The following is a 72,089-nucleotide window of genomic DNA, read 5'->3' as shown; positions in this document are numbered from 1 at the left end:
TATCGTTATTTTATTTTGCGTAAACGAGACATTCAAGAAAAAAGAAAATGAAACAAAAAAATAACAAATATTCATGATCATTCTCGGAAATATACGAAGTTACCGGATATGGTATTTCACTGCGCAGATCGAGCGCGCAAATCGAGCGCGAAAAGTTATACGTGAGACAACATACACAATCTGTACACCGTTCTTTATCAGGGTAAAGACCCAGTCTCACTTTGATGCCGGCTCTACCGGGATGAACCGGGGCTCCATCGGGACGACCAGGATGAACCGGGGATATCCGGAACTCCACCGGGAAAGTATTAAAATGTTTAATACCTCCGGGATGAACCGGGAGTCACCGGGAATGACCGGCAACTACCGGCGCGGCACCGGGAACAACCGGGACGACACGTTAGCTCCATCGGAACCCAAACACACCCCGGCAGAGCAACGACAACGCCCCGGTAGAGCCCCTGTGAATGCCGGTAGAGTCCCGGTATAGCTACGGTGCATAAGTAAACCGGCGCTCTGCCCGGACGCCACCGGCATTCACCGGGGCTCCGTTGGTGCATTACTGGTTACGACCGGGGTGAAACCGGGGCGTTGCAGTAGCTCTGCCGGGGTATGATGACGGTATTGCCCCCAGTGAGTGCCGGCGGTGTTACGGTATACCGGGGCTCTGCCGAGACGCTGTCAGCTTTCACCGGGGCTCAACCGGGGCACTACCGGCGACAACCGGGGCTTTGCCGGGACGCTGCCGGATTTCACCGGGGCTCAACCGGGGCACTACCGGCGACAGCCGGGGCTCTGCCGGGCCTTCACCGGGATAAACCGTAGTCAGTCCGGGTTGACCGGGACTCTGCCGGGCTGTTGACCGGCTTCAACCGGGGCGGCACCGGGCAATAGTGTGACCGCGTTAAAAGATTTCTACGAATCATCCCGGTTCTCGCCGGGATGGACCGGGGCTCTATCGGCAATAGTGAGACTTGGGCTCAAGTGGATTTTCTTTTGTATACACATTACAAAGGAAGTATCAGGGTTTTCCTGATCTGTTAATAATGTAATAGAAAGCTATTTTAGGCTTTTGAAAGTGATTTATTTGACGCAAACAATAACAGTTTTTTGCGGCAATGTTGTTGTTGTATATCTTCACCGCCTTTGTAGACGAACCTCTACCAGATCTGTAGAGTTGAACAAAAGGTTATCGTTCCCACAATAGTATCGTGTAGTCCTCCACCGTCTATGCACAGTGTAGTATACACAAATATTTTCTCTGAGCTTCTGCACTCAACCGCTAGGGTCAGCTAGGGTCAATCCGTATACATTTGGACAAAGGGAAAAATTCGGACAAAACATCCTAAATGCATTTTACGTCACACTAATTCTAACCCTATGCATTCAGCGCCAACAGCGCTTTGATTATTTACGGCAAGGGACCAATTGAACGTGCAACAAATGATTAAAGATAGAATACAACATTAAGATTATACCTATTTAAAGATTGTACCAAGCCCTATACCCGTCAATGCAGCGCATTGCGAAGATGGGGGGGGGGGAGGGCAAACATATCCGACAAAAATCGAGTGTATAATACTATACACAGGAGATCCAATACATTTAGTCAATATATTAATACAGCTTTTTTGCAATATACTATTTTCTCACGCCACTAGTGAATTGTATGTACTATTTGTTGTGTAACGCCTTTAAGAGGGTAACTAATGTGATGCCATTCCTTTGTGTAACGTCTTTCACAGTGTTCACTAATCTGATGACACTCCTTTGTATAACGCTTCTCACAGTGTTAATTTATGTAATGCCTTTTCTTTGTGCAACGTCTTTCACAGCGTTCAATTATCTGATGCCACTTCTTTGTGTGACGTCTTTAACAGCGTTCATTAATCTGAATCCATTTCTTTGTGTGACGTATTTCACAGCGTTCACTAATCTGAAGCCATTTCTTTGTGTAACGTCTTTCACAGCGTTCACTAATCTGATGCCATTTCTTTGTGTAACGTCTTTGAAAGCGTTCACTAATGTGATGCCATTTCTTTGTATAACGTCTTTCAGAGCATTCAAGTATTTGATGCTATTTCTTTGCGTAACGTATTTCACAGCTATCACTAATGTGATGCCATTTCTTTGTGTATCGCCTTTCAGAGCGTTCACTAATCTGATGCCAGTCCTTTGTGTAACGTCTTTGAAAGCGTTCACTTATCATATGTCATTCCTTTGTGTAACGTCTTTCATAGCGTTCACTAATCTAATGCCATTTTTTGTATAACATCTTTCAGAGCGTTCACTAATGTGATGCAATTTCTTTTTTGCAACGAAAAATAGAAAATTAGAATAATAATCAAGTAAGAAAAAAATGCGCACGTAGATCAAACTTGTTTGAGTAATTTCCATCAAGTGATTGTCAACCAATTACTAAATTTAACAAAAAGGAAAGCAAGTAAGAAGGCCAAAACGCAGATATTGAATTAATTCTTGCATCACTAGATTCGTTTGGGCGAAATCCCAAATCCTCCATACACACTTTTATAATGCAAGTTCCGTCCGCTTTCCTTGATCTTACAAACTCTAAACTGCAAAAATATGCGTTCCATTTCTTAATATATAGCACAGAGTCCTTATAAAGAAATTCAAATTCTTCCCCGACAAATTCAATCAGACGACAAAAAAACGTCTTGGTAATTGGAACCGCTATAAAACTTTCGTAAACGAGCCACTTATAAATAGATACCAGATTGGGCGAGCATTTATGGAGAGTTCTTCCTTCGTCTATTGCCATACTTGCAATTGAGTTGGCTGAGCGCACATCCATTATTTTTTTTGCTGGGATGTTAAAATCGAACCGCCATATACCGTGGTCCATTTCACTTTCAAGAACTCTTGGAGTTGGGACAATGCTCTTGCAGGATCGAGCTGAGCGATATAAACGACAAGCGATAAAGCAAAATATTCCAATTTGACGCTCTCAGTTGGGTTAACCACATTCACATAAGCTACCTTTAATTGTATGGAATGATTGTATACAAAAGAGTTCATACTAAATTCCATATACAAAGTGATTTCGTCCAGAGTGGTATTCCTAGGAAATTTTAATCGGATTTTCAAGAGATAGCTTCACAGGTAGTTCGAAAAACGTGTCGCTCAATTCCCTGGTTGGATAAAAGCATTTGCTATTTGAGTCAAGCACCTGATCCACTGGACAATGCATGTTTCTGCAATTGCGATAGTTCTGAAAAGATAAGAGCGGAACAAATCTGATAAAGCGGCGATATGCATATATGTAGGAAAAATAATTATACAGAAATAACCAAACTAGAAATATATTATCAGAATTTGTATTCGTATTAATACCCCTTGATTTTTTTCTATATTATTTAAGGCCTAGACAATACTTTGTACTATTCAATAATATTCAATTAATACAAAACGACAATCAACATAACAATTATTTAAGATAGAATCCCCGACTTCGATCGATCGATGGAAAGCGTTGGGTGTTTATACCGGTGAAGGTGACCGATTCGTAACAAGTTGATGATATTATATTTAAATATATACTTTTTAACAATACTCGTACAAATTTATACTTGCAGTTCAAATAAAACGTTTTTCCTTTCTTTGCATCAACAAAAAATATTTACTCACCATTGTACCATTGGGAAACAACTCGCATGCTTTCTGAAATATAAGCAACAAAGTTCGCCCAGTTTAATATCACGGCGAAATTATTAAAGCCACCTCGTTTGTATAAATCATCAAAAAGGGAATTTTTGCTCATGAAAATTGATCGTGTATCTTTCTGAGCACAGAAAACAGAAAATATTCTTAAAATAAATATTTTTTCCAGTGACACTCTTATAGATGTAAGTTGAATCGAACGAGCTCTAGCACAGAGAGTCAACCATGCGTAGGTCAAGGTCCATGTCCTTCAGTCATCGTGCATGAATCTGAAGTATACATTGTTTAAAAGCTCCGGCTGCATGTACGCTAGGAGTGAATCTATGGCCGAATGCAATATTTCCTCTATAACAACCCCCAGATGCCAATGTTTCCCGTCCGTGGCACCGTTGCAAATAGCGCACATATCATTCACATAAATCTTATGCCTGCTTAGCGAGTAGACGGGCAGCATGTGACCCCAGGGGTAACGACCGAGGTCAGAGCATTTGGTGGTTCTGTTACATGTTGTGCCCAAATAGAATACCAGGGACGCAGAACGCAGAGACGAGATGACGTTGAGGCATTCTTCCTCTTTCCCCTCCCCCTCCACCCACCTCCATTGCGGTTGACAGGGAAGAATTTCCGTCGGGAAAGCAGCAGTCATTGTATCGGCCACAGTCTTCATCGCACGAGCAATCTGAAATAAATGTTTGATTGATCGTCGTGTTTACAGACGTTGAGTCATATCACAGCGGTCTGTTAACCTTGTTACTCTTTCTCTGTGTAGGTAATCTGTCCAAAGAATACATACGTGTCAGCAACTGAGAAGTGTCCTACTTTAATAGGAGGAAAGGGGCGAGAGGCTGTAGAAATATTTCCATGACCAGTTTCACACAATGAATATGACCGGGCCTGGAATCGGATTCTCGGATATAGGTTTGACTGTAAGAGACCAATGGACACATTTTTACGAAGACAATACAGCAAATATTCTTCAACAGTATCCTGGGAAGGCCAAACGTTCCGAAGCTCCGATACCTCGAAAACCTTAGATTCCGATGGCACGTAATTCAAAATGACCAATACTCTGACGGCCCGTATTGTCAGTTTTATTTGATAAAACAGGACTTTGTGGGATAACTCTGTTTTAATCATATGTTAGATGAAAAACCGCACAATGTGCCGACATATATTTCGCTTCTTACATATGCAAGCTAACGATAAAGGCTTGTGTGTGTTGGAGGGCGCCTTCAGTTTTTTTCCTAAAGTAATACGATGACATAAAGACGACACATTACATATTGTATTAAGCGTAATGTATTCTTCTGGCAAGTGTTAGTTATTATGTGGACATACATTAACTCAAAATCAGAATATTGGTAAATTAACGATTGATTTTGTGGACACGTAAAAGATAGCGCTTAATAGAATATATATATTTTATATCTATTCAGGGTGGTGCGGTGGTCTAGTGGTAAAACACTGGTCTACCATTCCAGAGGTCCCCGGTTCAATTCCTGGCCGGGGCACTGAAAATTTCAGAAATGCTTCAAGTGTTTTCCACACAACTAGAGATGTACTGGTATGAAACCCAGGTAATTCTCGCGTGTATCGGTGCTATACACTGAGCACGTAAAAGAACCAAGGGATCTATTCGCAAAGAGCTAGGGTATCGCACCAGGATTCCTTGTATCTCAATACTGTCTCTTCTGCTTCTGTCTCTTCAGCAAAAAACAAAGGACCCCATTGGAAACAAGTGCTTGCACTTTCATGGGTTATCATTGACTGCAAGGTCAAAAGAAATACATACATCTACACCTGTAGGCCTCGTTAGGCAAGAGAATTATCAGGATTATACATTATTTCTATTACAAATATAAGTTCTGAAATATATTTATTATTTATTGATCTATCTTTTTAAAATGCGTTTCGTCTTAATAAAGCAGTTTTTATTCAATTCACGTCACAAGATCTTGAGGCAATCTTTGTCAATGGCCCAGAACCATTTTTAAACTTAGCACTCATAATATTAATTGAATTTACAAAGTAATATTAAAAACCATTTTTATTCGGCAAAATAATGACTGAGGAAAGAATTTTCAAACTGCTGTATCACCCAATATGACTTCTTACCTCTAAGAGCGAGCTTGACCTTTGACTTAGGGGACTCGTGTTATACAATTCTCTCTGACCGTGGTTGTCATTTCTGGGAAATTATCTTAAAATACTATTATGAACAGTAAATTCACCGTCCTAGAAAGCTTTTTATAGCATAACCCTTGAAGGTGACATTGACCATTAAGGAAGAGAGACGCGTAATACACGCGACTTGTATTCTTTTGATGGCTTGCATTTGCGTAAAATTATTTTGCAAATCAGTCAATTTATGACAGAATTATGGCGAAGGCGTTTTATGATCACAATTTTGATTTTGATCCCTACGTGTGACCTTTGCCATTCAAGTATTGGGGTGGCTATTGCACGCGACATGTCTTATGATGGGTAACATGTGTTTTAAGTTATTTCAAAATCCCTCTATATACGGATAAATTGTGGCTGAGGCAGAAATTGTTAAGTTAGAATAATATTGACACATAAATGATGCAATCAATTAAACTGAACTATTATGAGTGGTTACAAGTTGTTTCACAAGGTGATCTACATTTTGGACGCACGCGACACAAATTCGAACTCCCTAAATATTGCTCACTTTAAAACTATGGCCAATGTTAACAAATATTTAGTCATACATGTGGCCTCTGGAGTGGTAAGAAGGTTTTTCACAGATTTTAGGGGAGTACAATAAGTCATTCCTTCTATTTATTAAGCTACTAAAACGCTGTTCTGGCGGCAAAATTTCGTTCAGAGCAATCTACCTACGCTTCTGCAAAGAGGGGGAGCAAAATGATTTCAAAATGTTCGACTAATACAACCAGTTGTGTTTTTTTAATCCCGTCAAGCTGGTATATGATAAAATATCATATTGACTTCTAAATGTAACCTTGACCTTTGGGCAGTGACATTTGTGTAACACGCGACACGCCGCCCCCTCGCGCTGTTTATTGTAAGTTATTGTGAAATTGCATGATGAATGAACACAATTACAGCTCGGACAAGGTTTTTTATGATCATGTTGAATTTTGGCCACTGCGTTTGTCATTGACCTTCGCGGAAGGTAGATGGGTGTTTTACAGACGTACTTAGTCATTAAAAAATGTCTATGGAAAGTGGTTGTAGTATAATGGTGAGTTTTACAAAACGACGAAAATGAAAGGAATAAAGCACTCGAACCTTATAAATAAAATTAAGACATTTCAGTGGCATGTTCTTTTCTTTTTTCCATAGTTTAGTTTAAAGGTACATTTGAGTACGAATATTGTGTCAGAATATCGTAAATTTATAGCACATCTCTGCTACTTGACGCAGTTTTGGAACTTTTTCAAATGTGCAAAAATATAGGTATTTACAATGTGGAAAATATTTACGTATATTTTACATTTGGTATACCTTTTTTGATCGTAATCGACTTTGGCAAATGATACCGTCTTTTATATGTTTTACTGCAGCATGAACGTAACATTTTTTATAAAATATTTTAACGCAGTGGCACAAAAAATAATGTTACTTGAATAAGGTTTACAATGTTCTTACAAGTACAACATGATGACCAGTTGTCCGTAGCCCTTGTCCTCAGGAGTTCCGACCTGTTGGGAAAGCACACGTCCGTCCCAGGGCAAAGATTGTGTCCGTGATTGCGGAATATCGATATCACCGCTTCCTCCACCGAATTAGCTTGAACTTCGTGTGTAACTGCCAAAAGACATTGCGTGAAAACCCCTATAACGATTAGAAACGTCACGAGCTTTCTGTCATTGTTTATGATGTTGGGAAATAGTTTTGCAAAGAATAATAGTATGTCGTATTTAAACCATTCTTTCCTCGTCCACTACAATATCAGTTTGCCAACGCACAGTCGCTGATATCTGTCGCGGACAAGAATAAACGCTTCACCTTTTATCTATTGTTTCAGCTTATTCTGAGCCAATCAAAGTGCATCTTACTATTCATGCACAGGCACGAACAATATTAAAATGTGTCAGAGCATCGACTTGTTAGACATTAGTAACCATGCTGACATATTAATTATAAATATTAATTATAACTCATTTGACAGAGGTGAAAAAAGTATCCACAGTAATATGCTAATTAAAATGGGTTCACACGAAAAAAACTTTTATGACGATTGAATTTCGCTAGCGACAAGGTATCAACGAGATGTTTTTGTGGCATAAATATCACTTTGTTCTTGTAATTAGCGCGTTGTGTGTTTATATTACTATCAGATATATCAACGTGTTGGGTTATTGTTTACTATTCTAGAAGTAATTGGTCACTGGTCTGTGGGGGTAGGTAACACGTATATCTTGTGTAATTTCATTCTTCCGATATTTATCAATTGGTTTACATTACATACACTATTGGTGAGATATTGAAAGTATTGAGAACACCGGTGTAGTAATTTAAATGCAACATAGAAGGATGTTGTTTAGTTATTCGTTTTGTTAAGTCCAGTAATCGAACAAGAGCTGTCGGAGGACAGCGTGCTCGATTATTCATGTTCAGGTAAGAATTTATGTCAATATCTTTGTAAACCAACTTGTCAGTACAGTGCTTACGTTTGAATTGCTTTTATGTAACTTTGTATTTATCTATATTTTTTAAATATCCATCGAGTAACTTAGACTTGATTTTTAGCAGAATCCATTTTCAATATTTGACAATTATGACGTTTGCCCAATATGATAAATAAAGCCAACACAAATAATATTTTGGTGCAATGCATATTTTTTATACTTATATTACTAGCTTAATTCATGTTTAGTTTTTCATACAAAATAATGTTTGGTACAATGCATATTTGTATACTTATATCACTACCTTAATTCATTTTTAGTTGTTCAGCCGGTTCGCGATTTAAGCCATCTAAGCAAGAATTGGTAGTCCAGCAATGTATTTAATGAGCTAGTAGTTCTCAACTAAATTCATATAAATATACTTTACTAAATAGTGCGAACTGGGTTCTGACTATGTGCTTGTTTGATCGTCCTAATTCAATATTTGGATATAAACATAAAGTACTGGATACGCAAGAAGAAGCATAATTATGTAAGGCATGTTATACAAATAATGATTTTCAACATACGCGTCAACGAAAAGTGTATTGAAACACATTTCAGATGAATATATGTATCCTTTAAAGATGTAAACAATAGGCTTACAGAATATAACAATTTTTATTATTCAGTTCAAATCTCAATATTAATTTCGTAGATATACAACTATGTAGGACATGTCCGTATTTTTAAATGAGCTTAACTAAGTTCAACATTAAACAAACGCTTTGTTGTGCATTTGTCTTTAGTAAAAGAATTCAACCGTGTTTAAATTCAACAAAAAATTCAAAGGAATCAATAAATACACTTTGCTGAAAATAACTGGTCTGGTAATATATGTTTACAAAATGACGTAAAGTATGTATGTTTAACATACTCTGCAACGACAAAATAGGATATGTTCTTGCATAAATAAGTGCATGATGAAGTATGCCAGTACAGGACTAACCTCAACATTCAACCGTTTATAAATAAATAAATACATAACACATACATTTTTCTAATATATGTGATTTAGTGAATTTTAATCGACCAGGCTGGTCTCTAAACATCGTTTGATAAAAGAATTAATAATTACAATCTCGTTAGACATAGTAGCCACAGTTTGGGTAAAAATCTCCGACAATACCCTATACTATATATAAATGAATGAAATGAATATGTTTTAGTAATAATTTAACTGTTTGTTCACCTGCGTTCTCATGATATCTTAATTGTTTCTTTTACATTTAAACCTGGCGTACGTAGGCCTTGATAAGCGTTTGTATTATGCGCGGACGGTCTCTTGCCAGTCGTTGAAGGGGCCTTTTCACGTTTTGGTAAATTGACAAAATAAAAAAAAGTTGTTTCCGTTTCGCAAATATTCGTTTTAGTTATGCTATTTGTGAGGAAACATTAATACTGCACATTTACCGTGCTCTTAAATAGCCAGTATATGCATCTTATGATGATTTGAAAACATGAAAATTTGAAAGCGTTGCAACGCGAAACGATTGAATAAAGTAGAGAGTTTTTTTGTTGTCGGTATATTTTGTGAAACTACGAAGATTTCGTATATAAAGTTTAAAATACATCATTCATTGTGTGAGCGCGGATGGCCGATTGGTCTAAATGGTAGACTTTTACTCAAGGTTTCCAGTGGTCAGTGGATCGAGTCCTGTTGAGGGAGTTTGTCTCCCTTGACATACGAATAAATAAATTTTATTTTAATTTTTTGGGTATTTCATTTACAACATAAATTAAATAAACAGTACATAACACTATTACAATTAAAGGCAGAGAAGTACGAACTTGTTATATTTACATCCTTCGTAGAGTTTCTACCCTGATCTGTGAATAATCAAATGTTATTATATTTTTGTAACTGTATGTGTACAACATAAAATTAAATAAATAAGTAATTCGAGAACATCTAAAGACAGAGTAGTAAACAATTATTGTAGATACTGTTTTCGTAGTTCGTCTCCCTTGATATAGGAATAATTATTTTTTATTTAATTCTTTTAAAAAGGTTGTATTTTTGATAACTGCATAAAATTTCATTTTTGGGAGTTAGATTGCTTAGCAATTCATTTGAATAAATCATTAGAACTCACAAGAACGCCGTTTGTTTGAATTGAAAGGTTACACTCTACCACGTAAGTAGTCAATGCGCAGATATCAACAATAGACTGCGAATTACAATAACCGGTACTTATATGTCAAAATGACTTATTCCGCATTTATAATTTTGCGTTAAGCATATGATTTTTCTTCAATAGAATATAATGAAAATACGACTTGTTTTTCTCTAAGGCACAAGGTCATTCTTAAAATGTTAATTTAGAATGGTTAGAAAATATTCGAATGTGCCCGTCTGATTGAATATCACAAATTGTTTGTAAATTTTTATCCCGATGTTATTATAATGGCTTTGTGTGCATTCAACAACTATTCCTTGGAAGTATAGAAATAAATTCAAAGCAATGAAATGTTGATGTTTAACGCACTAAAATAATAGATGTGTAGAATTAATTGACGTTTAGAATTCACGTCAGTTAAAACTCGAAATTACAGCGAAATTAGAGCTTTACGACTTTTCATTTGCAAAAAAACTAGGTCATGTGTTTTTGTGCAGTCTATCATACGACACATAGAAACTTTTTGTTTCGCTTATTAACACTTTAAAATGTGTCAGTATTGGCCTTAAGCTGGGAATAAATGAGTTGATATGCAGTTAATTTTACATCTAAATTACTCTGAAGATTGCTTTAAAACATGCAAACAAAATGGACACAATAAACTTGTTAACTTCCACTTTACAGTTTTAGTACTTTCTGTAGTTTAATTGTTGTTTTGCTTTTCACAAAAATGTTAAAATTGATGAAAGAAAGAAACTAACAAACTTTGATCGCTCTTCTCAGTATTTTTTTAAATGAAAGAAAACATATTAAGGTAATTTAAAATATAGAATCCGTTTTTGAAATGCGTCCCAGGAAAGTGTCCAGTTTTGTCGCCAGGAGCTTCATTTGAACACATTTTGGACCTTATACATACCAAATATTACCGTTCGTTTCTGAAGAGTGATGTGTCACCTTCTAGCATCAGCCGCGGGACCGAACGGATGAGAACAATTTAAGAGTCCCTAAGAATCATACCTATGAAGCTTTGTGTCAATCCCTAAGTCGCGTAGGGGATGTCGGTTCAATAAAACATTCAAGAACGACAGACGAAAAATCAATGGCGAAATCGGAACCTCACTATAAAAGTATGGTGTGCACAGGTGAGCTAATTGGTTAGATACAAGTCATACAATCTTGAAAAAAAACATTGCAATTACTAGTGTAGCAAAGGAGACCCTAAATATGGGACCTGAGTAGTCTATGAAAGCCAACAGCAAGTTTAGTATATCAAAATGTAGGTCTAAGTCTGAATTTTATTGTAATGGGTATTATTTTTTCCGTAAGTGTTGGAGTTGCCATGGAAACAAAATGGCGTCAAAGATGGCCGCCAAAAACAAAAACACACCTTCAGTTGAATAATTGTCCATATTTAGCATTCTTTTATGACAATTTCTATATTTTATTCTATAATACATAACATTATACATTAAAATAGACGTTTTCAGTGAAAATAGTCTGCAGTTTCATGTTTCTGCAGTGTCATGTTTCTGTAGTTTCTTGTTTCTGCAGTGTCGTGTTTCTGCAGTTTCATGTTTCTGCAGTGTCATGTTTCTAAAGTTTCATGTTTCTGCAGTTTCCTGTTTCTGCAGTGTCGTGTTTCTGGGAATAAATAATTGCAGTCATAAATTTTAAATAAAGCAAGTCTGTGACAGTCATTTTTACGATCGTAATTTGTAATTGGATCATTAGCTCGTCTCTAATGGGCATCTGACATGACAACCCACAATCTACAACTAAAGATCGCATCGGAATCAGTCAAATAATTAAAAATATATTTAATGAAATTATATACATGCCGTATGATATACAAATTAAGTTTGTTGGTTAGACGATACCATCACAAACAATGAAATTTGTATACCAGGTTTTAATGTCATCCGGAGAGACAGAAATCGTAATGGAGGAGGAGTAAGCTTATTTATAAATGAAAGTATTGCATTTTCGGAAAGAACTGATTTACACGGTGACACTATTGAGGCCGTTTGAGATACATCTTGTAAAAACTAAACATATTTGTTCTTACTACCGGCCTCCGAATCAAAATGATTTTACGGATCATTTAGAAAACATTTAATTGAATTTACGATCTAATTTGTTTAGGTGATTTAAATATTTGTTTTAAACCAAAGCGTGTTCACTGTTCACTGTTACAAAAAAACTTTTATTAGAAATGTTTAACCTGAAAGAACTGATTGCTCATCCTACTAGAATAACTGAAACAACTTCTTCGATTTTAGATCATATCTTGTCCAATCAAAGTAATAAAGTTTCACAATCTGGTTCTTTAGCCATAAATCTAAGTGACCATTTCCCATTATATTGTACAAGAAAAACTACCAACGCAAAAATAAGTAAGCATAACACAGTTCATGTTCGGTGTATGAAAAAATATACTGTTGAATTTATCAACAAACTGAACAATTTTGATTGGAATGTTATGTTTACCGTTGAAACTGTACAAAAATCTTGGGTTGTTGTTTTTTTCAAAGACAAATTTTGTACAGTTTTTAATAGAAAAGCTCCAACCAAAGAAGTTCGTTTACAGCAGAGAAAAGAGCCATGGATAGATTCGAATATTTAAGAACTAATTAAAAATAGGGTACTATTATATGTACACATTAAAAAAACTAATAATAAGGCTTTTTTCAGTTGTTTTGTTCATATAGAAATAAGGTCCAAAGGTCAGTGAAGAAAACAAATGTAGAATATATTTGTGATTAATTAGAAGAAAACTAACACAATCCTAAAGATAGTTAGGTCATAGCAATAATAATGAATCCTCACCAAATGTTGTTTTAAGAATAGAGGGCAACCTATGTTTTAAAGCTTAAACAATAGCCAATCATTTTAACATTTTTCACAACTGTTGCTTCAGTACTAGTTGATAAGCTTCCTGCTGCTCCAAATCTATTTAATACAGTATCTAGCATTTTAAAATCATTTTACAGAGACAGAAATCCTGCTCATAATTCGTTAAGCTTCATACAGTCTCAGTTCATAAGATTTTCTGCCATTAATGCCCAAGCTATGTAAAAGACAATTGACATGACGCCTTATCTATGATCGCTCCGCCCACTTAATCACGTGGCTCAGCGGGTAGCAAACCTAGACAAGCTTACACCAAAATGGCTTCATTGCCTTTATACTGCATGTAGATTAACGCGATATTCCGGATTATTTTTATGGACTTTTTGACACCATATGACACTTGGATAAGGGGTTTGTGTCATTTAGTTATTCTGCGAATGCAAAAAAATATAGGTTTTTAGAGAACATCAGCTAATTATAACAGGTTTTTCGGTACATGAATAACGCTCTCAAACGCTTGCGCGCTGACCGAAATCGAACCTGTTATTACGTGTGCTGTTGGTATTAGCAATAAATTAACACTTCTTCAACGGCATTTACCCATGTCATTTACGAAACATTTCCACTCGTGTATTTGACACGAAATAGCGCTTTAAACTGGGATTTCGGTGAAGTTTCACACGCTTTCTGACACCGAGTGTACAAAAATCCCACATTTTATTACGTATAAAAGTGATATTAATAATATTAAACATTGCTTATGGGACATTTATCAATCACTTTAATTGAAAGTGCAAGACAGCACAATAAGTTTAGTCATTGTCATATATAAAGTAGCGCTGTATGAAGGGGAATTCAGTAAAGCTACCTGTATTAGACGCTGGCGCAGGTACCGACTTCTCCCAAGTTCGGCATTTATTGGTTATATAAGTAATAATAAATCTTATTATGTGGCATTTATCGATTCGATTCTATTGCAATAGAAACAAATAATCGTTTTCACTTGTTTCTGACACACACAAAACTCGATTTATAACGTGGATTTCGTTAAGTTACGCAAAGTTGGTACCAATCTTCTCTATTATTCTACAAGCACACGTGATATAATTCATACTTAATAATGCTTAGTTATTTCTAACATAACATTTCCAGTTTTTTAAATAAATAAATGCTCCATAAGGGTGATCTCGGTAATTCTACACATTGAAGCTTCCACTTGCTCTTGTCAAGACTGCATTTCCGCGTTTGAAATGGTATATATTTAATTAATTTTACTTATGGATACCGAATGTCAGAGTTACATAAAACCTATTCACACCGTTTTTGCCTTATTTCATTTCCGCCTTTTTTTCGAACAAATCAAATGAAACTCGTTGAAAAAATGAGAACTAGGCATTCGATCTCAAAGGTGGAATAAAAGCGTTCATTGGTGACATCACATGTCTGCACATGTGTAGATACCGTTATCAATATAATATATCACGTGTCACCTTCTAATAACACGTATAATGGCAATAAAGTGCATTACTATCAGAGTAATAAAACACAGCACAAATTAGGCTTCATGCTGGGTTTTATTTCTCTTTGAGTAATGCAGATGAACCTCGCTTCTGTATATTAATGACCTAGTAACTGATAAGACTATTTAAAAAAACGTGAAATATTATGTGATAGTCAGATCGATAACATAAACTATTTAAATCTGCTAGTATATCCGATAAAAATATATTATAATTGTCTTTGTCAATGTTGACGTTCAGTTGTTCGTGGTGACGACCGCATGCATTTATACACCTCTTACACTTCTCAAGAAGTCTATTCGGCTTTGGAAACGATATAAATTAAATGTCACCAACTAATCTTTCATTATATCGATTGTCCGAGTTACATAGTCCCCATCGACACCGTTTAACCATTTTTAATCTACGTTATTTAAAAGGAAAACAAAAGAAACTCGCTTAAGTAAAAGTGAACCTATACATAGCTTGTCTAGAAACTGGCGGACAGTTCGTTGCTAACTAACGCGCCCGATTAATCGATCGCTGATTGGTAGATCAGTTCTTAGATAAGAACTTGATTGACAGGCGGCATCATGTCAATTTTGTCAAATGTACAGATGTCCATTTGTATGGGAATATATCAATATTTAATTTTTATGTACCTCCAATTGATGGCTTTACTAGTTCTTCATTTTACTACAATGGTATTAAGGATTGGAATTCATTACCTGATAATATAAAGTCCATCAAATCGAAATTCACTTTTAAGAAACTTGTTAAGAAACATCTATTGAATGAAATGAAGGTAGACGAGAATTCAATGTATTTTTACTTTTAGATTTGTATTATTTTATGAAATTCCTTATTTTTATGCTACTTTGTTTGTGTCTGTGTATTATCTTGTCAACTTTGGAAAGACTCACTAAATATGGAATGCAATAATTTGTAAGATCATGTCGATTTTACATAAAGAACTGGAAAATTATATATTTATAGTAACTTATAAGACCTGTTTGACAAAATCCAGGGACCCCGTTGGAAATAAGCTTAATCATGTTAACAAGTATAGGTTTACGGGTTAATCCTGTGTATACATCATGCCGTAATATTAGTTAGATCTGTAAAAAAAGGGACCATTCACATTTGAAGTTAGAATGTTTGTAATGTTAGAAATAGTAATTATTATCATAATTAAGTCAATTTAGGCAATTTTCTACAAAGAAATGGGAGAATTTTATTCTCTTTCCAATTAAAAAATAAGGCGTTCGTAATTAATTTTATACAGTTATTTAAATTTAAATACATTTTCAAACTCAATGTAGTTAGCAAGACCTTCAATGTCCGCTCGGAGAAATTTTGACGCAAATGTCAGCGCCTTTATCCTGCCAGGAAATAAGGCGCCTAAAATTAAGACTATTTGAGTCTATGGGAAAAAGGGCTAAAGTTATGTGCGTAGAGTGTCATTCCGGATAAGTATGTGAAGTCCGCATAGGCTAATTTTGACGGCTCTTTCACGTTTATTGAATTACACTTTTGAAGGAAGTTTCTTTTAAAATAAAATCCAGTTTAGGCTGAAAGTTCCGTCCCTGACTATTATTTAAATATATTTATTTTATCTCGATTGCTTCGAAAGCCGAATTCTTATTGAAATACGCCGCGGTTGCTCTTTGGTCATTTCTGTTCTCTTACTCGAACTGTTTTTTTTTTAAATCTGATTGGCACAAAACTTTCTGGAAATGTTAATAAGCATAAAAGGGCTCTATTTCCAGTGACTCAGCCAAACAGCTGAAACAGTCATTAATTTAAAAAAAAAATCATTATCATCTTACTATTCTACTTCAGTGATAATGTCAAACCAAAGCCGACCTAGAGTAAATAGCATATTAGTAAAAATATACTTTTTCCATGGGTGTTATTTACTTGGGTTGTTAAACAGGTTTCGGTGCAAGAATCAATATAAACTTTGAAACTTCATATGTAAATGCACCTTGACGAGTTCTACACGCCACACCCATTTTTGGGTCACTTGGTCAAAGGTCAAGGTCACTGTGACCTCTAAAACAATAATCTGGCAAGCTTTCATTTATTCAAAAATGCACCGCAGCCGAGCGTTGACACCCGTTATGCTGTGCTCTTGTTTGTATCTATGTTGACACATAAACTATTTGGTCATAACAGTGCAATCTGTGACCATCAGAGGCAGTTTCCGCAATCTGATTCTTTTGCCTCAAAATCGGGACCCACAATCGATTCTATGACGCTAGAAGTGAAGGAAATCAATATCGATTTAAGTGTTTACTTTTCGCACCTCAAAAAATTCGGTTGTTACAGTATTCGAATATTTGATCGTCCGGTATCATTGTATTGGAGGGTGTAAAACCTTTTAAAATTAGCAAAAATGCTACACACGGATTATGCATGAATATTCAACAGTATGCATGAATAGAAAGAATACTCTTTAAAATTTCTCAAATATTATAATGAACTAAACTGCTTAAAACTGATTATGAACATAGTTAACAATATACATGAATAGAAAGAATTATCTTTAAAATTTCTCAAATATATCCACGTATGGACCGAATAATAAGGATGCAAGGGCAGTTGTTTATTTGTTGACCGCTTCAAAGTTTTGAAAATCGTTACTGACAGTCATCGAATAGATAACGTCCATGTGCTTGATAAAAGATGGTAACTTTCAATTCATGTACATATACAAACAGAAAAATGTATTCAATAGGCTTAAAATATTCGAATAATTTATGTTATTCGAATATTCGACTATGTTTTGCCATTCGTAGATTATATATTTGTCAACAATATCCAATACCCATCGCTTAATAAATACATTTAGTTAAATTTATAGTCAAAATACTGTTCTGAGTTGAAAAAATGTAAATTTTAATCGATTAAGGTTCAAGAGAATCAACTGGACTTCTTACACTATTTCTTTCATTACGATACAGTGTACATTCAAGAGTAAAGTGGCATTCATCTTCGAGATCTTTACAAGAGGCACATTCCGTTTCTTCGATGGATGGGTATTGCAATCGGTTTGTACGATCACCAATTACAAGTTTCCGTCTACATGCAGATACCCTAATTCACGAGAGTAGATAGAAACAATCTATATTTGAAAAAATTCATATCATATAACTATGATTGGAATTTAATTTCCAATATGCACACATATGTTTTAGATTTGTATGATTTACTTAATATAGAATTCCATCTTTGTATAAACAATTCTGTAAAACGTGTTTAAAAAAATATCCACATCACTAACGCCTTCGTTTAACAACACATAATTAACACCACAATTATTTAGTATGTATGATATCATAACTATTTTAACATATTTTGCCATAAGCATGTTTTTTTTAGTTTATACGAAGCAAATACCTAATTAAATTTAAAGATTGTCTAGCCTATAAAGATGTTCTACCAAGTTCATCATATATAAGATAACTCTTCGTTGGGGTTCGGACTGTTAACAATTCTTTGTAATAATCAAATGTAATGTTTTTGTTTTGTTTTGAAGTCCACTACATCTCTGAACCATAGATTAAAAGAATATTTTTATTTGATTCGACAAAAAGTCTCTTAAATTGAAAATAACTTTGAATAATTGTCCAGGTAAACAACAGTTTTGGAAAATGTCCGCCCGAGATATGAAAACGATTGCGAGTCGGGTTATCGGCAATCTATCTAACTGGTTATCGTTAAAAAATAACTAAATATTCATCTGTTATATTCCTACTTTTATAAATCAAAGCGATGTAGACGCTGAAGGCCTGGGGCTAGATTTGGTGTGACGTAAAATGCATTTAGCATGTATCGTCCGAATATCTCCCTTTGTCCGAATGTATACGGATTGTCCCTAGCGGTTGAGTGCAGAAGCTCATAGACTGTAAAGACGATATTTGTGTATATACTACAGTGTATACAGACGTTGAAGGACTACAAGATACTGGTGGTGTGAACGATAACCTTTAGTTTAACTCTACAGATCTGGTAAGCGGTGAAGATAAACAACAACAACATGGTCGCAAAAAATGTTATAGTTGGCATCAAATATATCACTTTCAATAGCTAAAAATAATTTTCTATTACATATTTAACAGATCAGGAAAACACTCATACTTCCTTTGTAATGTGTATACAAAAAAAAATCCACGTACCCTGATAAAGTCGGTGTACAGATTGTGTAATTTGTCTCACGTAGAACTTTTCGCGCTCGATTTGCGCGCTCGATCTGCGCAGTGAAATACCATATCCGGTTGCTTCGTCTATTTCCGAGAATTATCATTATTTTTTTTTTTGCTTTTAATTTTCTTTTTTTCTGAAATGTTTTGTTAACGCAAAATAAAATAACAATATTTTAGAAATATGTTTATAAATACCACATATAATGTCTTCAAAAAATGTCTCAGAAAAAAAAAATGCTTACTTTCTCCGTAAACATTCGTATCTTTTCGGCCTAGACAGTCAAGTGAGGAACTTATTCTCGCATGGATATGTTAACAACAAGAAATATCTTTAAAGAGATATACGGCGTTGATTGAAGTTGGAGTTGGTGAAAGGTAAAGGTAAAGAGTTCAATGAATGAGATCAAAGATAGCAAATGTCTTTGTATGTGCTGTTCTTAGCTGCATCACACGCACTACGGGATGTTACGCGGATTTTTCGTTGCTTATTTTACATTATTACATATTGCCGATCATGAATATATATAGATACATAACAGGAAACAAAAAGAAGACTGGAAGTAAAATGAAAACATATCAGTCAACCGGCCACACGCGAAGTATCCGTACATGCGTATTTTAAATATGTATACGCGCGTCTTTCGAACAAACCTGTTTTAGTGGTTTATCGGGCATTGCTATTTGATTCGATTTTTAACAGTATCGAGAATCATGGCGCTCATGATTAATACATTGGTCAAAATGGTGGAATAATTCAAATTAACAAAAAACTAATATTTATCATGGTATTGTTGAAAACACAATGATAATCTAGTATTGACATACCATAATTATATCGCCGAATATCTTCATTTAAAGCGACCTTTTCACAAATGTTGGCATGTTTTGAAGTTTGTCATTAAATGCTTTATATTGATAAACGTAAACATTTGATACAAAAAGCTCCAGTAAAAAAACAAGTATAAAATAAAAAATAAAAAAGGTAACACTCAGCAGAGCTCGAACAACTGACCCCTAGAGTCCTGGAGTAAAAAGTCTACCACTTAGACCACTCGGCCATTCTTCCGAATACAATGTCACAAGTATTTAATACTTTATATAAGTTATCCTCGTAGTTTCACAAAATATAACGACATCAACAGAACTCTCCAAATTAATAATTCGTTTTGCGTTGCAACGCTTTATACTTTTCGGGTTTTTAAATCGTCAAAAGATGCATATAATGGCTATTTTAGAGCATGGTAAATGTTCAGTATTACTGTTCCCTCACACATATCATAACTAAAACGAAAATTTGCGAATCTGTAACAACTTTTTTCAATTTTGTCAATGGCCCCTTTTACATATTTCTGGTCTAAAGAAAATTCCAGTTCACCTAATTCACGCGATAGCGTCCTTATTATATAACGATTATTTTACTGGCCGCGAACTTACCCTGCTACCTTGCGGGTTGTAATGCAATGCATCAAAGTGAGGTCACGCTTCCACTGCTGGAACGACGGCTTGTTTAAAACTTTATTCGTTTACGTTTTAAATTTTAATTTCGAAAACAATTTAAATGGTTTGGCAAAACCGAATATCAGGATAGGGACAAACGATACTTTTATGAACGTAAATGTACTAGTACAATGACAGCAAATTGGAAATAATTACTAAATATGAGAACAATGCCTTACAGTACCAACGCTCTGGCGCTGACAATCCTCTAAATATAAAGGGGGCACACATAAACTGTATTGATATCAAGAGTTGAGTGTAAAACTGTTCTATCCATCAAGCCTTTTCATTAGAGATAAAATTAGTTCATGTTGAACAAGCAATAAAACAATGTTACATGCTATACTACAAAGACGCGGTCACGTTTCCAATGTTCTGGGGAATTATGCTCAAATCAGCCAATGGAATAAATGAAGTGTATTCATTCGCGTATAGCCGCGGGAAATTTCATTTGAATTTTATTGGACACTTACAAAGATCAGGTAAGGTAAAAAGCCGGCTTAGACAGCTACACCGAAAAAAAGCAATGTCGTACCCAATGCTAAGCAATTTTGCTTCAATAATATTTTTACACTTTTAATGACGCTGTCATGTTTTATAGTGATGTTCTGTATTAACAAGGCGGGTTATTGAGGTCTGCGAAGAACTACTTTTATTGCTCATGAATTAATTGGTAAATCGGAGTGTTGGGAATTTGGTTTTTGGCAGCCAGCCAATTCGGATAGGCACAGAAATTGATATCATTACTATGGCCTTCGGGCTACGCCCCAGGCCAAAAAAAAATACTTACTTAAATTTTGTTGTTTGTAAACTTCTAACTTTCATCTGTTACAATGCTGACGTAAACATTTAGTTCTCACAGTAAGCACTTAACGTAACGTACACTTAATATTTATTATGCAGTAAATAATTATTAACAATTTCTGATACAACAAATAAAAACATGGGTCGTGAAAAAACATGCCTTAATGACAATTTTCTTATTTTCGGATTTTAGCCGATTGTTATAGCGATTTTATTTTGGAGTTGAATTATGAAAATATTACAATCGGTCAAGACACGCCAAAGGTATGGGCGTATTCGTGACGTCATGATTCGTGTTGTCCCATTTCATGTTTGACCTTGAAGTCATTTGCGACGAATCAAGAAAATAGCACGCGCTGTATTTTTATTTTGGTTTTGTTACAAACATGTTGATTTATCATACGGACTATTACAAAGGTTAACAATTTTGTTTTATTTAATATGTTACATAATAGAAAAAAATATTGTTGCGTAGCAACGAAGGGACGAAAAAAAGTATAAGAGATAAAGTTCAAGTTCAATTATTATTATTACTATCGACAAATATTAGCAATCTTATTTGTTTGAATGTGACGATTACACCATTCAAACTCAATGTAAAATATCGGTTGAATGACACCATTTAAGAAAGACGTGTAATCTACCCTCAACAAGTGACTAATTGCCTTTGAAATAAAAAAACACACCAAACACAACACGGAAAAGTAACTGCTTGTATTATGCACACTTAGGGTAAGACAAAAGGTGACCTTTTGCCACAGCAGCCTTATATACCTTGTCGAAATGCAAAGCCCAGGCACGTTTGTGTGTGAAAACTAATTTTCATTAGCACATTTTTCACAAAGTGTTAATACTTCACACGCTGTCAAATTAGTCATATTAAATATGTATGATTCTTAACGTCTAGAACGTCGATGCTGTGGTAATTCATGATATTTTTCACGAGAAGGCATGAGGTGACGAAGTCAATATATAGCGTTTCCGACAGATCGTGACAAATACGAGATACTGTGCGCTGGCCAGCTGAACGAGCATACGAATAATTTATTTAAGACGGAAATCTATTGCATGCATAGCCATTTAACCAACATCATGACTAGCAGCATGAAGTTCGTGACGTTTTTTATCTGTATAGGTTTTGCCACGAATTTTATATCGAGAGCTACAAATGCAAATTCGGTGGAGGAAGCGGTGATATCGATATTCCGCAATCACGGACACAATCTTTGCCCGGGGACGGACGTGTGCTTGTCCAACAGGTCGGAACTCCAAAGGACTAGGGCTACCGACAACTGGTCCTCATGTTGTACTGGTATGGACATCGAAAATTTATTAAATATTTTGTTAAAAAATAATAAATTCATGCTGCAGTTAAACATAGAAAACATGTAAACATGTATACTAATTTTGCCATCGTCGATAACTTTAAAAAAAGTTATGACAATTGTAAACGTGTGTCCCAATAAAATATATGCCAAATTTTTAATACGCATATTTTGGAACATGGGAATCAGTTCCGATTTTTCGTTAATATTTCTTTTCAATGTTATAATATTTATTGTCAAGGTTAGGTGTTCCAATCATGTCATCGGATGCCAAAAGCTGATTGCCCAGTAATTATAAATGTAAACTTATTACATAATTATTTAATGAACAGGTAACGCTCGACTAAATTTATGTCATTATGAGTGCTTTTCCAGAACATGGTAGACAATATGTAATGATAAAAATCTTTAAATACAAATAATCATCTTGTTTTGCTTAATGTACACGTCTCTCATACTTAATATTTCTGCCTGAAAACGAAAATGGCATGTGATATTTTTATACAATTTTATACAAATCATGCATGCGCCGTCAACTTTTAGCTCGTTACCTATTGGCCATTTGAGCCATCCACTTGCTGCAGCTTGGTCATCATGTTTATCTAGATAGACGCAAAGCCGAATTATAATACGAGTAGCTTGCGTCCAGAAATTAGGTCACCAGGTCAATTATTTTGAGAAACATTGTATCATGTATGGCTCAAATTCGAATCTGGGTCTAATCTGTGTTTTTTTTTCTTCAAAAAACTCTTTTATTAAAAAAATGAAATCGGAAAAATAATTAAGTAATGGCAATTATTTTTATCAACAATTTTCCATACATGACACAAACAACAAAAATGTTCAGTTCAACTGAAGGTTAAAGAGATAAAGGGTCCACTTCGAGTGTAGAAATTTTATGTGATCGTTTTAATATTTAGGCATTCATTAGTGTACACATTTAAAGGCTTGCTTTGTTTTAGAGCGTTGGATTAAAGATCCGAGAATCATTTCATTAGTTTACACATTTAAAAGCTTGCTTTGTTTAAGAGCGCTGGATTAAAGATCCGAGAATCATTTCATTAGTTTACACATTTAAAGGCTTGCTTTGTTTTAGAGCGCTGGATTAAAGATCCCAGAATCATTTCATTAGTTAACACATTTAAAGGCTTGCTTTGTTTTTGAGCGATGGATTAAAGATCCGAGAATCATGTACGGGGTCAAGCAACATACATTGTGTTGGAACCGGTCATGAAATTATGTCTACAGCCATTCGTTCTTTCCTTTTAGTCACGTTGAATAGTTCTTCTGCTTACACGTATGTGTACTTAGCAAAGGTAAACCATCAAGCCAATAAACCTTGTAATAAAGTTAACTGACCGCTCTTAAATACTGATGTTTGTAAAAACGGTTAATAAATCAAACGTTTGTTTCAGATTGCTCTTGCGAAGCAGACTGCGGCCGATACAATGACTGTTGCTTTCCAGGCGGAACATCTTCCTTGACAACGGAAACTGAAGTAAATGAGGAGGAAGAAGAATGTCTCAACACCACCCCGTCTCTGCATTCAACCTCCCCAGCATTCTATATGGCCACAACCACCAAATGCTCTGACCTTGTTCGTTACCCCTGGGGTCACATGCTGCCCGTCTATTCGTTCAACAGGCATAAGATTTATGTGAATGATATGTGCGCTATTTGCAACGGTGCCACAGACGGGAAACAATGGACTCTGGGGGTTGTTATAGACTATTTTCAAGCTTCGGTCATAGATTCACTTGTGGCGTACATGCATCCAGAGCTGTTAAAAAATGTATACTTTAGATACATGCACGATGACATTTACTATGTCTCGAAGAAAAGATGCATCGCTTCGCGCGTTGAAACCTGTCAGAGTGGGTATTTGAACAAATCGGATCCGATATATATTGCATGGCTGAAGGACGTGGACCTTGACCTACGCATTGTTGGCTCTTTGTGTACCAGCTCGTTCGATTCGACTTACATCTATCAGAGTGTCATTGGAAGAGGGACTTATTTCAAGAATATTTTCTGTTTTCTCTGCTCAGAAAGTTACACAATCAGTGTATATAAGCAGTGCACGAACGTTCTTTTTGATGATAAAATTAAAATAGGTGGCTTTCATAATTTCGTCATGATATTAGACTGGGCGAACTTTGTCACGAATATTCGAGCCCCGTTTAAAAAAGCGTGCGAGTTGTTTCCGAATGGTACAATGGTGAGTAGATATGTTGTTTGTTTATGCAGAGATATACAAACGTTAGTTTTATTTGAACTACATATTTGTAGGACTATAAATGGTATTTAAATATGATATTTGTAGGATTTTAAATGGTATCTTAATATGCTATTTGTAGGATTATATATTGTATATAAATATGATATTTGTAGAATTATAAATGGTATTTAAAAATGATATTTGTAGGATTATAAACATAAAACCAGCCTGATACGAATAGGTTATGGACATTATGTGTTTGGCGACAATATTGGTAGCCGTGAGAACAAACAAAAATCATTTCATGGAACGGTAATATACACACGTAAGCGATGTTAATTTTAAACCATAAGATATGTTTAACTTATTAATTAATAAATAGTAACATGTTATATATAGCAATTTCTATAACAGCAAAGAATTGCTCAATATGATTGACTTTCAGAATGTGTTATGCTATTGCCCTTGTGAATAATTAACAATTGAACAAAGCCGTTTGCTATAAAATCTTATTTAGAATCTCTTTTATTGCTTTTTTAAATAACACTACTATGATGTCAATGTTTATTTACACGTATGTATCAGTGATTATTTCTGGGCTAAGTTTGTGGTTCGGCGCGCTAGTCAACCGGGTTGAAAACTGAACGTTTTTCATTGACCGGTCACAAGCGGTGACTCCATCTTTAGTCAATTTATTTGTATTTTCTTGTATAAATTGTCTCGAATCATATAGGCAATAAGTCACTCGCCTTAATTTAAAAAAAAATAAAAATTAATTTTATAAAAACAGAACAGCGGTTGTTAAAATTCGAAAACCTTTTTAGAAAATGTCGCTGGCGTTTCTTTATTCCTATACATTTCTTGTCTTTACATATCTGCAAAAGTCACCACTTGAACAGCTCGTTTCGCTCTGGTATTTTCAGAACTATCGTAATTGCAGAAACATGGTTTGTCCAGTGGGTCAGGTGCTTGGCTCAAATAGCATATGCTTTTATCCATCCAGGGAATGGAGCGCCACTTTTTTTGAAATACCTGTCAAGCTATCTCTTGAAAATCCGATTATATTGCCTCAGAATACTTCTCTGGAAGAAATACGTTTGTATATGAGCAACATAAAATTTAGTGTCAACGCTTTAGAGCACAATAGCTCCATACAAATAAAGGACGCATACGTGAATGTGGTAAACAAAATCGACAGCGTTGAATTGGACTATATTGCCTTATTTGTTGTCGTTCATATTGTTCAACTCGATCCAGCGAAAGCGGTTCCGCAACTCCTGCAGTTTTTCGAAGCGAAATGGACGGCGGAATATGGCGGTTCGACTGTAACATTGAAGCAAACAATGGATATTGATGTGACTTCAGCTTAATTCGTTACCATGATGGCCAAAGAAGAAGGAAGAACTCTACCAAAATGCTCGTCTAATCTGGCTTTAATCTATAAGTCGTTAGTTTACGAAAGTTTAACCAAAGCGGTTCCAATTAGCAAGACTTATGTCTGTCGCCTTATTGAATTCGTCGAAGACGAAGTGGAATTATTGTATAATGACTCTGTGGTATATATAAAGAACTTCAATGCCTATTTTTTCATCTTAGAGTTTGTAAAATCAAGGAAAGCGGACGGAGCCACTATTATAAAAGTGTGTATGGAGGATTTGCCATTTCGACCAATAGAATCAAGTGATGCACGGATAAATTCAATATCTCAGTCAAAGCCTTCCTTTTGGCTTTGCTTTGCATTAATCTTAATAATTGTTTAACAAACAAACAAACAGAATAAATTTGATCGGATGTGTACGCTAGTTTGCGATAAGTTTTCTTGTCATTCATTGTCGTCCATATATATATATGCTTTATATGCTTTGCATTGATCGTTCCTCAAGCTTTTTTTATAGTTTAATTGTGTATTTGTAATATAGTGTCTTTCTGGTCGGGTTCACTTGTCTGATTTCATTATGGTCAGTATAAACAACTTAAAAACAGTTTATTTCAAATATATTGTATTAATTGGTTCTTAAGGTATAAGTGTAAGTGTTTGACTTCATAATAAACTTTTCCCGGTGAAACACATTTACTCAGTGTAGATTGGATCAAGACTTTTAAAGCCCTGAAAATAAACAATAACATACACATATGTATCATTTAGAAAAAACTTATAATAACCTGAAAGTAACTTATGTTTACACATGCAATTATTAACAGGATGAGTTCTAGTGACCCAATTAAAATAATCCTTTACACATGTATAAATATTCTTTAGGCAATACATATGATAAAACAATGCATAGAAAACAGTTAAAGCCACACACCTTGATATAAAATACGTAACATAGTAAATTTAAGTACTATAAATAAGAAATATATTTTATCTATGCCAATTGGAATATAGCTGGTGGTAAAAATGTAGAAATCCGTCTTTTTGCGCTTTAAAACTTGAAAAATACTCGCGTTTGTCGAAATGGACGTATTAGTCTAGAAATCCTTTTTCGGTTTTAAAAGCGTTACCGTTTGAAAAATAATAAATTACTTGCTAACTAGGCTATGCATTTAATTTTATGTATGTCAATTAGATTTTATCTGGTGGTTACAAGGTAGAAATCCGTCTTTTTGCGCTTTAAAACTTAAACATAATCGCGTTTGTCGAAATGGACGTTAACGTATAGAAATCCTACTTTCGGTTTTAAAATTAAAAAAAAAATAAATTACTTGCTTACTTTGCTAAAGATTTTATGACAATTTTGCACACTTTCAAATTGCATCTATATGTATTGATTTACGTGTATTTCATTTCAAGGTGTGTAGCTTTAACATCACAGATATAAATCACATGCAAAAGTTATGTTTTCTTCTCTTTCTCACATACACACAAAATACATATCAACATACCAAAGGTGTTTTGTGCTTTTACATCAGTCTGTCTGCCTCTCTGTTGTCACTGACTCGTGATGGTTAAAACTGCAACATTAGATTCATGGTGCACAATAGAAAGAACGCGATTACTGAATATCGGACTTATAAACGGAAAAGCACAATACTCTCCCAAATACAGGTTTATACCATGAACTTCAATACAACGTATTTACAAACAGAGCATTACCCATTTGCAATCAATTCAAAAGTATATAATAAAACAAAAATGTACAAAAATGTATTGCATGTTTAATACACTTAGTATTAAGCTGGTGTGAAGTGATATAAAAAGAGCACCGCATAACGTGTGCCATGCTCGGCTGCGAAAGCTTGTCAGGTTATTTTTTTAGAGGTCACAGTGACCTTGACCTTTGACCTAGTGATCCAAAAATGGGTGTGGCGTGTAGAACTCATCAAGGTACATCTACATATGAAGTTTCAAAGTTGTAGGTGGAAGGACATTGATTTTTGAGCCAATGTTAAAAACCTTAACAAACCTTGACACGGACGGCGACACGACGACCTGGCTATGACAATACCTCGGGTTTTCTCCGAAAACAGCCGAGCTAAAAATCTGCAGCACAAGCAAAAACTGACTGCTCCAGAACACAATGCAAAAGAGAGGGAAAGGGAAAAATAATCTGGCTGAACAGTTTTTTTATCAATTAACTGTTGCTATTTGTCACAGTGTTCACTTGACTGAGTTGATTTAAAATCAGTCAACTGTGATATTTGGTCACAGTGGTCAAAGGTAGATAATTGACTGCTTTGATAGAATTTTTGGTAATTCTACCAGGTTACATATTTCATGTTTTATCCTTTCATATTAAATTCTTCTCAATGAATGAATATCAGCAACTGGTTGTTACAGGATGATTTCATGTATACAATAGCCCACTTGATATATTTGGCTGCGTTTTGTTCTATTTACCAATGTGCCAATTTATATTACTTTGTAATTTAACACAACATATCCATCTTAAGCTTAAAATAAAGTCTCAACTGTTCACGTTGGGACCGCCATAACGATCATCAGGCATAATATTTATGTTAATGATATATGCGCTGTTTGTAACGGTGCCACGGACGGGAAACAATGGGATCTTAGCGCATTTGAACGTGCTCTCTTGCATGAAAAGGGCGCTATATAAATCCGGTATAATAATAATAATATAATAATAATGGGATCTGGGGGTTGTAATAGAGGATATATGGCCTTCGGCCATAGATTCACTCCTAGCGTACATGCAGCCGGAGCTTTTGAACAATGTATACTTTAGATTCATGCACGATGACTTAAATTATAAATCGAAGAAAATATGCTTCGCTTCACGCGTTGAAAACTGTCCGAGTGGGAATTTGAACAAGTCGGACCCGACATATATTGCATGGCTGAAGGACATGGACCTTAATCTACGCATGGTTTACTCTTTGTGTACAAGCTCGTTCGATTCGACTTACATCCATCAGAGTGTCACTGGAAGAAGGATTCATTTTAAGAATATTTTCTGTTTTCTCTGCTCAGGAAGACACACGATCAATTTTCATAAGCAGTGCACGAAATCCCTTTTCGATGATTTATACAAAGGAGGTGGCTTTAATAATCTCGCCGTGATATTAAACTGGGCGAATTTTGTCACTAATATTCGAGCCCCGTTTCAGAAAGCATGCGAGTTGTTTCCGAATGGTACAATGGTGAGTAAATATGTTGTGTTTTAATGCAAAGAAAGGAAAAACGTCTTGTTTGAACTGCAAGTATAAATTTGTAGAAGTGTCATTGAAATATATATATTTAAATATAATATCATCAACTTCTTACGAATCGGTCACTTTCACCGGTATAAGTACCCAACGCTTTCCATTGATCGTTTTATGGCGGGATTTCAATCTTAAATAACTGTTATGTTTATTGGCGTTTTGTATTAATTGACTTGTATTGTAAAGTATATAGTATTGTATAGACCTTTATTACTTAAGAAAACATACAAGCGGATATTAATTCGAATACATCTTTTGATAATTTCTTTTGAGTTTGGTTATTTCTATATAATAATTCTTCCTAGATATCTGTATATCACCACTTTATAAGTTTTTTCCGCTCTTTACTTTTCAGAACTATCAACATTGCCGAAACATGCATTGTCCAGTGGACCAGATGCTTGGCTCAAATAGCAAATGCTTTTATCCAACCAGGGAATGGAGCGCCACGTTTTTCGAACTACCTGTCAAGCTATCTCTTGAAAATCCGATTATATTTCCTAGGAATACTTCTCTGAAAGAAATACGTTTGTATATGGGCAACGTGAAATTTAGTATGAACTCTTTTGTATACAACAATTCCATACAATTAAAGGTAGCACATGTGAATGTGGTTAACACAACTGAGAGCGTCAAATTGGACTATTTTGCTTTATCGCTTGTCGTTTATATCGCTCAGCTCGATCCTGCAAGAGAATTGTCCCAACTCCAAGAGTTCTTGAAAGTGAAATGGACGACGGTATATGGCGTTGGGATTTTGACATCCCAGCAAAAATTAATGGATGTTGATGCAAGGCTGGCAAAAGCCGAAGGAAGAACTTTCCATAAATGCTCGCCCAATTGGTATATATTTATAGGTGGCTCGTTTACGAAAGTTTTATAGCGGTTCCAATTACCAAGACCTTTTTCTGTCGGCTGATTGAATTTGTCGGAGAAGTGGAATTTCTTTATAAGGACTCTGTGCTATATATTTTGAAATTGAACGCATACTTTTGCAGTTTAGAGTTTGTCAGATCAAGGAAAGCGGACGGAACTTGCATTATAAAATTGTGTATGGATGATTTGGAATTTCGCCCAAACGAATCTAGTCATGCAAGGATTAATTCAATATCTGAGATTTTGCCTTCTTACTTGCTTTGCTTGTTGTTAAATTTAGTAATTGGTTGACAATCACACGATGGATTTTACTCAAACAATTTGATATATGTGCGCATTGTTTTCTTACTTGATTATTATTCTAATTTTCTTTATTTTTCTTTTCTTGAGTGAAATGTTTGGGATTGTGAAAAAACGTGGAATGCTATTCGTGTAAGGAATGGCATCAGATTAGTGAACGCTTTCAAAGACGTAACACAAAGGAATGGTATCATATTAGTGAACGCTCTGAAAAACGTTACACAAAGAAATGTCATCAGATTAGTGAACGCTTTGAAAGACGTTACACAAATGAATGGTATCATATTTGTGAACGCTGTGAAAGACGTTTTACAAAAAAATGGCATCACATTAGTGAACGTTGTGAAAGACATATCACAAAGAAATGGCATCACATACTTGAACGCTCTGAAAGACGTTATACAAAGAAGTGGCATCATATTAATGAACGCTTTCAAAGACGTTAAACAAAGGAATGGCATCAGATTAGTGAACGCTGTGAAAGACGTTACACAAAGAAATGGCATCAGATAAGTGAACGCTACGAAATACGTTACACAACGAAATGGTATCACATTAGTGAACGCTGTGAAAGACTATACACAAAGAAATGGCATCACAAGTGAACGCTGTGAAAGACGTTACACAAAGACATGGCATCACATAAATTAACGCTGTGAAACACGTTGCACACAAATACATGGCATCACATTAGTGACCGCTCTGAAAGGCGTGATACACAAAAATGGTATCACATTAGTGAACGCTCAGAAAGACGTTACACAAAGAAATGGCATCACTTTAGTGAACGCTGTATAGGACCTTTAACAAAGAAGTGGCATTAGATTAGTGAACGCTGTAAAAGACGTTGAACAAAGAAATGGCATCAGGGCCCGTATTCACCAAACAATTCTTAGACTTAAGTCTAATAATAAAGAAAATTCTTTAAATTAGAATATTAAAAAAATTCTGTATTTTTTAGTCAAACTTGGCATTCACCACCTCTTTCCATGTCATTTTTCATGTAGAACATTTTGTTAATGACATAGTCAATAGTGGAGGCCTGTATATATTCAAACGCTGTAAGTATTTTGTCTTGGTTCCAAGTCTATTCTTAATTCTTAAGTCTAAGAATGGGTTGGTGAATACGGGCCCGGATTTGTGAACGCTCTAAAAGGCATTATACAAATGAATGGCATCATATTAGTGAACGCTGTGAAAAAGATGTTGAACAAAGAAGTGGCATCAAATTAGTGAACGCGCTGTGAAACACGTTGCACACAAATGGCATCACATTAGTGACCGCTCTGAAAGGCGTTATACAAAGGAATGGCATCACATTAGTGAACGCTGTGAAAGACGTAACGCAAAGAAATGGCATCACATTAGTGAACGTTGTGAAAGACGTTACGTGAAGAAATGTCATCACATTAGTGAACGCTGTGAAAGACGTTACGTGAAGAAATGTCATCACATTAGTGAACGCTGTGAAAGACGTTACACAAAGAAGTGGCATAAGATTAGTAAACCTCTGAAAGGCGTAACACAACAAATAGTACATACAATTCACTAGTGTCGTTAGAAAAAAAAGAATTTTGCAAAAAAGCTGTATTAATATACTTGACTATTGGATCTTCTGTGTATAGTAACTCAAGTATTATACAATCGATTTTTGTCGGATACGTCTGCCCCCCCCCCCCATCTACGCAATGCTATAGGGTATAGGGCATGGTTCAATCTTTAATAATGTATAATATCAATGATGTATTATATCTTTAATCCTGTGTTGCACGGGCAATCGGTCCCTTGCCATAAATAAAAATCAGATGTTATCTAGAATTATTCGCTGAAAATGTTACAGTTTCATGTTCCCATATTTGTAACATTTCTTTCGTAGGACGGTATTTCATTGGATAAGTTTCGTATAAAAACTTAACAGGACGCAGAGAGGGTTGAATTGATTATGCGTATGATATGATATGTTTGTATGACTATCTGAATAAAGACGGAATTATTATTAAGCGCCACCCTGAAAAGAGGCCAGGTCTACATGGGAACATATGTACTTTGCATCTGATTGGGTTATTATTTTCTTTGCGCACTTTTTTTGAAAATTTGTTAGAATATGTGATTTACGTTTGAGTTAGTTAAAAAGGACAGTTTTTGTGATTTGCATGCCGTGTGTTTTCTTTTTTACGATTTCATTAGCTTACCTCAAACTAATACAAACTTATCTTGCAGTCTAACCAGCTCGTTCGCCTGGCACAAAACAGTATAACAGAAATTATTTGTCTTTGATTTTGAAGAAGAGGCATTATTTGAAGGCCGAAAACAATAAAAAGAGAACTCTTCTGTTAAACTCTTTTTTTGTGAAAATGAGCCTTTCAATATTGAATGCCCGCAGTGCAATTACGATCGGCCGAACGCTTTGCATCAGCAGTTAAGAACGAGGTTCTTGCCGCCCTATTGTAGCCTAACTGAACTTATTGCAAGACAAAATAAAATTAAACAGAAAATGTTGGACGATCCTATCGCCTCTACTAAACGCATCCGTAATCCGTTGCCACGGCTGATCCAAGTGCTACGCCAAAATTCTCATTCCATTCACAATGAAGGAAAACGTACATTATTTGTGTATGATAGACTCAACGTTGATTATACAACATTTACAGTTGATAAGCTTCCTCAGGCCCAGCATCCGATCAACCGCCACAACGCTCCGAGACACAAAATTAACATGCAAGTAGTCTATCTAGTAACAGAACACTGCGCCGACCTCCAGTAGCAACGGAAGCCGCTTAGATTTCTTGTTTGTAACGTTCAAGGTTAATGCTTCACTATGTTACCCTGACTTTTATGCTACATACATAACTTTGAGATTGTTTACCTCTGTAAAACATGGCATGCCTGTGTTGGAAAAATTACATCTTTAGTTGTGAAACATTTAGAATTTGCTAGGCTTTATTTAACATAAGAGCTAAAGGTATAAGTTTACTTGTTGTTAACTAAAAAAATGTTTTTTCCCACTAACATCGAAATGATAGAGAGTACTGCTTGCGTTTTTTTGTGCATACAAGTACTTTAAAAACGTACAATTAGGTGTAATGCTGCATATTTGTTACACTGTTACATCTCACAAGAAGACTCCGTAGTTTATAAGTATAACACAAATCGCATTTTTTAAGTTCACTTTAAACTTTAATACCAAAAGTTAATTGCTTTATAAAACGTTTGGTGATGTAGTTCTCGTGGGAGTTTCTCATAATAATAAAAACAACGATTGATAAAAAGAAATATTCAAGAGTGTACGTTTATACTTTGTAAACTTAAAGTTATCTGCCCACCCCTTGAGTATTCAGACCGGGAGATATGCACGCTTCAATATCCCACGTGAAGACAGATAGTGTAATGTTGTAAACAACGGGATACAATATCTCTCGTGAAGACAGTTATTGTCTATGTTTAAATCAACGGGATACACTATCCCTCGTGAAGACAGTTATTGTCTATGTTGTAATCAACGGGACATAGAACATGAATTTCATGTGATTTGTGTGCCATAATGCTACCTTTTAGAACGACAAAATAAATTAAACGTATACATGAAATAAATCCATCTGCTGTTGTGTTCCATAGTCGATCGACATCAACATGTGCCAGTAGTTTTAAATTATTCATGCATGCAAATATGTAAAGGAAGCCTTATCTATTTGAACAAATCTTATTTATTCCACCGAATTAAAATAAATAGTTTTTTTGTATTTCAATTAAAATAACTATATTTATCACTTTTTAATAATTGATTTTATGTGAATTATTTGATTTCTTTTTTGTTATTGTTTTGTTTTTTTGTTTTAGTTATGTCATGTATACCATAGTAAATTAACATTAATGGTTTATCATTACTGCCTTAAATATAAGTTAGTTTCTTTTCTTCAAAATCGGTGTTTGCATTAAAAACGATGTACATATGTATAATCTTAATAAACGGTATGTTCTGTTATTTTCTGTTCTGTTCTTATTTAACATATAATAAAACGAAGTTTTACCTTCTAACACAGCCGTTTGTAAAAGGTTCGTTGGATTTGAATTCGTGTATTTATGATCGTTGCCTCTGATTGTTCATAGTCGGATACCCACGTTCGACCCATTCCGCTACTCTCCATTTAATGCTGGAGAGTAACGGACTGAATTAGTCGTGGGTATCCGACGATGAGTAACGGACTGAATTAGTCGTGGTTATCCGACGATGTGCTGGAGAGTAACGGACTGAATTAGTCGTGGTTATCCGACTATGCTCATTGTACAGATATCATTTCGTGTTAACGGCACACGAAGCTGCAGTTCGAGGAAGGATAAACATGTAATAAAAGGTCGCATTGGTTTAACGCTGATAGTAAAAAATCAAAGCACTTATTTCATAGATGGAAAAAACACACATTTTATAATCAAACAAAAAGATATAACGCGTTAAAATTGTAAAGAAGCTAGGCGGGCATACTGTGTTTTTAAGAGGAAACGTAAATAACATAAAACACAGAAAAAACGTCTTAAATATATAAGTAGAACTGATTCTCAAAATGTTATAAGATATATTAAGAAATTCAAAGGCGGGAATAAAAAGTATACCAATATAAATGAACATGAATATACAAAGACTTTAAACAACTGTCAGCCCGGATAAACGAATATTGTTTACAAATTGCAATTGCAATTATTAAGTTTCAGACGGTATGAATATTGACTCTCACGATGGTCTCTTTCCGACTGGTGTAGTCATTTAAAGGGGCTGTCCAACAGATTTTGGCATGTATTAAAGCTTGTCATTAAATGCTTTATACTGATAAATTTAAACATTTGAACTAAAAATCTCCATTAAAAAAATACAATTTAAAAAAAGTAAACAAAGTAACCCTCAACAGGGCTCGAACCACTGATCCCTGGAGTCCTGGAGTAAAAAGTATCCACCCTAGACCACTCGACCACCCATGCTCATGCTTAGAGCGGATTTATTTTTTACCTATATAAGCAATCCTTGTAGTATACCAAAATAAAACGACAACAACAGATCATTCCAAATTATTCCATCGTTTCGCGTCGCACGACGCTTTGTAATTTTCAGGTTTTCAAATTATCAACAGATGTATATAATATATATTTAAGAGTATGGTAAATGGTCAGTATTACTATTTCCTAAAAAATACCAAAATGAAAACGAGAATTTGCGAATCTGAAACAACTTTTTTTAATTTTGTCAATTTACCAAAACGTGAAATCTGTTGGAGGGCCCCTTTAAACGATATTTGCAATGTCTCGACATAAAAATGATAATTTGGACGGTAGCCTAACGTCGCGTGGAAAGAAGGTATTGTGACATACCTCGCTATAATCTGTAATTATTTATTTGAAAACAACGTATATCCTAAGTATTGGAGTAACTTTTTGAAGTGTTCAAAAAAGGCGATAACTTAATTATAATCGTGCACAATTGTAGGAGGATAACTCTCGCGAATATTTCGGCTATTATATTTTCTTTAACACTTCACAACCGCTTTTATAATAAGTGCGATAATAATAAATTAATCTTTAATGACTGGCAATTTGGTTTTATAATAAATCGTAGTTCGTCTGACTGTATATTTATTCTACATAGTGTTATTCAGAAGGGTTTAGCAAATGATTTAATTTAAAACTAAAGTTCGCATTGGTAGACTATCAAAATGATTTTTGATACTGTCGGTCATTTTTTAGTGGATACAACTGAGGTATCAACTATAAAATGATGAATATGCTGATATCCATATATGCAATGGTAAAATCTTGTGGACAGTGTACAAGAACAATGCCATACTCATAATTGTATGATGTTTCATTAGGGGTCAAGTTAGATGAACAATTTGCACACCATTTGTTTATTACGTTTTCAAACGTATTGGTGAAACCCATGTACGAATGATCAAATACGTTCTATTAATTTATATTCTTGTAAGTGGTGTTTCAATATTAAATGTCTGGTGAATTAAGGTGGGTAATTTTCAAAAGCATCAATATAGACATATTCATAAATAAGAACGTACTGGTAACGATATTGAGATAGCAGATTTCTTCACGAACTCAGGTGTTACATTTGTCTATAACGGTACACTTAAATGTGCAGTTGAAACAATTAATAAGCAGGCTCTTAAAGCATATAACCATCTTAGTTCAATATTCAGCAGAAACAAATTAGATATTAAAATTTAATCGTTACGTTTCATACCCGTAGCTAGGGGGGGGGGGGCGTTGGTTCGCACCCAATGTTTTTTGACGAGTAAAAAAATTGAACTATAAGATACCCCAACTTTATTCGACGCAAAAACGATTATTCATCTTTTCCCGGAATCCAGTGAGTCTTCGTATTTAAGCGTTACAATAATGTTGAATTCAATATGCTACCGACAGGAAAGAGAGAACATTTTAGATTATTATTAACAAAATGTTACAGTGTACACACCACTTAACAGGTTTGTTTGAAAAACGCGCGTTTGAATATTTCAAATATGTACGAATTATTCTCGTATTGTCAGTTGACTGAATTTTTCATTTCATGTCCATTCTGTTTGTGTATTTTTGTTCTGTATATATACATACATGATCAATAATATCTAATAATGCGAAATAATCCAATAAATATGTGTTGCCCAACACCCCTAAATTGATTTGAGTGTGGAGCAGCTAGAATTGCGCAGAAAAAGGCAATCGCTTTCTTTGACCTACTGATAAAAGTATTTTACTTTTTATCAACACAAACAACAATCAACGCATTTCCCTTTGTTCAGATATTTCTTGTTAATTCTAACTTATGTGTATAAAACAGTAGACTCTCGCGTCCTGTGGATAATTCTTCGTGCATTAATTATTAAAACGTAATTATGTTTAAATATTCGCAACATTGAAATTCTTCAAATTTATGTCATTTTTGTTTTGTTATGTAGTGAAAGTTATAGGTAACAAGTTCTTATTATTCTTATTATTTTCTATATTTTAAAACGGATGATTATCTTTTCTTTTTGGTGTGACTGGTTAGATATATATATCGGTTTAATGCAGTTGTTGCAAAACTTTTCGTCTAATGCATAGATATAATATTCAAATATCTTTGATTAAACTACACTATTTAGGGGTTTGGGTTTATGGGTACTGTTTTTTATATAATTTGTTTTCCATTGATGTCAGGGTTGCGTGTTAGATGCTTTTGGTGTTTATTGTATTAATTTGCGATATGAATGTGATCATTATAAAGAAAAAATGGCAGTAGGGAAGCGTATCCCGCTCTCGGTTAGGTGTTTGTGAAGTCATGTGCACTTTTCTTGATTGGTGGTGGTTGATAAATCTTTTTAAATATCGCAGCTGCTTTTATAAAATATAATGCTTCACTGTGTGCACTTGTAGCAGATAGGCGTGGTTGGTGGGCAATGAAGGCTTCTTTCGTGAGCTTTGGGTATAGGCGGGGCGGCCGTGTTGTTCGGACCGTGGCGTCAAGGGCCTTGTGCTTTTGAATGGGGCAGTTAAATTGTGCACGTGTATGATTTTCAGTTAAGACTGATCATATGATGTGTATTTATCATGTAACACTATTCGCAAGCCACACATGTGTGTGTTTAATGATACTTAAAACGACGTGTCCTACATTATTGATATAGTATGGTTTGACTTATATATATATATTACTGACGTCTCAAGACTCTCTCATTCAGCGGTTCCATTGAGGTCGCTCTCTGTTGCATATTGAAGCCACAGGGTCGTAATGAATTGTTATTTGCATTTATGTATCGACAGCCCTGTCAAATCCAAACACCAAAACCCAGTTTGTCTTTGTGTTCTTATTGATAAGAACAGAATCTGGTGAAAATGTTGATGAGGATGAAGTTTATGTTGGTACTGTTGAGAAAGATTGTATAATGTTATGAGAATAGATAATAATAAATTTACTCATTGCTATGAGTAAATACTAATTTTAGACACCGCTTCAGTGCCTAATTGAAGTCATGTACCTTTTCTCACATTTCGGACGGAAGCAACCATTGGTTTGTTGTTATTTTGAATATGTTTTAAAGATGCCATGAAACCGTTTAGACTTTAAGAATATTAAAATAATTAATTGGCCTTAAAAAAGATCACTGCGCTCATATGCCATAATTCAGATACTTGTGTTGTAAATAGTACGTCTTGAATTGTTTAGCAATACAAATTGGTTTAAAACAAATACAAATTAAACGGTGAACTACTGACATATAATTTTATATATTTAGGTCCCGAAACTTTGTCAGAATAGAAAAACGCGATCAAGGTTATGTTTAATATCCAGGAACATACAATAGATTTAGTATTAAGTTTATGTGCATACACTCTTTAGATTATTCGTATGTTTTCAGAAATTGGAAGAATGTCTTTTCTCAATTTGTTTCCAAGGAATATCTAAAGCATATGCTGAGCAAATACTAATTTATCGGCCTTATGTTCATAGTCGGAACACTAATTGACATATGGACATTCACGTCGTAAGCACAATGCATGCTGCGTTATCGGCATTACAACTTTGTTAAATGTTATTCACTGAACAAGAATAATTAAGGCGTTTTGACATAAATTGTCAAATGCAATAGAAGTCAAACTTCCATCCTTTTTTCATAGCTATAACGGCCCTATTATGCTAACTTTAGTTGAATAAAATGGTTACTATTATAGCCCATGTAGTCTTTGTAATGGCATATTGAATTATTTTGGCTGATGTGGACAATTGGTTGATGCACCACAATGAGCAACATCAGAAATCACAGTCTGACCATTAACTGTCATAGCACGGACAGCGTTGTTTGTTATATGCCATAGCACAGACAGCGTTGTTTGTTATTTGCCATAGCACGGGCAGCGTTGTTTGTTATATGCCATAGCACGGACAGCGTTGCTTGTTATATGACATAGCACGGGAAGCGTTGTTTGTTATATGCCATAGCACGGACAGCGTTGCTTGTTATATGCCATAGCATTGACAGCGTTGTTTGTTATTTCTAAAGTCTATCTGACCATATTGTTCCCATATTCAACAATATGGGAACGTGATTGAACATATTCAACGTATAAATAAGTTCCACCAACATCGTCCAGCCCTCACCATCCTTAAAATGATCTGAATGGTTGGGAAAGTGTTATTCCTCGACGCATGCTTTTACATATTGAATGTCATTATGAACAACAAAATAAAATATTTGATTAAAGTGAGCTATCGACAAAATGGCGAGTCAACAATTTTCCGTATTATTGCAACTAAATATACATATATATCCTTTGGCGTACACTTATCGATAGAACTAAAAATCAAACTTACTACTGGGAGATGTGATTGCGTCGTGCGTCTTCGATATCATACATATTACATATTTTTCTGCTTGTGTCTAATGCACATATTTAAGTAACCCTACTTGTGAATATAAACAACAATACCCTGGCGGAGTCCATGTATGTCATCTGTTTTGCCGAAAGAAATTAGCACACTTTTTTTTGGTTCACTCTTTAACTAGAAAAGAAATATTATTAAAACGCGGATAAAGGACGCTGGAAACAAATAAGATCGAGAAAGAGGTAAAAAAGGTTACAATAAACTTCAATTTCACACGCTGTTTAAACTGTTGTTTTGTTTATTCCAATGATACGATACCCATTCCTTTGATGTTGAGGTTCAATTAAGGTTATACTTAATATTGCCATTCGAATGATTCAGTTAACATTCGCGAATGATTTAAATGCACTTCATGAAAGTCCTTCACCCACATATGTTATGATAAAGAGTTGACAAAGTGACTGAATTACTTTTAGGGTGTATATGAAATCTTTGTGTTGTCTTCTTTGGTTTGTTACCGCTAAAGATACCTTTACATATTATTAAATGAGATATGAGATCGTGATATCGATGATGAAAGATATTATACTATATTTGCTCCGTGTTAAACCATCAACTCTCTGCATTAATTAATTAAAATCAACTAATATTACGCACACGTTGAAAATTCATGTTACATTTTTGAATGTTTTGTATTAACACCTTTAACATGCATTTACAAACGCAAACGCCTGCAATTAAATGACATAGCATCGCTTGTTCGATAACAACAAATGTTTGTGCATCTATCATGTGGAACCCAACGTTAGAATATATCATTTTGTTGAAAACAAGATATAAGAATAACCATGATGATTGTGTAAGATTTCTTGTCACACAGTGACAAAAGTTGTGGTTAGTATTTGACAAAACTTGAAAACAAGTGAACTGTTTAAATTATTTATTCGTGTACGATGTAATAAGCTTCATTATGACAATCTCCTCTGACCTGAAACTAAGCACTGGTCGACAAGCCATTATACATGATAGATGTGATTGCTGCTTTTGCTTGTATTTTTTTCTTGCTTTTAAACAATAACAAATTGTTTGCAAAAGTGGTCGATGATATGCATTGGTTAGTACGTGTTGTAAATGTAATACAATTTTGCAATGCCGTCTAGAAGCTCGATTTTTGACCTATAATAATTCAAGTATAAAACGTTAATGTCTAATTAGTATTGATCCTTACAGCTGTTTCGGCTTCTTATTGGTACAAATAATGCTTTAAATGCTCGACCAATATTAACTGTTGCAAATCGCTAATTGCTACATACGCTAAACATTTAAACATTTCAAATACAAGTTTGTTTATTTGTTAATAAAAATTACTTTCAAACTGCTCATCATGCATCCGCAAAGAGTGCTATTTAAACCTAATGTAGTCAAATACTTTAATAATTGCATTCCAGTAGAAGTCCCGACTCTAAAATACATTTCTATTTCCTGCTCTGTAAATACCGTTTTTTAACTCTTCACGATAAAAAAATGCATCTTAAAGTTGTATATGGATACACAGAATTCTGAAGCAAGAATTTGCGGCAAACAGTAAACAGGTACGATCAACGGCAGGACTATTCTTGTTTATCTCCGTAAAACTTTGTGTGTGGGGGTTTAAAGGGGCTTTTTCACAGATTGTGGCATGTATTGAAGTTTGTTATTAAATGCTTGATATTGATAAATGTGGACATGGGATCTTTTGTAATGCTTTAAATTCCGGAAAGTATAACACGTGACATAATTGGTATATAATAATTTATAAATGGTGTCGTCCAGCCTTGCCCCGCCTGTATGGCGGCTCGGAAGAGGAATTGTATTGATTTCTGATTATATTAGGCGGATCAACAAAAAACCTGTAGATTTGACCTTAAATCCTTATAACTATATACAAGAGTGCCTCTAGGTGTGGCTTACTGCCTTGTATTTTCTTAGTGTTTCATGAAATTGATATGTGTTAGAGTAAATGGTGTGAAGGTTGGTTAAAATCAACTTATATACCGCACACATTTCTAAAGTACTATAACTAATACTAAGCTAATCTAACTCTATAGTGAGTTAGTCAATAAATTAAAAACGTTTCTTACACCGACGAAATTGGCGACATGTCATGATTGTAAACATCGATGTTTTGGATGTTAATGTTAGATTTAAAGAGTTATCATACGCCCAATTTTAGTTTTAGTACAACATGTGAAACTGTGCCAAGTATGGGGCTTTCCATATTATCTGAACTATTTTGCGAAGCATTCATCACACTATGGCTAGCTCTTTGTATAAGTGTATTATATAAATATTGCTTGCACTTTTATTCTTTGAGGCATGCTGAACGACTTGACAATCTGTATGATTCAATGCAGACAATAAAGTATGCATATGTACGAATTCATTTTTTGACATCCTGTACGGAAGGCACTTATTATATCAATTGAACAGTTAACTGATCGGTCTATCTCTCAAAGATTGCCCCAATGTCGGGCGTCTGTTGTTTTTCGTGCCAATGTTCTTAAAGGTCACCAAAAGGACAGCACTCGACAGTGCACATATATAAATGCCACACGAAGAACGCCAAAGTCATTTCTCTAATTAGTTGTTCACGACACAACGTGCATGCTGATATGTTTATTAAGGTTCATGGGGGGATAAAATTCATTAAAACTTCGCTTTGGTTTTTCTTCATTCAATGTGAAAACAACATGGTCAAACTAAATATCATTTTAAAGCTTAAGGCGGATAGAATAACATAAACACATTTTTGACATTCAATATTTGTGTGCTTTATTCATATTTTGGTTTAAAACCAATACATTTTTTACACTAATTTACAAAATTTCAATCTAAAGTTAGGAAGGATATGCAATACCTTAAGTTGAATAAATACAAAGCTATATACATATACAAGGTCAAGTAAGCAAAATTTCATAGAAAATTATTGTCATAAAACAACAAATGAGTTTTTATTCAACTGCCTTTTTTGGATATATTTCCTAAACAAAGTTCTAAAAATAACTAAAACGTAACTTCTTTATAAAAATCCAAGTATGGTGGATAATAAGAGTCACAATTCTATTTCAAAGGCTTAACAATTTTGTTATTTACCTCTCAAACAGATTGCAAATTTTAAACCATCTCAAATTGAAATAGATTGCAGACGACATATAAAATTGTGAAGGAATATAAAGAAATTGGCAAAACGATTGATTTTATATTTCGTTTCCTTCTACCCATTTTGAAAGCGTGTCCATCGCTGTGCTCCGTAGAAAAACGTGCAAAACAAATCGGTCGAAACCACGTGCAGTGGTGAGAAAACCGGGTATGTGTATACACATACCTGATAAAACACATACTTATTTTGACAGTTGGGTGGCAACTAGTAAAACAACTATTAACATTAATCAGCAAGAGATCGCACTAAATAACAGAAATGACCACGTAAAGATATCATCACTTACCCTATTTCATAGTTACGTATCGATCTTTCTGTCAGTTTGTAAGCGTACTATTGTATGCGCAATAATTAAGTACATGTGATTCGACAACGATTGCAAACATTGGTGAAATGCTTCTTACATAATTATTCTTTTGAGTGTTTATGAGGTCTGATCGTGCTGTTTGCAAACATCAACGGAAAGATTACAATCCAATGCATTTGTCATCGTCAACCGTTTGGAATGTCAATTAGACGATGAGTGAGTTTTTAGCATTTTTCTTTATATTTTATTAATTTAAAAATGGCTGCCCCCATAATGATGAAATGACATGTGTTAGAGTTTTGATATTTCTAGATAAATTATGTAAACTTTTTTTTTGTACTATTTAAGCGTAACTTGCCCTCGTCAATGTCGATATTAATCACTAGTTATATAATTTTCCGCTGAAATACGTTGAATAAACATGATTCAGTGTTTTGAAAATAATGTATATTTTATTGTTAAAATCGCTTTGTATTTTGATTGATTTTGTGGATGTTATGATACGTTGATGTACAAAATTGGTAGCAGTTTGAAGGAAAAACATCCTTTAAAGCATATACGTATACATTTTCAATGTGGCACTCTTCCTTTAGTCATATTTGAGTTCAATGCTAGGGGTCCCACATTTTTCAAAATGAAGCCTCTACATGAACCTTAAAAAATTTACATTCGCATTAAGGTTGGTGTTTAATATTGCTATTCAGCAGGGTGTTGATTTGTTTTCAAAAATATACTGCTATTGTTGCTGGTATTAGTTTGGTAACGCTTTGGACAAGCCATTGACCGTTGTTTGGCTATTTCGTTTTGCGAACATTCGGGACATCTCACAAACACATAGCAGTACAAGCATTTTTGAAATGAATCGATGAAAAGCTTTACATAACACGCCTAGTGAAGCATGGACACAAGTATATCGGATACTTTTATCGTTATAAGCATTAACCTGAAAGGCTACACAATACCAACACAATCACAAATATACACAAATAATTATAAAAAATTCAATAACAAGGTTATATGTGTGTGATAACTAACGTAATTTTGTTTAACTGTTATATAATATATACATAAATATATGTGCTTTTAACTGATATGAAACACTTTGTCATGCACACGTAAGTTTATCTTTATTTTTGGCTTTCTCATTTGGAATATACTATTCACATCTTAAAAATCATTATTATTGTTTTAATAACGATTAAGTAATCTATGTATTTACTCATCGTTTTAGTTTATTCCAATCTTCATATTTAGAGCATATAACATGTCTTTTAAAATATTTGAGAAAAATACTGTTAAAATTCAATTTAAAAAAAATAAAATAGTTGCATTTCATTAAGCTAGAGTTTACCTTTTTCTCCGCAAGAACCCAATCTCTGCTCTAAGACAGATAAAGTATAGTTGGTTTCTCTTCCATTGCTTCCAAACGTGTTTTGTTATCAAAACAAAACGTTGCTGTATCTTTACGCTACCGTATGTATGTACATATATCTAACATGACGGTACATGCCTCATCGTCAACCAGTTACATATTTCGTTTTATTGTGTTATTAGTGGAATGATGGGCACATTGCCTTTTCCTTAATAAAGCATATCTGTTTTACGTTGTTATTCATTTCGGTTGATATCATCAGTGGACTATCCACGAAAGAAACGACTCCTTACTAAATCATACGCTTTTATTAATAATAGCTACGTTTGCTCTTAGCGCGGCTTAATCTTACGGTGGTAAGTCATTACCAGGGGGCCGTTTTATCAAAGATCGTACGACAATCTTAATTTACGACTGAAATTTAAAAACTGAAAATATACAAGCTGTTGATAAATAGCACCACAAGATATAAGCCACGAGTAAGACAATGATGACATAAATGATTTGAATGGAAATAAGCAAAAATATTCTTCGGTCTTTTGAAATAATGTTTCTTTGAAATTCGTATCGTATTCTAAATGTGTCGTACGATGTTTGATGAAACGGCCCCCAGGCTTGGTACAAATTATGTTACTCTAAAGCTAAACAAGCAAAGCGTTTATAATCAACTTTGAGTATGAATTTAGACGTTAATTGCTTACAATGGTTAATGAAGCGGTCTCTCCCTGTGTGAATTAAGTACAGCAAAAGATTGTTCACCCATATCATAATGTAATATCATGATGTTTTTTGTGCATGTGTCAATAGTGTTTTCTTGTAATGTCACTCAGATATAGAACATATATCGCTTTCAGGGACTCACAAGTATAGGTAACCTTTACGTGCAAATCTTTTTGCTTCGTGTGTCAAAATAAGCATATATGATATGACACACATACATGTGTACTTATAGGTATTGTGTTTATTTTACATTTTGGGGATAAATGCGTTTTAAATCATTAGACACCTGATAATGCAATGCAAAACATGCAGTTGGAAACATTACATGTATAGGGACCATTTAATTTACCTCAAGAAATAAGATATATGAAACAACAAATTATTTGTATTATAAAACAACACAGAACTTAAACGACCCTCAAAACATAACAATAGTTTGCTGAATAGTTAATGGCGGATATTAAATATAAATAATAATACAAAAAAGGCGAGGCAACTGCCAACGACGACAACGGAAAGAGGACTGACCACTGCGCACCGGGAGCAGGTAATGCGATGCCATATAAGGAACATATCGTGATGTGAGAAGCCTACTATTCGTTGATTTGTTCGTTATTTTACCATCGGAAAATAGTATAATCCGCCCCCTTTTTGGCCTGGGGTGAAGCCCCTAGGTTATAGTACTCATACCGTTTTCTGAGATGAGCTGACTTGGCTGGCTGCCAAAACCTAATTTGTATAATTCCGATTTACCACTTATAATAAGTGCGTGCGCAATAAAATTTGTTCTTTGCAGATCTCAATAACCCGGCTTGTAAATACAGAACATCACTATATAACATGACAGTGTCATACAAAGTGTAAAAAAAAATTGAATCAACATTTTTAAGCATTGGCTACGACATAGTTTTTATTGTTTACATATTCATGCGAGGATAAGTTCCTCACTGTACGGTCTCTAACTACCGTTTCGCGGAGTTTGTCAAAACAAGAGCAACTTGTTTGCCATTAATAATAGTTTTACTTTGAACTTTTATACATGTAAAAAAAATATTATTGAATCAAAAGTGTTAAGCATTGGCTACGGCATAGTTTTTATTGTTTACATATTCATGCGAGAATAAGTTGCTCACTTGACGGTCTCTAACTACCGTTTCGCTGACTTTGTCAAAACAATAACAACTTGTTTGCCATTAATTTTGAACTATAATCTAAACCAATAAAAATAAGTCAGTGGAACTTTAATTTTCCGTATTTTCTCTTGATTTTTACATGGTTTAAATTAACCTCAGCTTTAATAACAATGAATACAGTAGGGCACAGTCGACAGTGACAATTTTCGGATAAACTTCCTGGTTTTTGTCAAAGGTAAATTAAAATAAGTTTTTCATTTGTTTTTCTCATTAAAAAAAATCAAAGTTGGTCTTAAAAGATGGAATTTCATGTTTAATGAATCTATTACACCAATCATGATGTTTGTATGAGCCGTTTTGGCGGTCATAACGACGAATTTAGACGCTGTTCATGTGTCTGTTTGCCTGGGGTAGTTGTCAAAATTTTAAACACTTCTCAATTTATCATGTGTTGTTGAACTTTTCTATAATGACAATATTAACATTTCGTTGAACAATTTACGGGCATATATTCCATTAGACGTATTCTACTTTCATTTTATGTACTTAAAATTATTGTTTTACATTTCACAGACTGTGAACTGAGCAAGGTTGTATTAAAAAGTAATATCAAATTTATGTTGCAAATCTTTGTGCAATCTCACAATGACAGGTTAGCAATGGCAATTCCATGCGAAATGATAGCATTAATGTATATGTCAGGAATGTGTTTAATTACAATGTATATTTGATTATTTGTATTGGTACATATTTAAATGTTTCTATTCTTGTAAAAATTTATAGTTTTGGATGTCAATATTAATGGTTGTGTTCATGATCAAGTTTAACATTAAAGCAATGATGATCTAAGATTCATAGCAACAAATAAAGAAAGTAGAAAAAAAAATATCTTTCTCATAAAGCACGACCAACTACACAAATATGTGGTAATGCTTTTGAAACTTTATATTTTCAATAAATTGTCAAACATGATCAAGAGGTTGCAGCTTAAGAAAACTGATTAAATATTCTCAGTAAATACGTTTCTGGACTATCAGAATATCGTTAAGATTGAATTGAGATGTAATACTTCAGCAGACCTTTGTTTTCATTGTCATATATTATTTTCAACTTTAACACAATCATACATAAATATTTTGCTATATTTTATTTATTCAGGGGCAGAACCTACTACCTGGTAGTTTCAATGATGAACTATCATGATATAGGGCTAAAAGATGGATGTGCCAAATCCACCTCATGAAAAACAGATTGGGCAAAAGTGGAGTGCGAACACTAAATGATGTGCTGCTAAATAGCAGGTTTGATGTGATTTACACCTTGCATTTTTTACACTGCACCTTCATTTATACCATGTGACTTTAAGATCTGTGTTGGGAGAATAAGGCGCGACCCAGATAACATTTTTAAGGATGTCTTTTTAAATTATTTCACCATTTGTAATGGGATAATGTCGAGAGCCCGCTCATTCGTGAGAGTGTTCTAAGATTTTATGATTTTTTTTAACAAATAAGTAATTTTCAGTAAAGTGCAATCGCGCGTTTGTAATATGAAGTCCCAACACTGATCCGACATTTTTCTAACCGTTCAAACGCGTCATTGCACGTTACTGGAAAATACTGATTTGTTTAAAAATTCATGATACCTATAGAAAACTCTCACGAATCAGCCGGCTCTCGACTTTATCCTATTTGAAATAGTGAAATATTTAAAAAGAAATCCGTGAAAATGTTAACTGGGGTGCGCTTTATTCTCCCAACACAGATGGTTTACCTTTATGGTGTTAAGTATGGATACTATTTTTTAATATTAAACATTGACAATATACTATTCACTATGCATAACTTGAGGGTTCAGATTGTATAATGTACCAAGCAATAATCGTTTTTTCGTCTTTATTAAATAATTTTAATAATATTTATTGTGTTATTTTCACATACATGTAGATTAAGTTAAACAAGCATTAAGGCAAAACTAAAACATGACATGGTTTTAAATTTCAATAAATTGTTGACAAGCCTATGGTATCTACTGGTGATATGTATTTTTTATGTGTTTGTTTAAGGTTTCTAATCAGGTTTTTTATTTTAATTATTGCAGATCTTTACAAGTGAATTAGGCAAATCCTGATGCAACCTGAGCTTACCAAGTTTACTGACAGTTTGGACTCTGTGTGGATGATAATATGGACAATATATTGTGTTCATGTTGTGTTGTGATTGACATTTTTTAACAGATAAGATTTTTTAATCCAGACTTAACAGGTGATTTTTCTTCAAAGAATAAATACAATACTTTTTATTGATGTGCATGAATTTGAGTACAAAATATCAACAATGTGTATCTTGTGTTGTTTTTCCAATCAGTCTGTCATCCATAGGTAATATATTAAGTATGAGAAGGGAATATTTTATTTTTACATTTTTTTTGTTTCTGCACACCATGTCAGATACATGAAAATATATTTTATGCCCCCAACGGGCGGCGGAATATAGTTTTCGCACTGTCCGTCTGTCAGTCTGTCTGTCCTCCGTAACACTTTTCGTGTTCACTCTCTAATTCAAGTAGTTCTAATCCGATCTCCAAACTTGGTCAGAAGTTGCATCCGGATAATGTCCAGGTCAAGACGAACATGGGTCATGCCGGGTCAAAAACTATGTTATAGGATCACTTAGTGCGTTTCAAACATTCAGCATGGTGTCCGCTCTCTAATTCAAGTAGTTTTCATCCGATCTTTCCCAAACTCTGTCAGAAGTTGTATCTACATAATGTCTATGTCAAGTGTGAACATGGGGCACGCCGGGCAAAAAACTAGTTCACTGGGTCACGTAATGCGTTTTAAACATTCAGCTTGGTGTCCGCTCTCTAATTCAAGTAGTTTTCATCTGATCTTCACCAAACTTGTTCACAAGTTTTATCTAGATGGTCTCTAGGTCAAGTTCGAACATGCATGCAAAGAATTAGCAGAAAAAACATCTACAAACGCCAGCAGATGACATATGTAACAAACAAAATATAAATATTGAACACCTGTTATGGAGCAAACTAATAGTTAAATAAAATAAAGGCGATGTATATCTCAAAAACATTTGCACACTTATGCTTTTATGTAGTGACACAGTTACAGTTGGGGGCATCCGTGTCGTGTGGACACATTTGTTTGATTATTGATAAACAACTCATTCATAGTGATCTAACTATAAAATATTCTTTACACAATAAGAAATACATTGTATTGTATGCCTGCTAATATTGTGTTCTTAAAATAATATCACTAATACTGTTGTAGTTCATTTAAACATCAAGATATGTGATGTTAACGTATGTGTTCATGTTATGTTTGTATTTGAATTATTTTTACATGTGAATGAATATTTTGGTGTTTAAAGATCAATCTATAGTGAGTTAATTAGTGACGTGTGCCATTAAATATGTAGTGCTTATTGCTTTTATTTTGTTTAAGTTGAAAATCATGTTTTTGAATCTCTACGTATGAAATGCACTAGTGAATTTGGTTTGACACTTATGCGAAGATTAATAATATATTAACTTCAAATACATTGTTGATCACAAACAGCATGTATATGCAATCCACAAATTACTGTTTCCATAGCAACTGTTAACTTAATGTATTGTGTCTGCTTAATTTTATCAGTCATGGAACAAAATTGAATTGCTAAATAAACAAAATAATGTCTGGCAGTACAGACACACAACACAAATTGTATAATGAGGAGTTATTCGTTTTAGTTTTAAGTTCATAGCTGTACAAATTTTCTATTTCTGAATACACACCTTTTTCCAGAAAATGTGCATATATTTATTAGGGATGGCAAAATTATTCGAATATTCGAATATTCGATTGAATGGTCAGCATTCGAATAATAAAAATGATATTCGCATATTTGCATTTTTTTCCAAACGTAATTTCACCAATATTCAATGACCTGCGAACCGCTTACTAAAATGCAACCGAAATTACCTGGGAGTAATATGTTTGACGTGACGTTCGTCGTGTCAAACTGATAACGCGGCCCGTATCAGTGTTGATTGCGCAATGCAATATACACGCTCTAAGAAAGGCCCCGACTGTTGTTTGCCAACGGGGTGCCAATTAACGGTTTCAATTGACTGGCGTATAATAATTAAGTTTTGTGATCACAGTATGTACAGCCATTAAAATGTGTGAATTACTCAAATCGCGCAATGCAATATACTTACTATAAGAAAGGGCCCGAACTGTTGTTTGTCAATTAGGTACCAATTAAGGGCTTCAATTTACTGGCGAATAGTAATTTAGTTTTTGTGATCACAGTTTGAACAGACATTCAAATATGTGAATTACTCAAAAATAACAGATGATATAAATTAAACAATCATCAAGGAATCATAACTCGTCTTTCGCATGAGACGTTAAACCGAGGTGCAGTGTACTAGGTGCTATACACCGGGCACTAAAAGACCCAGGATCACCTCTGGAACAGGGTGTCTCCTGTATCATGCACTATCCCCCGTAACCAACTAACACGTCTTTCTGGGGGCGATGGCCATATGGGAGACAATCCCGTCGCACTCGATAAAAAATAATGACGAAGAAGAATAATCATAATTCAAATCTGAAAATGCCACCAGCCCTTTCTGCAGTATGGAATACTTTACACGGTCTGTGGATAAGAAGACCGCAACGTGTAATGTGTGTAAACTTAGTTTTACATATGCGCGGTCTGCTTCAAATCTGTGGAATCATTAAAAAATAAAATTCTATGACACGATGTTTTTCATTCTATTTGTGCCCGATCACAGTATCGGTAATAGTATTAGTCGACAGCGATACAATTATTCGATAGCAACGTTAATAAACAGCCTCGTTTTTAGCAAACGGATATAACATACATACCAATGGAAATTAACACATAACAAGGAAAAATCAATCCAGCCGTTTTATGCGAATATTCGAATATTCGATTGAATGAATTTGCGAACATTCGAATACCGATATTGGTATTCGATGCCATCCCTAATATTTATGTATATAATAATCATGTTAATGATGTTCCATATCTGTCCAGAACATATTTTGTTGATTTTCTGTGCTTTTTTGGCTTAAATTCTTTAAAATAGTAATAAATATGAAAAAAACATTTTTTTGTTCCCATGGCAACCATGAGTATTTACGGATTAATTTAAGTACAATTAATTTCGTACTTTGAAATTAATTATGTTCATCCAGATACGCGATCAATGGAGATATTATCAACACAAACTGATCAGCATAACAAGTATCGATACTGGTTGAATAAGGACGTCATTTCATCCAAAACGAGCATTCAGCATTTATGACACACAAAAAGTGACAGACCCAGATGGGTCATAATCTCGTTCCCAGCCACATATCTTCATCGCCTATGTACGATGGCCATGACTTATTGATCGACTATCCATTGTGACTTTTTGAAAAATGCAGCTGCAGCCTTGATTTTTATAAACCTGTTTATAATAATGCATACACATACTAAATCAATAAAAAAAACTTCCGACAAAACGTCTTCTTAAATAAAGAAAGTTTGGCTATGTATAAAGATATTGACAACTATAAACATAGTCGAACTATCTTTTTTTAAGAACTAAACTTCTTCCCAAGCACACTAAATCTAGCCCCAGGCCTTTAGCGCCTACGGCGCTTTGCTTATAGAATGGTACTATTAAATAAACTCGAGGCTATGCAAATGCGAAATCTATAGACATTAGTTAACTCGCTCAGTTTGCTTGGAATAACCGTTGCAGCACTTCCTTTGTGTGATCAAATTCCACTGACAATAAAAGGTAAGTACTCTTGTATAACAACACATATTATGGCATTCTGTTTTTTTTTAAATTATGTTTTCGTTTATTTTTTTCAGAATCCGTACACCTAAATATGTCAAAGTAATTTTTTATATTTGTTGCATGTGCTGTTTAATCATAAAACTTACCGGCGTCAGGATCTATATGTATTTATATTCCGTGGCAGGTACGCATTTTCTATATATATTTTGAAACTTAAATGTTAATACTTTGACTAAGTTTAATATTTATATTACCTTTTACCTCCATGTTAAGCAATGATTTTCCATCAATATTTTATTAGAAACATTTTTCCAATGTTTCCTTTTTTTAAAGGCACAAATCAATTGGAATGTCAAAGTAAGTTGATATTCTGAAGTGAAGATTATTGTCTTTTGGCAAAATACGGGATTCAGTCTAATGTTAAAAGGGGCCTTTTCACGTATTGGTAAATTGACAAATAAAATTAAAAAATAAATTATTTCAAATTCGTAAATTTTCGTTGTAGTTATAATATTAGTGAGGAAACAGTAATACTGAACTTTTACCATGCTCTAAAATATCCATTATATGCATCTTTTGACGATTTAAAAGCCTGAACATTATATAGCGTTGCAAAGCGAAACGATTGAATAATTTGGAGAGTTCTGTTTTTGTCGTTATATTTTGTGATACTACGAGGATTGCTTATATAAAGTATAAAAAGAATCAATCATTGTATGGGCACGGATGGCCGAGTGGTCTAAGCGATAGACTTTTACTCCAGGGGTCAGTGGTTCGAGCCCAGTTGATGGCGACTTTTTTTTCTTTTTTAGATTATATTCTTGTTTTTTGTACTGGAAGCTTTCAAAATCCAATGTCCACATTTACCAATATCAAGCATGTAATGATAAGCTTCAATACATGCCACAATCTGTTAAAAGGCCCCTTTAAACCCCCACAAACAAAGTTTTACGGAGTTAAACAAGAATAGTCCTGCCGTTCATCGTACATGTTTACTGTTTGCCGCAAATTCTTGCTTCAGAATTCTGTGTACCCATATACAACTTTAAGATGTACTGTTTTTATCGTGTAGAGTTGCAAAACGGTATTTTCGTTTACGGCTCAGTTTTATTTCAATCATGTGTGTCATTGAACTTCGACAAATTTTAAATACCTTCATAGTTGTGGATCACTCTGGATCAGCAGACGATTTATTTCATAAATCAACCTCTGGGTTAATAGTCGCCATCTTTCGAACTACTTTCAAAAGTACAACAACAACAATAACAGTAGAAAACAATTTTAATTGCGAAAAGTTGAAAAATTGAGTACATGTGTCACGGTTGTTGAGTGGAATAGTGTTATTTTCAACTGTGTACGAAGCATGTGAACTGGTAGTGGAATAACCGAATTGTTGGTGGAAATGGAATTTAGAAATATATCTAATAATTCATCATTTTTCATGTCATGATCGTGTAGAATTATCATCAGCATCATTTCTGTGGAACATTGCAATCTTCAAAATACGAGTGTTTCATAGCTATGGTGCTTTTGACATAGTTCACTAACCATCAAGACTGAAATGATTCATGCACACAGGTAAAGTAAATAATTGAATTTGTGCAGAATGTTTATTTTTTACAAAATATTTAATTTGACCAATTTATTTTAGATAGATTGCACTGAAACTCAAAGTCTAAAGCTTAGTAAGACACTTAAGCCAGTTTTCTGAGAAGAAAAAATACTTGTTCAGAGTATAGCAGGCTCATGCGGCGTCTGGTTTATTTATTTGGCCTCGGCCTTTAACCTGGGTCGCTTTGATTTCAGGTGTTTAGCCCCCTTATCAACAAGGCTTTTTCGACCCTATATGTACTTATTCATATTGTTTAAAGATTTTGAGAACCCTCGCTCAGTGCCAGTGGGGATAAAACAGGGACCTTCTTATAGCTAGATGAATGCATCAAATATGCCAGCAACACTTTATAATCAATAACTTTATAATTGATGATTCTGTTCTTTTAACTACATTACTAATTTACCAAAACAATGTGAAACACATTTTTATGCCCCCAAAGGAGGGCATATAGTGATCGCACTGTCCGTCTGTCTATCCGTCACACTTTGCATTTAGGTTTCGAAAAAATGCTCATAACTTCTATGTCGCTTCAGATGTAACATTCATATTTGGTATGCATGTGTATATGGACAAGGCCTTCCCATACACACACAAATTTTGACCCCTTTGACCTTGAACTTAGGGTCGGCGTTTAGGTTTTGAAAAATGCTCATAACTTCTATCAAAGCGTTTATCGGGGGCGTATGTCATCCTACGGTGACAGCTCTTGTTTTTGCTACTGTCCTCTGCACAAACCATGATATATCTGCATATATGCATCCAACCAAATCAGTAAAACTATTTGTCACTTAATTACAGTAAACTTATTGCATGTTAACTTTTCAACAATATATATATATATTATATATATAAATATATATATATATATATATATATATATATATATATATATATATAACAGATCTTGAAAAAAAAACACATCAAACTTCAAATTGTTTTAGTAAATTATAGATTTTAATTGGTATTGTGACATTGACAACACTCATGCATGCGACTATACAATTATACAACTATGGAACACACTATTTATGAGAAATTCCAATACATTAACATAACGTCTCAGATTTAAGGCAGATAATCTAGTGCTTTTTTGCTGCCATTTTTACTATTACACATTTTTTCATTTTATGTTATGATGCATTGATCTTGTTTCTAAATTAACCAAGCAATCGTGTTAAACTTTTGAAGAAAGATGTTGTCTGATAAATATTGAAAATATAATCCCTACAACGTGAACAAAATTCAGTTTAATACTGTGACCAACGAAGATTTGCCAAAGAGCAATTCAGATCATGATTTAAATTAAATACAAGTAATATGAAAGTCTTGCTATTGGATCCCAGTTATGACTTATTTGTCAAATCTGCACATTAATTTGCCCTTGGCCATGTAGAATTGGGGAATAAATACCATCAAGTCATGTAAAAAGGAGCAGGGTATAGCACGCTGCTATTGATCTCTTGAGCTTTCACATGAATTTTACCGGTAATTTTCATACAACAAATGATATTATATAGTGTAATGATAAAGCATTATGAGCACAAATTATATCTCTTCCTAGTTAAGAAAATTTATATAAAAAGGTATTATTAATTGTTAAAACGTTATAAAAGGTTATTTCAATTCACTTAAGCATTTAATTACAAGAACAAGTGGATTTTATGTCCATAACAATACATGTTACAGTATTGGCATTGTATTTATCTGCATTTGATGTGCATTTAATACACTTAAAAATGCAGACCAGACACACTTCTAAGAGAAACAAATGTATTTTTTCTGCATTTTTCCAGCATTAATACTCTTCAAGTGTATCTTTTATCATCCCAAATACACTTTACCAGGAAAAAGGTATGTTAAAATGCATTTTTAGTTTGTTTTAAGTATATTTTCAAATGCATTAAGACACTCTTTTGCAAAAAATGTTGAACAGAAACTTGAAAATATTTAATATACTAAAGTGAAGTAATAATTAAAGTTTTGTATGAGCATCAAAAACAGTGTCAAATTCATACCAGTGCCTATTTAGTAGCAGAAGCCTTATATGGTCTACTTGTGGTAGAAATAATGCATTTTGTATAATACAACATACATAAACTAAAAATATAGCTGCCCATACAGTTCAATACAATGTTCAATTAACTACACTATGCAAAGTTGAAAGATGACATCAAGCTTGGAATAATCTTTTCAATAATGTATAATATGCTGTTTTAATTTATAAGTGAAATAGACACTTGCATATAAAAACTGATTTTACATCAAAACTAAATGTTTAATTTGATTTTTAGCTCCACTGGCCAAAGGTCCTGTGTCCATCGTGCGTCCGTGCATTAACTTTTCCTTTAAATATCTTCTCCTAAACTACTGGTCCAATTCTGATGAAATTTCTTAGGAATGTTCCTGAGGTGAACCACTTTCAAATTTGTTCAAATTATGCCCCTGGGGTCAAATTTGACTCTGCCCCGGGGGTCACAAAATTGAAAATTTGCTTATATAAGGCCTATTTTGCGAAAACTTTCAAAATCTCCCGTCCATAACCATTGGGCCTAGGGCTATCAAATTTGGTATGTAGAGACATCTAATAGTTCTCTACCAAATTTGTTCAAATTATGCCCCTGGGGTCAAATTTGACCCTGCCCCGGGGGTCACAAAATTGAACATATGCTAATATAGGGTATATTTTGTGAAAACTTTACAAATCTTCTCGTCCATAACCATTGGGCTTAGGGCTACCAAATTTGGTATGTAGTGGCATCTTATAGTCCTATACCAAGTTTTTTCAAATTATGCCCCTGGGATCAAGTTTGACCCTGCCCTGAGGGTCACAAAATTGAACATATGCTTATATAAGGCCTATTTTGTGAAAACTTCAAAAATATTCTTGTCCATAACCATCCGGCCTAGGACTATCAAATTTGGTATATAGTGACATCTAATAGTCCTCTACCAAATTTGTTCAAATTTAATCCCTAGGGTAAAATTTGACCCTGCCCCGGGGGTCACAAAATTGAACATATGCTTATATAATGCCTATTTTGTGAAAACTTAAAAAAAATTCTTGTCCATAACCATTAGGCCTAAGGCTACACAATTTGGTATGTAGTGACATTGTATAGTCTTCACTTAGTTTGTTCAAATTATGCCCCAGGGGTCAAATTTGACCCTGCCCCGGGGGCCACAAAATCAATTATATGCTTATATAGTGCCTATTTTGTGAAAATTTTAAAACTCTTCTTGTCCTTTACCATAAGGCATAGGGCTACACAATTTGGTATGTAGTGACATGTAAAAGTTCTCTACCAAGTTTGTTCAAATTATTCCCCTTGGGTCAAATTTGACCCTGCCCGGGGTCACAAAACTGAACATACACTTATATGGGGCCTATTTTGTGAAAACTTTAAAAATCTTGTTGTCCATAACCATTGGGCCTAGGGCTACCAAATTTGTTATGTAGTGACATCTTATAAACCTCTACCAAATTTGTTCAAATAATGCCTCTGGGGTCAACTTTGACCCTGCCCCAGGAGGTCACAAAAATGAATAAACGCTTATAAAGTGCCTATTTTGTGAAATCTTAAAAATATTCTTGTCCTTAAATCTAGGACCTAGAGCTACCACATTTTGTATGAAGTGAGATAAAGTAGTCCTCTACAAAGATTGCTCAAATTATGCCCCTTGGGTTAAATTTGACCCAGCCCAGAAGGTCACAAAAGTGTACATGTGCTTAAATAGGGCCCATATTTAAGTATTTGCACATGCAGAGAAATTTGTTTCAGCCTTTTTGTTCAGCAGTGGAGCGATACAGGGCCATCATGGCCCTCTTGTTTAAATACTCAAAAAAATGAAGCCGTGTTCATGCTTGCATGAACACAGTTTGTAAATGCTGTCAGAATAATAAAATATGCAATTACTATAAATACAAATGCCAGGGAAAAGTGCTTTTTGTACTAAAAAATTCGAATGAATATTACAATAATACATTCTGAATACTTTGGTATGTAATTAACAGTTTTGTCTGAGAAAATCACTAAATTTTATATATTTATTCACATTCACATAAATCATATTTCAAAAACACATAATTACTTCAAATCCTTTCACACAATACTGAAAAAAATGCACAGTTTCTGATTGTTATTGATTCTTTATTAATTTATACATGTACCGTTTTTTAATCTTGATGCATCCTCAATTGTATTATGCACATCTTAATCTGTTTTAACAATTATAATATAAAGATTAAGGCTGACTCAGTAAAATAATAATCCATGATTTCTGCAGTACCTGCAGACAAACTAGGAATACTGCTCTGATATTATCTATCTATCTAATGGGATATTGATTTGGCTTCAATAGAAAAAAATCAAAGCATACACATGTATATAATGTATATATATATATATTAGTTATATTAGTTAAACTTAAATTGATTGACCATCGATAAAAAGATATAATTATATATGTATATATATATATACTTGTAAAACTAAAAATTAAATATGTATGTTTCTATTACATCATTTAGGACTTTTATTTTCAGACAAAGTAGAGTGAAGCTTAAAACAGTATCCAATTGTAACAGTCAATTTTGGGAAAATCAACCTTATAATTATTTTCTGTGTTGGTCAATGTCATAATTGGTATAAAATGTATATTGAACTGGAAGTTTTCTTTATTTTAAATGATAACATTTGCTTGGTCAGCCATAATTGTCACAATCAAGTGGTCTTTTTACACTGTAGTTTTCTCACTGACTATGGGTTTGTTCCGAGAATGAGCCACACAAAGTATCGTTGGGGAGATGAGTTGTCAATTTTATGTTTATCAGTCTTTCATAATCCAGTATACCTGTAAAAAAGTGAATTTGTAACTAATAATCACACAATATACGCAATTAAAATTGTATGCATTTAGATTTATTTAGTACTGCACATTAATCATTTTCCAAAAATATGTAGCAACATTATATTATATAATGCTGCAATACTAAAGTAATTTACTAATTAAAGGTCGCTGATGTGTAATGGATGTGGTGTCCACCTAATGATCTGGAGGTCACTGGTTTGATCCCCAGTGTGGGAGCATTCTTAAGAAATCTCCAAGAGACACCCAAGTACTGGTTCTAGACCCAGGAAACGAACTCAAGAGCATTTCACATACATGTATGTAGTTAGTACTTTAAATTTAATTTAAAAATTGGATAAAAATTAAAAACTGAAACCCTTATTAATACTTTTTATTTTGAATCAAGCAAATGTGGAAATTCATTAAAAATAATGAGAACAATTTAAAAATTCTACTTTAAAGTAATCATGATAATTTAGATTATTTTCAGAATATTTAATGATGATAATGATACAGTTATATATTACCTAAATGATAAAAATAAAACATGTAATGTTAATTTATGAAAAAAAAAACGTTTTAATTGTATCAATATCATGGTAATTACAACTAGGTACAGGCAATTAGATCAGAAACGTGCATTAATTATATTAATGATCAACCCAGACATCTGTAGTGATTTATGGTCACTATTTTGATTAACGTTCTATACATGACCTGTCATAAAAGGTATTTTTTAGCCAGTACTACAATCGGCAATGATAGTCTGTATTGCATACATATTCCACCGTCTATTATCGATTCGCTTCCTCAAACTGAACACATATTTAATGTTTACATCGCGAAACGTAATGCATCTAGTTTCACTTTCGGTTTGGTTGGTTTTGTAAACACCGTAATTTCATCTTAAAAATTGGATGATAGGGTGATTAAATAATAATGGAAAAGTAAATCACTTGGATAATAGGTCAAAATGCAACACAAATGAACGTTAATAGTGCTCTTAATATCAAAGTTTCGGTAATAAGTTTGGCGCTAGTTCAACGCGCATCGTATACAGCCTCATAACAATAGACTGACAACCTTATGGGTAGTAAAATACAAGGCAATATGGCGACCGTTAGCCACGAGGCCTATCTTACGGAGGAATCCGAGATAGCCGATGTATCACGATTGAGTTGTGGATGTGTACTTTGTGGTGCACACTCGTCTCTCAATTTTCTGCTTATCAAATGACAATTTAAAGAGATGTTGTTAATACTATGTAGAAGTGAATACGTTATTTTCATACGTACATTATCAAACATCCCCACCGTACCTTGTGTCGCAAGAGGCTTTCGTCTATCAAACATCCCCACCGTACCTTGTGTCGCAAGAGGCTTTCGTCTATCAAACATCCCCACCGTACCTTGTGTCGCAAGAGGCTTTCGTCTATCAAACCGAATCATAATAGGAGTGTTATTCATTGACAATTGGGAATAATTAAAGAAGTGCAAGACATTTTTGTGAATTTCACGCTATTGAAGTAATTATCTGTTATTGAACTTAAGCATTTGATTCAAAACAATCAAAATTCATCTGTTGTGTGTGTGAGTGTGTGATCAATTTTAAGAATGAAGTTTTGAGATTACTTTACTAATACTCTATTCTCATGTTTTGCACATGTTTCATGGTGTATTTGGTAATGACTGCTTCAGTTTTAGCCCGGGTTGTTTGCGGCCGTAACTGACAAAGATCACGGTTGCATATATTCCTTCAATATTTAAACAGCGGGGGAATGCACCTAATTTTATTCAAAACTCACAGCTATTGTTAAATGTGTGCCGTCGTTAAAAAAAATTGCCTATAACAATGTACACATTTGTTTTAAGAGGTATTTCAAATAAGGTTATTACTATTTCCCATCACGTAATACTATTCCTATATTTAAGGGCGGCAATATATTTCTGACCCATTCACAAATCCAACTCAGAAACAAGTGAGGTCGCCTAAATATTTTGACAAATAAATGCAAATGCTATTTTGTTGAGCTTACAAACACGCTGCAAAATGTACTTTATAAAGTCCAACCTGCCTATTATGACCACGCAAGGGATGTGATCGTTGTGGTCTTTGTACACAAGGGGTCTTTATTCGCAGGATCGAATTAAACGTTGCAAAATATGCTAGAAGGCTTTTAACAGGTACCTTATCTATGCATGTTCTCTTTTGTTTAAATGTTCGAATACTAATGCATGTATAACGCAACAAAGGATTGAAACAAATTATGGTTTTTATATTTATTAGTTCAATTTCCTTATATTTTATTATTTAGTTCAACTATAATATACGCGTACATGTTAAATGACTATTGGCCGTTATGTTCATGTAATTATGCAAAGAAAACAAAGTACAAAATGTACCAAACATAGCAATCATTTATACGTTAAAGCCACACACTTTGCCTCTGACCTTCACATGAAATACATATTAATCAATACATATAGATGCAATTTGAAAGTGTGCAAAATTGTCATAAAATCTATTCCCTAGTTAGCAAGTCATTTATTATTTTTCAAACGGTACCGCTTTTAAAACCGAAAGTAGGATTTCTATACGTATACGTCCATTTCGACAAACTCGATTATTTTAAGTTTTAAAGCGCAAAAAAACGGATTTCTACCTTGTTACCACCAGATATATTCTAATTGGCATAGATACAATATGTTTCTTATTTATACTTAAATCTACTATGTCAAATTAGTTGTGTAGCTTTAAGAACCTTCGATTGAAATCCATGACGGTTAAATTTAAATGACAATCTACTTATCTGTGCACTTTTCATCACGGAGAAATTTAAGAAAGGAATCAATTTCAAAATGTGTGTATGTTATTTGCATCGTAAATGTTACGAAACCACTCATGTCCTTAATGAGTTGATGTAAGTACCAAACATATCGGTATTTCGACAATTAGTACATAAAATTCTCACATTTGACAAAATGTTGAATGCATAAAAGAAGCAGACAATTACCAATAAGAAATGTGTGTTAAAAATCTCCATAACGACCGACGCTGTTAGTGAAAATTGTGGAAATATTGTCTGTTTTGATTAAAGTGGTCTGTGTTGGCTATCAATAAAGACCCCTTATGTAACCCTAATGGCGGTCGCTGACAAAAAAAATAAAGCTGATGTTAAAGTAAACATTAATGCGCATTTTTTTTAAACGAAACAAAAATATGTATTTATAAAAGATCGTTTAATGTTTTAGCAACATTCTATATAATATGTATTTGACTTATTTTCATATTAACACGATTGTTGGTCGATTTAAACGCATATATTTCAATATTAAGCTTAAATTTATACGCATTGAAATTGATTATATGTTGTTTGTATATTAAGAGCGGAGACTTAGTCCAAGTAAATGGAGTGGTAGAGATTAAAACGAGTTATTTTCATATATATGCATATAATCACCAAAATGGAAGGAATTAATTAAACGTATACCGTAAGAAACACGAGGCTAGACATTTTACTACCGCTTGATGCAATTGTTATCGACATGCAAAGTTGTAGCTATATTTAATAATTCATATCTTAAATTGACAGCTGTTAGAGACAACCGGGTTCTATCATCCGACGAAAATGAATGCAAGTGATGCCATAACGAATCTCTCCTCACAACCCAGAACCGCCAACACAAATATCATTCAATACGCTCTGAGCACCTGGGTCTCAGGAACAATCGGCATCTGTATAGTGTCCTTGAATATCGTGGTTTAAGCATATGTTATTCGCCACGGGATGGGAGAGAGAACTCTTTAATCAGCTTATTTGCATTAACAGATTGTATTTCTGGCGTGTACCTTATTTTCGTTTCGGCGATTCTCGTTAATAACAGAGCTACAACGATAGCGTGTGCAGTTGCGGTGATGATATTGGTGACAATGAATTGTATCTCCAAAATAAACATATTTACAATTAGCATTATGCGCTATTATAGTGCGAGGAAAGCATTATACGCCGTTGGATACATAATGGCACGAAGTAAGCTACTGATTGGGTTGAATCTTTGGATAGGCGTTATGGTCCTTGTCTACAGCATCTTCACCATGGAGGTCCGCTATCCTCCACGTGACGATTTGTGTTACATGGCTAATGTCCTCGAACTAAACTCATAAAAACTGTCATGACAATCATATCCATTTCAAATGTATCTTGTTTGCTTGGCTCAGATATAGTAAATATTCTGGCCTTCGTTTCCCTGAACAAAGCATTGCGCACGGTCCAACCTTCGAATGACCCAGTGCAACGTGAGGCGAGCGGCGAGACCTATCAGGTACACAATGCCATCTTTCGCACGCTCATCATTGTTCTCATCATGTACCACCTATCAGTTACCACGATCACAATTGACAGTATCTTTTCTTCATTGACCAAGAAAGCCATTCCAAATATTGTGGCAAGGATTCTAGGTTAAGCGTCTTATCTGAATGCGCTGACCAGCCCAGTTATAATTATGTCTCGCAATGCAAAAATCAAGCGGTCCATTGTAGACGATGTTCAAAACTTGAAAAGAGCATTATGCTATCGCGCGTCAGCAAAATTGGATGGTAAAATTAGCAGATTCACGTTGGTAAGGAATCGATTTGCATTGTTAAAATGTATTGTGAAATGTCTTACACAACGGATTTTCTTGCGTGTTCATTCTATGTTTTTCCTGCCCGGTTGCATGTTTATTTATTAGTTAACGTCGTCATTGTATTTACAAAAGCACCTTACATGTGTGGTTCTTTATTTCATATTATACCGATTGTCATGAGCTGATCGGATCGTTGTATTACCGGTAAATAATTATTGGGTCTGAAAGATTGTTATTAAGGAGATATTTAGCTGAATCTTGTATTACCTACGTTTATTTCGCTGAATCTTGTATTAAAGGGGCCGTCAAACAGATAAAGCGTCGTGTCGATGCGATTCGATATTTTGGGAATCTACGAGAATTGCTTATATAGGTAAACAATACATCCGCTCTAAAAGTGAGCGTGGGTGGTCGAGTGGTCTCAGCGGGAGTCTTTTTACTCCAGGAATCCAGGGGTCATTGGTTCGAGCCCTGTTGAGGGTTACTTTTTCCCTTTTTATTAAATTGTATTCTTGTGTTGTTTTTTTACTGATGATTTATAGTTCAAATGTTAAAATTAATTTATCAATATAAAGCATTCAAAGCATTTAATGACAAGCTTCAATACATGCCAAAATCTGTTGGACGGCCCCTTTAACTACGTTACATTGTGCATCATTTAGTTGCAGAACTGTTACTATGGTAAGTTAAACCGTTGACTGATTATATTGTACATACTTTTGATTGACATTAACCATTTAATACTGTATATTTTAGTTACACTGCGTTGAAACTAATGCAGATTTTAAAAATGTTTATAGGTTTTGTGTTGGTGTTTTTCTTGGTCGAGGTAATGTAATTCATTAGGTTTCAACCCACTATGCTTTGATTCTTCGGTTACTCTGTAACTTTATGTACTTTTCCTCCAAATGTTTATTTGGTTAAATGGAAAACACAAAGTCGTGGGTTCTTCTTTACTTATTTATTTTCAGTTCAGTGTTATATAAATATAAATTAATTCAGGAATACAATCATTCTGATCCGAAGAAGGAATCAATAACGTCTTGCAAATAAACAATAACAAACATATAACACATTATTATAAATATTGATGTTTTGCTGTAAAATCATATGGTATATATGAAAAGTATTTATAACAGCAAATATAACAACAATATATAGATAAATATATTAACAAATGATGAAACAATCATTTGACGCATTAGTACTAATTACAACATAATATTAATTACAGAATATAATATATTTCCATTAAAAATAATGTTGTGGCGACCAGACCGACTGACTGACCTAGACATACAAATACATATCTCAAAACACAAATACATATGTGAAACACAAACATACATATACACAGTTCAACACACATTTACTCACAAATTTATGGAATCTGGCGTCGCAGCGCTTCTTCTGAATCCGTGTCCGCAAGTGATGTTACTCTGCAAGCTGTTAAAAAGTGCACACATATTAATAAAGGAAAACGTGATTTTAAATAGAAACCATCTTGAACCATAGAAGAATTACTAATCTCATAAATGCGTTAAATTACTGATCTTAAATAAATCTTTATGACAGTTGACAAGCATGTGCAACAGCATTACAATCAGTAATTACTTATTTACACATTTGTACATACCTATTGTATAATGATACCTAATAATTTAAAGAAGTTTAAAGTTGACAGATGTTCACTAGTCTCTTGACATATTTGTTCTGGCGCGCGAGCTCGTGAAACAATACCGTACATTACACAAAAGACATAACCACATAAAACAGGTTACATACAACTATACTAAAATTTTGATGTGAAATCCACCCTGTCACATACTCCCCCTGTCCGTTAAATGACGTCTCGTCATTTAGTCAAACAATAAATATAACTACAATCTCCATCAAAGATACCGTTGTATTCAACCAGTATGTCAAATAACCATTCTAGAATAACCAAACTGTCATTCAAAAATAAAAACGCCTATATTCGGCCCCCTTTGACAAAAGATCGTGTCCTCACGATACTAAACCTACTGTCATTAGTATAGGAATGTCCTTTGTCAATGGCTATATATTCACAACACAGCCCATTTAACATTCAACTTAGACAAATCTCAGGGCCCACATTGACTACTAAAAGATGATAAAATAAAAGGTATATACATTTACATTTATGACATCATACTTACCTTGCTCACTAAATCGGTCTAATTGTACTGCCCATTTAAGATAAATAATGTTACATACTTACCTGTTCCTTGCGTTCAATCAATGAACATGTCATGTCTCTTTGCTATCCATGTACAATACTTATACTTAGTACAACATCTATTTCATTTAAATAGATATACCATACACAATATAATGTAAATAAATTCTCAAAAAATGTCACATAGATGTACTAGTAAAAACATAAATAAAACATAGAAAAATATTATATGACTTCATATAATTGCTCACTGCATAACGGCTTTCACTATGCTATTTACAACATCCGAATCAAGTTCATCTAATACACCTGAAGATACCATTACTTCTAATGCATGAACCTTGTAGTTTCTTGGTCTTAAAACCATTTGACTTATCTGATAATCACGATATCTAACTGGTGGCTTTTTAATCCTTGTAGACTTTCGTGGTAAAGGCTTAGGCTGAGCCTGTATTTCACTTTCCATCATCTGTTCAATATCATCTGTACCCAGTCCTGCATGTACATCTACTTGTACTTCACTAGCACTACCTCTATTCTCCAATGCTTCTCTATGATTTGCTATACTATCTACTAAAGGCTGAACCTGGTTGTCTGTCTGACTACCTTGACCTTGAAAATTCGTACTGGTACCGCTTTTCAAACTAACTCTAGGTTTTGGTTTAGGATGCGCATCCTGGTGTTTATTTAAACTACCTAGACAAGATTTCTTTGCCTCATACTTATGGGCTTTTCTACTATCATGTGTACAAAGTACACAATCATCATCATCATCATCGTCATCATCATCATCTTCATCATCTCTATTTCCTTGATCACATTCTTTAACATGACCATTACTATCACATACCTTATCCGTGACGTCACTATCTACTTTGTTTTCCACTAACATATCTATATCTCCCCCATCTACTTTCTGACTATCCTTTGGAACTGCTTTGACATGTCCATCTACTAGTCCAGAAATATCCTCTACATTCACATATTGTCTTCTGTCACCACCATGTTATATTGGGTACAAATGATTACGATGTATAGTACGTTCCATTCCAGCCTGTGACCTAATCCTGTACACAGGAATATCCTCCCTTGGCTGTTCAATTACTGTGTAAGTGTCCATTTCAAACTTGTCTGCTATTTTGTGCTTATTTTCGTGAAACAGAGTCTTTAATAAAACTTTGTCTCCAACAAACAGTTCAGCTGCTTTAGCTTTCTTGTCATACTCAGATTTTTGCTTATCTCTTGCAGTATCTGCATACTGTTTTGTCACTTCATGTGAGTGCTTTAACATATTTCTCAACTGATCTAAATACTCCTTAGATGTCTGATTTGTCTTACTGTCGATATCAACAGCTTCAAATAATGAATCAATTGGTAGTTTAGGCGTTCTTCCGAACATCAACTCAAAAGGCGACACTTTAGTGCTTTCATGTTGGGTACAATTGTAAGCGTAAACCAAAGATGGAATATGCGCTTTCCAATTTGGCTTCTTATCAGGATCCAGTGTACCAAGCATGTTAAGTAATGTTCGGTTCCACCGTTCTGTGTAACCATTACCCATTGGGTGGTATGGTGTTGTTCTTGATTTCTTTATCCCCATCAAATTACATAATTCCTTTATCAAATCTGATTCAAAGTTAGCCCCTTGATCAGTGTGAAGTGTTGTAGGGATACCATAATTAACAATAAAATTATTATAAAACGCTTCAGCTGTTGTTTTTGCTGTTTGATTGCGCGTTGGAATAGCCAATGCATATTTTGTGAAGTGGTCTGTGATAACCAATATAACTATATCCTTTTGAAGGTTCTAATGTGAGATAATCCATAGACACTAATTCTAATGGATATGTTGTCACAATGTTTACAAGTTCACTTCTGATGTTTGTGGATGTTTTTCTTCTGAGGCATCTGTCACACTTTGAGACCCAAGCTTCCACATCTGATGTCATGTTTGGCCAGTAATATCTCTCTTTTAATAAAGACAATGTCCTGTCTCTCCCTGGATGACCAATCTGATCATGTAATCCTAGTAACACATCTTTTCTAAATATAGATGGTAAAACCAACTGTCTCAATGTTTTTTCATTATCTTTAATTTCCTTATACAGTATTCCTCTTATCATTTTGAAATTATTAAATTGTTTTCTCATACATTTGTCCTCTTTTGTGTTGTATTGATGAATGTTTGGCAAAACCTGATCAATAACTGCTCTTCTCCACCTTTCAATTAACCAATCATTTCTCTGAGCAGTTCTTATCTGCCTCATTTCAACTTGTGCCATGGGCTGGCCAGGCATATCAGTAGCCTCCACTATGTTCACATTACATGTGATTGTCTCAATGTATGGTGGTTTGTCAGTAGAACCACAAATGGCTTTGACTGTGAGATCATCAATTTTAATGACTTCTTCTGAGTTTCTATCTTTGATACGTTCATGTGGGTATCTACTCATTCCATCTGCATCTGCATTTCTCAATCCTGGTCTATATTGTATTTCAAAATTAAATTCTCCCAATGCTGATGCCCATCTCTGACCGGTAGCGTCCAATTTGGCAGAAGTAAGAACATAAGAAAGTGGGTTGTTGTCGGTATAAACTAGGAAATGTTGTATTGCTAAATAATCTTTAAGCTTTTCTGTAACTGACCATTTGAGTGCTAGAAATTCCAACCTAAAGGCCGAGTAATTCTTTTCTGATCTGGTCAATGACAAGCTTCAATACATGCCAAAATCTGTTGGACGGCCCCTTTAACTACGTTACATTGTGCATCATTTAGTTGCAGAACTGTTACTATGGTAAGTTAAACCGTTGACTGATTATATTGTACATACTTTTGATTGACATTAACCATTTAATACTGTATATTTTAGTTACACTGCGTTGAAACTAATGCAGATTTTAAAAATGTTTATAGGTTTTGTGTTGGTGTTTTTCTTGGTCGAGGTAATGTAATTCATTAGGTTTCAACCCACTATGCTTTGATTCTTCGGTTACTCTGTAACTTTATGTACTTTTCCTCCAAATGTTTATTTGGTTAAATGGAAAACACAAAGTCGTGGGTTCTTCTTTACTTATTTATTTTCAGTTCAGTGTTATATAAATATAAATTAATTCAGGAATACAATCATTCTGATCCGAAGAAGGAATCAATAACGTCTTGCAAATAAACAATAACAAACATATAACACATTATTATAAATATTGATGTTTTGCTGTAAAATCATATGGTATATATGAAAAGTATTTATAACAGCAAATATAACAACAATATATAGATAAATATATTAACAAATGATGAAACAATCATTTGACGCATTAGTACTAATTACAACATAATATTAATTACAGAATATAATATATTTCCATTAAAAATAATGTTGTGGCGACCAGACCGACTGACTGACCTAGACATACAAATACATATCTCAAAACACAAATACATATGTGAAACACAAACATACATATACACAGTTCAACACACATTTACTCACAAATTTATGGAATCTGGCGTCGCAGCGCTTCTTCTGAATCCGTGTCCGCAAGTGATGTTACTCTGCAAGCTGTTAAAAAGTGCACACATATTAATAAAGGAAAACGTGATTTTAAATAGAAACCATCTTGAACCATAGAAGAATTACTAATCTCATAAATGCGTTAAATTACTGATCTTAAATAAATCTTTATGACAGTTGACAAGCATGTGCAACAGCATTACAATCAGTAATTACTTATTTACACATTTGTACATACCTATTGTATAATGATACCTAATAATTTAAAGAAGTTTAAAGTTGACAGATGTTCACTAGTCTCTTGACATATTTGTTCTGGCGCGCGAGCTCGTGAAACAATACCGTACATTACACAAAAGACATAACCACATAAAACAGGTTACATACAACTATACTAAAATTTTGATGTGAAATCCACCCTGTCACATACTCCCCCTGTCCGTTAAATGACGTCTCGTCATTTAGTCAAACAATAAATATAACTACAATCTCCATCAAAGATACCGTTGTATTCAACCAGTATGTCAAATAACCATTCTAGAATAACCAAACTGTCATTCAAAAATAAAAACGCCTATATTCGGCCCCCTTTGACAAAAGATCGTGTCCTCACGATACTAAACCTACTGTCATTAGTATAGGAATGTCCTTTGTCAATGGCTATATATTCACAACACAGCCCATTTAACATTCAACTTAGACAAATCTCAGGGCCCACATTGACTACTAAAAGATGATAAAATAAAAGGTATATACATTTACATTTATGACATCATACTTACCTTGCTCACTAAATCGGTCTAATTGTACTGCCCATTTAAGATAAATAATGTTACATACTTACCTGTTCCTTGCGTTCAATCAATGAACATGTCATGTCTCTTTGCTATCCATGTACAATACTTATACTTAGTACAACATCTATTTCATTTAAATAGATATACCATACACAATATAATGTAAATAAATTCTCAAAAAATGTCACATAGATGTACTAGTAAAAACATAAATAAAACATAGAAAAATATTATATGACTTCATATAATTGCTCACTGCATAACGGCTTTCACTATGCTATTTACAACATCCGAATCAAGTTCATCTAATACACCTGAAGATACCATTACTTCTAATGCATGAACCTTGTAGTTTCTTGGTCTTAAAACCATTTGACTTATCTGATAATCACGATATCTAACTGGTGGCTTTTTAATCCTTGTAGACTTTCGTGGTAAAGGCTTAGGCTGAGCCTGTATTTCACTTTCCATCATCTGTTCAATATCATCTGTACCCAGTCCTGCATGTACATCTACTTGTACTTCACTAGCACTACCTCTATTCTCCAATGCTTCTCTATGATTTGCTATACTATCTACTAAAGGCTGAACCTGGTTGTCTGTCTGACTACCTTGACCTTGAAAATTCGTACTGGTACCGCTTTTCAAACTAACTCTAGGTTTTGGTTTAGGATGCGCATCCTGGTGTTTATTTAAACTACCTAGACAAGATTTCTTTGCCTCATACTTATGGGCTTTTCTACTATCATGTGTACAAAGTACACAATCATCATCATCATCATCGTCATCATCATCATCTTCATCATCTCTATTTCCTTGATCACATTCTTTAACATGACCATTACTATCACATACCTTATCCGTGACGTCACTATCTACTTTGTTTTCCACTAACATATCTATATCTCCCCCATCTACTTTCTGACTATCCTTTGGAACTGCTTTGACATGTCCATCTACTAGTCCAGAAATATCCTCTACATTCACATATTGTCTTCTGTCACCACCATGTTATATTGGGTACAAATGATTACGATGTATAGTACGTTCCATTCCAGCCTGTGACCTAATCCTGTACACAGGAATATCCTCCCTTGGCTGTTCAATTACTGTGTAAGTGTCCATTTCAAACTTGTCTGCTATTTTGTGCTTATTTTCGTGAAACAGAGTCTTTAATAAAACTTTGTCTCCAACAAACAGTTCAGCTGCTTTAGCTTTCTTGTCATACTCAGATTTTTGCTTATCTCTTGCAGTATCTGCATACTGTTTTGTCACTTCATGTGAGTGCTTTAACATATTTCTCAACTGATCTAAATACTCCTTAGATGTCTGATTTGTCTTACTGTCGATATCAACAGCTTCAAATAATGAATCAATTGGTAGTTTAGGCGTTCTTCCGAACATCAACTCAAAAGGCGACACTTTAGTGCTTTCATGTTGGGTACAATTGTAAGCGTAAACCAAAGATGGAATATGCGCTTTCCAATTTGGCTTCTTATCAGGATCCAGTGTACCAAGCATGTTAAGTAATGTTCGGTTCCACCGTTCTGTGTAACCATTACCCATTGGGTGGTATGGTGTTGTTCTTGATTTCTTTATCCCCATCAAATTACATAATTCCTTTATCAAATCTGATTCAAAGTTAGCCCCTTGATCAGTGTGAAGTGTTGTAGGGATACCATAATTAACAATAAAATTATTATAAAACGCTTCAGCTGTTGTTTTTGCTGTTTGATTGCGCGTTGGAATAGCCAATGCATATTTTGTGAAGTGGTCTGTGATAACCAATATAACTATATCCTTTTGAAGGTTCTAATGTGAGATAATCCATAGACACTAATTCTAATGGATATGTTGTCACAATGTTTACAAGTTC

At 34.2% G+C, this 72,089-nt stretch overlaps 2 long non-coding RNA genes across 4 annotated transcripts in view; one reads left to right on the top strand and one right to left on the bottom strand.

The window, feature by feature from the left end:
* The first annotated feature begins 46,754 nt into the window (after positions 1–46,754).
* LOC127832636 (uncharacterized) lies at positions 46,755–49,254 on the top strand. Its single transcript, XR_008027041.1, has 3 exons — positions 46,755–47,025; positions 47,949–48,091; positions 48,891–49,254. It is a non-coding gene; the product is annotated as an uncharacterized LOC127832636 (long non-coding RNA).
* A 9,632-nt stretch (positions 49,255–58,886) lies between these two features.
* The window catches only part of LOC127832546 (uncharacterized), an 18,141-nt gene continuing 4,938 nt past the window's right edge, over positions 58,887–72,089 (bottom strand). Inside the window, exons 2-4 of one of the 3 annotated variants that reach the window (XR_008026950.1) lie at positions 69,396–69,464; positions 60,375–60,510; positions 58,887–59,082 (exon numbers count right to left, since the gene is read on the bottom strand). This is a non-coding gene — a long non-coding RNA (uncharacterized LOC127832546). Of the gene's footprint in view, positions 59,083–59,796; positions 60,089–60,374; positions 60,511–65,081; positions 65,151–69,395; positions 69,465–72,089 lie in introns of those variants that run through there. The other 2 variants (XR_008026949.1, XR_008026948.1) reach the window with 2 other exon arrangements.

This window comes from Dreissena polymorpha, chromosome 5, assembly GCF_020536995.1.
Source record: "Dreissena polymorpha isolate Duluth1 chromosome 5, UMN_Dpol_1.0, whole genome shotgun sequence".
NCBI lineage: Eukaryota > Metazoa > Mollusca > Bivalvia > Myida > Dreissenidae > Dreissena > Dreissena polymorpha.
This window is presented reverse-complemented; position numbering and strand designations above follow the sequence as displayed.